General features: G+C 42.1%; 2 protein-coding genes across 5 annotated transcripts; one reads left to right on the plus strand and one right to left on the minus strand.

Moving 5' to 3' along the window:
- The first annotated feature begins 26,043 nt into the window (after positions 1–26,043).
- On the plus strand, positions 26,044–39,600 carry LOC125532649 (mRNA export factor GLE1-like). Of its 4 annotated transcripts, none has more exons than XM_087545794.1 (16): positions 26,044–26,153; positions 26,219–26,394; positions 26,491–26,622; positions 26,714–26,863; positions 27,509–27,632; positions 28,501–28,649; positions 29,757–29,925; positions 30,237–30,405; positions 31,779–31,873; positions 32,072–32,142; positions 34,176–34,257; positions 35,994–36,089; positions 36,834–36,917; positions 38,520–38,648; positions 38,852–38,974; positions 39,033–39,600. In XM_087545794.1, coding segments are annotated over exons 2-16 (1,821 nt in total). In that variant the 5' UTR covers positions 26,044–26,153; positions 26,219–26,392; the 3' UTR covers positions 39,279–39,600. The 4 variants fall into 4 exon arrangements, with proteins under 4 accessions (XP_087401920.1, XP_087401918.1, XP_087401925.1 ...); XM_087545792.1 differs by having other exon boundaries at positions 39,058–39,600; XM_087545799.1 differs by having other exon boundaries at positions 39,041–39,245.
- Positions 39,601–43,141: 3,541 nt separating this feature from the next.
- On the minus strand, positions 43,142–44,100 carry LOC125546502 (non-specific lipid transfer protein GPI-anchored 15). Its single transcript, XM_048710765.2, has 2 exons — positions 43,596–44,100; positions 43,142–43,481 (listed from the first exon to the last, which is right to left on the minus strand). Exons 1-2 carry the CDS (start codon positions 43,990–43,992, stop codon positions 43,366–43,368), a joined length of 513 nt encoding a protein of 170 aa, XP_048566722.1. The 5' UTR covers positions 43,993–44,100; the 3' UTR covers positions 43,142–43,365.
- Between the last annotated feature and the right edge of the window lie 27,989 nt (positions 44,101–72,089).

A 72,089-nucleotide genomic window follows, 5' to 3' on the forward strand; every position in this document is an offset into this window, starting at 1 on the left:
TGATGGAGCAAAATCAAACAACAAATAAATCAAGTAAACAGACCATTTGGAAAAAAATATACTACCAGGGTTGAGCATGAGCATAGAAAAGAAAAGATGATTTCAGTGAAATTAAAACTGCCAATGAAAGCTGAATAACAGTGCAGCTGATTAGCTCCTAGTATGGAGGAATATCACAAAATTAAACAAGATGGTCGTGCAAGTTTCTATACAAGTATTCATGATTATAGTTTGTTATCATCGTCTAAATTCTCCAACATGCACAAAATTAATTAATATATCTGAATGTGCTACCAATGAATCAAATTCTAAAAGATACACGGACAGGGTTTAATTAGCCAACCATGTCATTCTATAAACACACAGCAAACTCAACGATAACATGTATAGTTATTACCATATAGTTTCTATATGAGTATTCATGATTTCAGTTTGTCATAGTCGTTTAAATAGCTTAGCAAACATTGACAACAAAGAAACAAAAAATTTAACTCAATAGCTTTGTGAGCCTGTAGTAGATTGTTCACATCCTAATGAAATACATGGCAAAGAAGCTTTACCATGTAGACAAACACCCACTAACTTAGACGCTACAGGTGCTTGTTTCATCATGTTACAAAGGAGAAGTACAAACCACAACTTTACTCCACACACACACACATTAAATACATGGCAAATATTTAATGAGAGCAGAGGTAGAGAATGAGAATGTACGTATGTGTTAGTATCATTTTGAGCTACTCTCAACCTTGTAAAAGAGAATAATTAAGGAAGGCCCTTTCAGTTAGCTAGAATCTTCCTAAGAGATGAGACCATTAGGACTAACTAAATAGGGCACAAAATTCAAACATAAAACAAAACCAGATGCATGCAGGTGCATAACAAGGACCAATCAGCATGAACAGGACTGTAGTTGCTGCTACAAATCTTAAGAACACACACTTTACAAACTATCCTACAGTATTTTCTTCCGAACATAGTTCAGTCTCTATAAACAGAAACTAAGTTTGTATGTACGTGGATCAGTGGATGCATCTATCAACCTTTCTGATGCCAAATGTGTAACATGAGAGTGAGGCAAGTCACGATCCATAAAAGGGACTCAGCCCTTTCTGCTTCCTACACTAACTTACATTTCTGGTTCCTCTTTTGGGGAAAAGCAAAGCAAGTAACAACAACTATCCAGATTCGTTGGGTTCTCAAAAGCGAAATCCTGGCCTTTTCTGAAGACGAAAATACAGTATATACCTCCGGAAGCAGCTCAAGGTTGCGGATCCGAGCACCAGGTTGTGGACACCGGACTCCGCCGCGTACCTGGCCAGCGCCTCCGGACGTTGTGCCCCTCCAGAACCACCGTCTCCACCTGCATGCACGCTGGAATTCAGACACGATCTAGGCGGCTAGCAGGCGCCCCGAAGAAGGGAAGATGGTCGAGGACTTACGGTTTTGCTGCCGAAGAGGCGGCGGATCAGTAGGATAGCAATCAACGAGCTCTCAACAGGATGATTTTGCTCTGCTCAAGCAAGCAACGAACAACATGATAGCAATCAGATACATTCAGATTGTGTCAAACTGAACCAAACCAAAGCAATCAACATCACCAAGTTGTGTCTGGAAGAATCATGTGTGTTTATGTGCACATCAATCAAATCAAATATAATCAGATGTGCAGGGCGCGGGTAGAACACCACTTGAGATGGGGAGGCGCTCACCACTTGAGATGTGCAGCAACCACGTCCGTCAGGGGGGTTTCTTCTTCTGGTTCCACCTGCAGCAGCAACAACAGCTTCTACAGATCAGATCGGACACAAAACAAATCACACGCAGGCAGACAGAAGGAATCAGAGGGAGGGAGGAAACATACAAGACAAGGGAGGAGGGATTCACGCTCACCCACCATGGCCAGAGAGGAGATGCACGTCGTGGAAGGTCGAGGAAGAACCGGCCTTGGTCGGAGACAAAGCCACCGCATCAGGATGCTCCGGCCCCCACCGAGAGATGGTGGATGCGGATCTGGCGCCGCTGCCGTCGTCCCTGTCCATCCATCCAGCCATCTGGGGAGGGAGGGAGGTCGCCGGTGGTGATGGGGTTGGTGGAGACGGTCGCCGGTGTGGGTGGGGTTAGGGGTCGGCGACAGCGACGGCGACGAGATTGGAGGAGGGGAGCTCGAGTGGATCTCCAGCCAGTGAAGGGAGGGGAGGTGGCGCCGGCAATGGAGTGGAGGCGGTCGCCGGCGGCTGGTTCACCGGAGGGGGATCCAAATCGAATCGTGGGGAGACAAGGAGGAAGACAAGAAGGTTGGTTAGTCGGCCGACGGGTATGAAGTAGAGGATGTCGCTGGGCAGTCGAGGAGTGGGGGAGGAGGTCGCCGGCGGGGCTGGGGCTCGGTTTGGGGGAGTGGCGTTCGGCGACGTGGCCAGGTTTGGGGTTGCGGGAGAGGAGAGGATGGATCTGGGGGGACCGAGGGGAGCGAGGGAGTGGGTGAGTGGGGGTGGCGGCGGGTGAGGATCTGGGGATGGAGGGAAGGGTGGGTGGGTGGATTAGGGTTTTTGATTCTCGGGAGTAGCTCCACCGTTGGATGGATGTGTGAAGGATGGCTCAGATTGCGTCCAATTTGGTGATCCGCGTGAAAGCAGTTCCTCGCGTCTCATTAGCCGGCTATCTCGCACTTGAATCTTAAAATTTTGGACCCAAAACTTTGAATTTTGTAAACATAACAATGTCATAGTTTGTCAAAATGATCTCGTTTTTTTCATAAGTGTGCATCTTAGAATGGCAAACGATGCCATAGCTGGACGGCTTTCATTTTCTTTGCACAAAAAGGTGATTTTCCATTTTTCGAGTGCATAAAATGGTTTTTTCCGTGAAGAAGCTACCAAATATTTGTTCCAAAATATCACAACTCCATTTTTCAAAAATATTAGACCACATTTTAGGTAAAATTGACCAAATAGTTACATGTCAAAAGCTTTTGATCCACCTCTTATAAAAAACAAATTTCACCCATTCAGTGGGAAGCGGGGAAAATTTGAACGAGAATATGTTCAAATGAGCTCATATTGTGCACAAGGGTGCATATTGGAATGGCAAACAATGTTTCCTAAGAAAGTTTTCATTTTCTTTGGACGAAAAAATCATTTTCCATTTTCCGAGTGCCCAAAATGAGTTTTTTTGTGAAGGACCTACCAAATAATTTTTGTAAAATTGTACCAAACAAATTTTCTAAAATACTAGGACATATTTAATGCATAATTGACCAAATGGTTGGGTGTCAAAAGTCTTGATCCACCTCTGGTGAAAAAGACAAGTTTCCGCTGATTCAGCTGGAAGTGGGTCAAATTTGAACTGCAGCTGCCTCATAGTTTGCTCTATATTTTTTCAAAAAATCATTTCTAGGTATAAAAGTATCAATTTAATAAGATAAACACCAAAAAAAATTCCAAGATTCAACCACTAGCTAGTAATGGTCATTCCTGCCGTTTTGACCGCATTTTGAAACAGGCACAAAAAATTCAAAAAAAATCAAAAAATTGGGAAACCTTCACATTTTGTCATTATATGTGGCCAAGTTCCCAGGAAAAATAACAAACTTGTAATACGGCAATTATTTTAAAAAAGTGTTCTCTGAAACAAGCTATCACGTGTGGAGATCAATGGCTTTCAAGCCAAATGATCAATCTTATGGCCACATTCATGGCATAGTTTGTTCAAATGATCTCATATTGTGCAGAAGGGTGCATATTGGAATGGAAAACAATGTTGCCTAAGGAAGTTTTCATTTTATTTGGACGAAAAAACCATTTTCCATTTTTTGAGTGCCCAAAAGGAGGTTTTTTTGTGAAGGACCTCCAAAATAATTGTTGCAAAATTGGACCAAATCAATTTTATAAAATACTAGGACATATTTAATGCACAATTGACAAAATGGTTGGGTGTAAAAAGTTTTGATCCACCTCTCGTGAAAAAGACAAATTTCTGCCGATTTAGTTGGAAGCGGGTCAAATTTGAACTGTAGCTGCCTTGTAGTTTGCTCTTTATTTTTTCCAAAAATAATTTATAGGTACATAAGTATCTATTTAATCAGAGAAACATCAAAAAAATTCCAAGATTCAACCACTAGCTAGGAACGGTCATTCCCGCTGTTTTGACCGCATTTTGAAACGGACATAAAAAATTCAAAAAAAATCAAAAATTTGGAAAACCTTCGCATTGTGTCATTATATGTGGCAAAGTTATCAGGAAAAATAATAAACTTGTAATACGGCAATTATTTTAAAAAAGTGTTCTCAGAAATGAGCTATCATGCATGAAGATTCATGGCTTTCAAGCCAAATGATCAATCTTATGGCCACATGCATGTCATAGTTTGTTCAAATGATCTCATATTGGGCACAAGGGTGCATATTGGAATTCCAAACAATGTTTCCTAAGGGACTTTTTATTTTCTTTGCACGGAAAATTCATTTTCCATTTTCCGAGTCCCCGAATTGAGTTCTTTTTGTGAAGGACCTACCATATATTTGTTGCGAAATTGGACCAAATCAATTTTCTAAAATACTAGGCCATGTTTAATGCACAATTGACCAAATGGTTGGGTGTGAAAAGTTTTGATCCACCTCTGGTGAAAAAGATAAATTCTCGTCGATTCAGCTGGAAACGGGTCAAATTTGAACTGTAGTTACCTCGTAGTTTGCTCTTCATTTTTTACAAAAAATCATTTCTAGGTACATAAGTATCTATTTAATCAGAGAAACACCAAAAAAATTCCAAGATTCAACCGCTTGCTAGGAACGGTCAAGCCCGCTGTTTTGACCACATTTTGAAACGGGCATAAAAAATTCAAAAAAAAACAAAAAAAATGGAAAACCTTCGCATTGTGTCATTATATATGACTAAGTTTCCGGGAAAAATAATAAACTTGTAATACGATAATTATTTTAAAAAAGTGTTCTCAGAAATTAGCTATCATGTGTGAAGATTCATGGCTTTCAAGCCAAATGATCAATTTATGGCCACATTCATGGCATAGTTTGTTCAAATGATCTCATATTGTGCACAAGGGTGCATATTGGAATGGCAAACAATGTTGCCTAAGGAAGTTTTCATTTTCGTTGGACGAAAAAACCATTTTCTATTTTTTGAGTGCCTGAAAGGAGGTTTTTTTGTGAAGGAACTACCAAATAATTGTTGCAAAATTGGACCAAATCATTTTTATAAAATACTAGGCCATATTTAATTCACAATTGACAAAAATGGTTGGGTGTAAATTTTTTTGATCCACCTCTCGTGAAAAAGACAAATTTCCGCCGATTCAGTTGGAAGCGGGTCAAATTTGAACTGCAGCTGCCTCATAGTTTGCTACTTATTTTTTCCAAAAATCATTTCTAGTTACATAAGGACCTATTTAATCATAAATACATGGTTTGGTGGCGATACGTCGAGGTTTGGGCGGTGGCCGAGGGCCCCAACTCTAGAGCGCGTAAACTCGCATGCCCGTCGCGTGGTCACCGCGTGACCGTAATGTTTCCATGTGTTCTGGGCGTCCTAGGCATGTCTAGTGGGTTGGGAACTCCCCAGGTTGGTGCTAGGAAGAAAATTACAACATAAGATTCTCATGAGGGGACCGATCGATGCTCAAACATGAATTAGCAGCCAAGTGTTTGATTAGCGGTACGGGAAATGCACATGGCCAATGGGCGTGAGTTTTGGCTGAGGATGATCATCTACTAAGGAGAATGTCTTCACAAATTTTTAGCTCAAAAGGAGGATCCTAGGTGGTACTTGCTTTGCAAAGTACCACGCTGGACAAAAATATGAATGTTGAAGCTGGGCTCAAAATAATGAATGGATTGAGCTGAAATTTTGTGGAGGATGGTTATTTGGGCATAGGAAAGCATTGTAGAAAATTGATACCATTTGGACATGCCAAAGTAGTACTTCCTTCACAATGCTCTTCTATGGACAGAAACTTGGAAAAACTAGTGAGAGAGATTGGATGAATGAAATGAGCTCAAAATTGGTGTAGGTAAGTTACTTAGGTATGGTCATGCGCTGGTAAATTTTAAGATCATTTGGGTAAGCATAGCTTGTACTTACTTCACAAAGCTTCTCTTGAGGTAGAAACTTTGGAAATTTCCCGAGAAAGATTTACTAGGAAAATTGAGCTGAATATTATCATGTGGCAATGATTTGGGTATAGAAGAGTGCCCGAAAAGTTTGAGGGGAATAGGAGGGGTCTATATAACACTTGCTTTGCAACGTGCCAATTTGGCCATAAAATATAAATTGAACCTGGGCTCACATAGATGATTTGACTGAGCTACAATTTGGAGGAGGGTGATAATTTGGGCATATGAAGGAACTGTATACATTTCATGTCATTTAGAGATATAAAAAAGGTACTTCCTTCACAATGCTTCTAGGTGGACAAAAACTTTGGAAATTTGCCGAGGAAGATTCGCTAGGCAAATGGAGCTGAATTTTGTCATGCGGTAATGATTTGGATAGGAAAGAGTGCCCAAAAATTTCTAGGGAAATCAAGAATATATAAATAGCACTTCCTTCATAAAGTGTTGTTGTGAACATAATAGGAAAATGAATATTGTTGAATTAGTTTTGAACTAGGCAAGGAAGGATTTTTACATATTTGATGAAGATATGACCCAAAGAATTTATGAGATTGTTTTGGGAATTTTGGGAATGATAGAAATATAGGTTGCTTCACAACCTAGGGCAAAAACTGCCACATGGACATGACACATAGGCAAGACTGATGAGATGGCGCCTAGTCATCACAACCCACCACAATCTACAAGGCTATGACCATCTATATTGGTCATGATCAGCTAGAAATAAGGCAGCGGACTAGCACTGTTTGCTTTGTGACCATTTCGTGTAAGGAAATTACGACCTTTCTGACCAAAATGGTCGCAATGGTTTAGGGTTTGGAGCCCCCTGAACAGCTTTTGACCAATTGGTCTAAAATGGTCATAGATTTATGACCAATTCTTCGAGGGTCATTGACAGAAGGTCATAAGTTGACATATTTCTTGTAGTGGGGGTTGCGGCTCGGATTCCTTCCCCGGAAGCCGTGCCGAGTCGTAGGGGATCAGCCCTTCCTCGGCCAGGTCGTCGAGGTCTTCTTGGGAGATCCTCGAGTGGATCCAGTCGCCCTGGATCCAACCCTTCGGTAGGCCAGTCCGCGAGGAAGATCCGCCCCGGCTCGTCGCCTTCCCCTTCGACCTCGCCGTCGCCTTCTTTGCCCGCTCCAGAGCCGCTGTCTTCTCCTTCACCATTGTCGCCGGCGAGACGCGTGTGGTGCGGTGGCGCTGGGGCGAGAGCGAGCGCAGCGGAGAGGCGTGAGGAGGAGAAGAGGTAATGGGGCGCACTGTTCGGGAGACTCCGGTCCAACGCCTTATATGAGGCCGCTTCCGAGTGGCTGACAGGTAGGCCCAGATGGCTCTGTCAAATCCCGTAACGACTGCGCGAGCGATACGTGGCGAAAAAGGTGGCGCGGGGATCGAGGCGGCTCCGCTCTATCCCATCCGTTTACTGCGGCCTCCCCTGTCCTGCGCGCTTCCCAAAATTCGGATCCCACGAAATCCGCGAGCAGCAAACAACTTGTCAGACCAAAGATCTCCTCTGCGCCGTCACTCGGAGCCTTACAAGTAAAGAAACTCACTCGACGAAGAATTAAGAATGGATCAAGGCGACTGAAAAGGAAGTTGCTGTCATCACACATGTCCGTTGATCCGAGACAAGATATGCTCACGGCATGGAAAACGAGTCGGAGAAGTCCTCAACTCCTTCCCCACTCAAACCTCGATCCATTCGGGGGCTAATGATGAAGCTATGTACCTAGGGTAGGGTCACGGACATCTCTAGAAGAAATCACCTTTCAATCGACTTGGAGGTGTTCCGCTCGACAGACTCGAAGACACTCGACCAAGAAGCAATCACTCGACCAAGATCCAACCACTCGACGGCCAGGAGACCCAAAGTCACTCCACACGCTAACGGTCGGTCATTAAGTAGCTTTTATGGTCATCATAGCACTTTATTACTAGCGTTACCAGTAACGCCCTGCCTTAATGTACATTGAACCCTTCGTAACATGGGCTGGCCGGGGTCCTGGCGCACTCTATATAAGCCACCCCCTCCTCCGAGACAAGGGTTTGCACCTCTGTAACTCATACTCACATAATCCAGTCGACCGCCTCCGGGCTCCGAGACGTAGGGCTTTTACTTCTTCCGAGAAGGGCCTGAACTCGTAAACCTTGCGTCCTTACAACTTCTCCATAGCTAAGATCTCGCCTCTCCATACTTACCCCCTACATTACTGTCAGACTTAGAACCACGACAGTATATTTGGTCGAATTGGAGAGATAAGATACTAGAAAAACAAATGCAGCTCTTGCAACCAGCACCAACATCAAAATAATGGAACTCAAGGTGATAGATTTCATTGGGCTGCATATGGTATTGAAAATGTGTTACAAAACAAAACTATTTGTGGATTTGAACAACAAATATGTTACTACACACATGGAAAAAAGCAGATAAAGAGCATACATATATGTTTCACTAATAATCTTCCACTTCTCTATATTTAATGCATCCACGACAACATAGAGAAAGAGAAACGTCTCAGAGACAAATGTGTCCTCATAAGTCAATCTTGTGTAGTTATTATTCATAGAATCCGATTTCATAGGAGGGAATGGGTGAAAAATTCCAATCCTTGTCCTATTAGTTTATATTTGAGACTAATAATTATGGAACATATTAAATTAAATCCTCACAAAAAACATATTAAAGAATGATGAATACACTAGTGCAGAACCGGGCAATAGTGCCGGTTCGGTAACCGGCACTTAAGTGTGGGCACTAAAGGCTCCCTCCCCCTTTAGTACCGGTTCAGCATGAACCGGTGCTAAAGGGCAACCACGTGGCACGAGCCAGCTCCGGGGGCGCGTCGGACATTAGTACCGGTTGGTAACACCAACCGGTACTAAATATTTGAGTGTGTTTTGGTTTTATTTTTTATTTTTACTTTAATTTTGTGTTTTCAATTTAATTTAGTGATTGTTTTACATTATAATGAGTTGTTAAATCATTAGGTGAAAGTACCGCAGATTAGTTTGACTGGATGCATGTGGATCCTAGCTAAGTCATCAAGTATATGCCATATCCATATTATATATACTTGATCACCTAATTAAGTGATCGAGGTAATATGGATATGGCATATACTTGATCACTTAGCTAGAATCCATCCAGTTGAAACTAATCTGCGGTTTTCGTTCATAAATGATATAATAACTCATCATCATATTAATATAAAAACTCTTGCATCATATATATCATCACCAACAAACAGTTTTCATAGCTAGCTAAAAATCATCATATAATAGTCGTCTCATTACCACTACTTAATCATCATATAGTCATTACCGCTATCTAATCACCACCAACACTACCTTAAAGAAGAAACATTCACTTGTACCAGAAGCAAAGATATCATCGAGTTCAACATGATCATGATGTTATAAGCGTTCATAACACCACAAAAGCAAATCACTCTTTGAGATTAAGTTCAGGACGAAGAACACGACCATGAGAGGACAAGTACTAAGAGCATGAACTAGCTAATAACTCCTGCTGCTCTCTCAGGTAAAATAGCATAGAACATGTATAGCTTTCCTGATTCATCATATTGGAGCATGCAGATGAACCTGTCTCCTAATCGTGGGTTGCGCTTCTAATTTCTGCCCCCTAGTACTTCTCTGCGATCGTTCACAATTTTGCTCCAGTCTTTTACTATTAAGCATTTCCTCGCTATTAGAAATCCTGAATGCACTAAAGTGCATTGTAGGATATCTTGGTCGTAAGCTAACAATATTCATGGTACCTTTAGTCTCGATCCAATCAGGCACAACATTCATCGGGAGTCCCTGTTGAAGAACATCGTATAGTAACATACTTAGCAATGAAGTTTAGCTTAAAAAATAATGTATGCAAAAGATGCATTGAGGAGAAATAGTAGAAATCTTACCATCTTTCCTAAATATATGTGACCGTAGTTTAGTACGAACACTATTGGTCGCACGTTTTGAGTACTAACATTTCTAAGTGCAGGAATTTTTTTTGTCTTGACAGCATCAAGATCCTCAAGCCATGAAACATAATGACTTGTCTCCTCGCAGTTTAGTTCATCCCCGGGACAGTGGACGGTCCTGTCTACCAAGCGCCGGACATGTTTGCTTGATTGGAAATAAGCTGTCAATATAAATTACTTGATAACTCTTTTTGAATAAACAATATCAAAGACATAAATATGGTTGAGAAACTCACATAATGGTAGAACTGGAGGCGTCTGCACATCGACCCAGATGTCTCTGTTACCTTCAATACCATCTTCCGGACGAATATCAAAGGTGATAACCATATCAGGCTCAAATGCATAAGCCTTGCATAGTGCTTGCCAAGTTTTGCATTCAAAATAGGTGTATGTGTCTGCATTGTATAATTTGACGTTGAAGGTATAACCATGCTCGGTCTTCAAGTAAACTTTTTTTACCTCCATAGTTTTGTTAGGACTGAAACCTATCTTATCCAAGACAAAAATTCTTGCATGGCAGGGGATACGCTAGTAGAATAGTGAAAAAAATAAAATTAAAAGTTGAAGCAAATGAAGAATAAGTCATGCTTAATTATGAAAAAAGACTTGTCGTTCTGACTTACTGTATCCACTTCGAAGTTCTCGTCCAGCTTGATGCTGAAGCGTCTATCATCAACTAGAAAATTTCTGCCGCACAGGCCGCGCTAGTCTTCACAGTATTCACACATAATGAAATCGTGTTCGTCGTCAGACGACATTCCTATGTTCATAGGTGAAACATTAAACACTTATTAGTTTTATTAGTTCAACTAATTCAACTAGTTCTGTTAATTCAACTAGTTCAACTAATTCAACTAAACTAGTTCTATTAATTTTCTTACTAAAAATAAGGTAGCTAGTTCTATATAGTAAAATGTTAATTAGATAATCAAATCTCATATAACTAAATTAAATATATCTAACATATAATTTATATCTAATTCATCTAACATTTGACATTAATATCTAACATATGTCCATATATAGGTGAAACATTAAACACTTACTAGTTCTATTAATTCAACTAAATAAACTAGTTCTATTAATTCAACTAAATAAACTAGTTCTATTAATTCAACTAAGCATTTACTAAAAATAAACTAGTTCTATTAATTTCTTACTAAAATAGAGTTGGTAGTTCTATATAGTAATATTTTGATTAGATCATCAAATCTCATATACCTAAATTTTCTTACTAAAAACAACTACTTCTATTCATTCAACTAATTCAACTAAGAATTTACTAAAAATAAACTAGTTCTATTAATTTTCTTACTAAAATATATAAAGTAGCTATATATAGTAATATTTTAATTAGATCATCAAATCTCATATATGATACGTCTCCGTCGTATCTATAATTTTTGATTGTTCCATGCCAATATTCTACAACTTTCATATACTTTTGGCAACTTTTTATACTATTTTTGGGACTAACATATTGATCCAGTGCCCAGTGTCAGTTCCTGTTTGTTGCATGTTTTTTGTTTCGCAGAATATCCATATTAAACGGAGTCCAAACAGAATAAAAACTGACAGAGATTTTTTGGAATATATATGATTTTTGGGAAGAAAAATCCACGCGAGACGATGCTCGAGGGGCCCACGAGGTAGGGGGCGTGCCCCAGGGGGGCAGGCACGCCCTTGACCCTCATGGCCACCCCGTAAGGCGGTTGGTGCCCTTCTTTCGCCGCAAGAAAGCTAATTTCCGGATAGAGATCGTGTCAAAATTTCAGCCCAATCGGAGTTAAGGATCTCCGGGAATATAAGAAACGGTGAAAGGGAAGAATCTGGGAACGCAGAAACAGAGAGAGACAGAGAGACATATCCAATCTCGGAGGGGCTCTCGCCCCTCCCATGCCATGGAGGCCTTGGACCAGAGGGGAAACCCTTCTCCCATCTAGGGAGGAGATCAAGGAAGAAGAAGACGAAGGGCCCCCCCTCCCCTTCTCTTCTGGTGGCGCCGGAACGCTGCCGTGGCCATCATCATCATCACCGCGATCTACACCAACACCTCCGCATCTTCACCAACATCTCCATCACCTCCCCCCCTCTATCTACAGCGGTCCACTCTCCCACAACCCGCTGTACCATCTACTTGAACATGGCGCTTTATGCTTCATATTATTATCCAATGATGTGTTGCCATCCTATGATGTCTAAGTAGATTTTCGTTGTCCTATCGATGGTTGATGAATTGCTATGATTGATTTAATTTTGTTGTGGTTATGTTGCTGTCCTTTGGTGCCCATCATATGATTGCGCGCGTGGATCACACCCTAGGGTTAGTTGTATGTTGATAGGACTATGTATTGGAGGGCAAGAGTGACAGAAGCTTCAACCTAGCATAGAAATTGATGCATACGGGATTGAAGGGGGACCAATATATCTTAATGCTATGGTTGGGTTTTACCTTAATGAACATTAGTAGTTGTGGCTGGTTGCTAATAGTTCCAATCATAAGTGCATAGAATTCCAAGTCAGGGATGACATGCTAGCAGTGGCCTCTCCCACATAATACTTGCTATCGGTCTAGTAAAGTAGTCAATTGCTTAAGGGACAATTTCGCCACTCCTACCACCAGTTTTCCACACTCGCTATATTTACTTTAGTTTCTTCTTTACCTTAACAGCACCCAGCTTTTATTTTCGTGCTCTTTACTTTCTTTCAAGCTTACCCAAAAACACCTACAAAGTACTTCTAGTTTCATACTTGTTCTAGGTAAAGCGAACGCTAAGCGTGCGTAGAGTTGTATCGGTGGTCGATAGAACTTGAGGGAATATTTATTCTACCTTTAGCTCCTCATTGGGTTCGACACTCTTACTTATCTAAAGAGGCTACAATTGATCCCCTATACTTGTGGGTTATCAAGACCTTTTTCTGGCGTCGTTGCCGGGGAGCAATAGCGTGGGGTGAATATTCTCGTGTGTGCTTGTTTGCTTTATCACTAAGTAATTTTTTATTTGCTGTTCTTAGTTGTTCTTTATCTTTAGTTATGGATATGGAACACGAAATACCAAAAAAAATTAGGTGTACTTTCTACTCATGGAGATGGGGAACCTCCTAAAACCCTCGATGCTGGTTATGTGAAAGATATTATGTACTACTTTAATAATCCTGAGAAAACCCCATTCAATTATGTAATGGGAGTAATGTTGGATCAACGTGAATACTTTAGGGATTACCGCTTGACACAAAAAGGGAAACTATTATGGGATCAAATTCATATATTGAATTGGTATGCTAGGCAACTATGCTTGAGATATGATTATACTTGTTGCTCTAAGGTGAAGGCTCCACACCTTCCCTTTTCATGTGAATTTAATGATAATGAAACCTTAGCTTCTTATGCTAATGGTATATATGATTACTATGATGTGGAACAAATAGAAAAATTTGTTGCTTTTATGGGTGCTTATGAAATTGAATCTATGCTTAAAGAGTTTGAAGATTTTGATGATGTTGTTTATAGACCTGAAAATTTAGCTATCCTGAAATATTTTTATGAGAATTATGAATACAATTACGAAATTAATGCGCTTATTAAGAAAGTCTCCACTGTCCAAGAAGAGACTAATATTTTGCGGGAATCTATGGAAGAAGAAGTTGACGAAACTGTGAGCTCATTGGATGAAAAAGACGAGGAGGAGAGCGAAGAACAAAAGGAGGAAGAGAGGATTAGCTACCTGTGCCCACCTTCTAATGAGAGTAACTCTTCAACTCATACATTGTTTAATTTCCCTTCGTGCTTACCGGAGGATGATTGCTATGATGATTGTTATGATCCCGTTGATTCTTTTGAAATATCCATTTTTGATGATGCTTGCTATGCTTGTGGCCAAGATGCCAATATGAATTATGCTTATGGAGATGAACTTGCTATAGTTCCTTATGTTAAACATGAAATTGTTGCTATTGCACCCACGCATGATAGTCCTATTATCTTTTTGAATTCTCCCGACTACACTATATCGGAGAAGTTTGCACTTATTAAGGATTATATTGATGGGTTGCCTTTTACCGTTGCACATGATGATTTTGATGAATATAATATGCATGTGCTTGCTGCTCCTACTTGCAATTATTATGAGAGAGGAACTATATCTCCACCTCTCTATGTTTCCAATATGATAAAATTGCAAGAAACTGTTTATACTATGCATTGGCCTTTACTTTGTGTGCATGAATTGTTCTTTTATGACATGCCGATGCATAGGAAGAGAGTTAGAATTTGTTGTTATATGATATATGTTAATTTGTGCTCACTACTAAATTATAAATCATTGTTAATTAAAATTGGCTTTGATATACCTGGGATCCGGGTGGATTCACTACTTGAGCACTATATGCCTAGCTTAATGGCTTTAAAGAAAGCGCTGCCAGGGAGACAACCCGGAAGTTTTAGAGAGTCATTTATTTCTGTTGAGTGCTTTCATATAGTTTAAAAACAACAAAAATAAAGAGGGGAACCCAAAACTTTTTCAAAAAGGAAAGTGAAAGTGAGAAAGACAAGCATTGTTGAAGTGGGAGCTAGCCTTGAACTTTGTTCATGCTCACAAAAACTTTGTGAATCTTGATTACAGAAACTTTTCAACAAAAATAATTATCCCCTTTGTACAATTCCATTGTATTATACAAATAATGTGCCAAGGTTTGCCTTTAGGATGTTTACATTTGCTTGATGGTTTGTACAGTGCAGGACAGAAACTTTGGCTGTAGTGCGCGATTTTACATTTTTAGATGGAACATCAAATGGTTCTGATTCCATCTGCACTGTCCTTCTATACAAATTGTTTATTTTTCCTAATTTTGGCAGAATTTTTCAAGTATCAGAAGTATGGTGAATGTTCAGATTGTTACAGACTGTTCTGTTTTAGACAGATTCTGTTTTTGATGCATAGTTTGCTTGTTTTGATGAAACTATCAATTTATATCAGTGGATTAAGCCATGGAAAAGCTATATTACAGTAGACACAATGAAAAAACAAAATATGAATTGGTTTGCAACAGTACTTAGAGTAGTGATTTGCTTTATTATACTAACGGATCTTACCGAGTTTTTTGTTGAAGTTTTGTGTGGATGAAGTGTTCGATGATCGAGAAGGTCTTGATGTGAGAAGAAGGAAGAGAGGCAAGATCTCAAGATTGGGGATGCCCGAGGCACCCCAAGTAAATATTCAAGGAGACTCAAGCGTCTAAGCTTGGGGATGCCCCGGAAGGCATCCCCTCTTTCTTCAACAAGTATCGGTATGTTTTCAGATTCTTTTCGTTCATGCGATATGTGCAATCTTGGAGCGTCTTTTGCATTTAGTTTTCATTTTTCTCTTATGCACCATGCTGGTATGAGATAGTCCTTGGTTGATTTATATAATGCTCTTTGCACTTCACTTATATCTTTTGAGTATGGCTTTATAGAATGCTTCATGTGCTTCACTTATATCATTTGAAGTTTGGATTGCCTGTTTCTCTTTGCATAGACAACTGCCATTTATAGAATGCTCTTTTGCTTCACTTAAATTTGTTAGAGCACGGGAATATCTTTTGTAGAAAGAATTAAACTCTCTTGCTTCACTTATATCTATTTAGAGAGATGACAGGAACTGGTCATTCACATGGTTAGTCATAAAATCCTACATAAAACTTGTAGATCACTGAATATGATATGTTTGATTCCTTGCAATAGTTTTGTGATATAAAGATGGTGATATTAGAGTCATTCTAGGGGTAGTTGTGGATTGTAGAAATACTTGTGTTGAGGTTTGTGATTCCCGTAGCATGCACGTATGGTGAACCGTTATGTAACGAAGTCGGAGCATGATTTATTTATTGATTGTCTTCCTTATGAGTGGCGGTCGGGGACGAGCGATGGTCTTTCCTACCAATCTATCCCCCTAGGAGCATGCGCGTAGTACTTTGTTCCGATGACTAATAGATTTTTGCAATAAGTATGTGAGTTCTTTATGACTAATGTTGAGTCCATGGATTATACGCACTCTCACCCTTCCATCATTGCTAGCCTCTCAAGTACCGCGCAACTTTCGCCGGTACCATAAACCCACCATATATACCTTCCTCAAAACAGCCACCATACCTACCTATTATGGCATTTCCATAGCCATTCCGAGATATATTGCCATGCAACTTCCATCATCATCATATACATGACTTGAGCATTCATTGTCATATTGCTTTGCATGATCGTAAGATAGCTAGCATGATGTTTTCATGGCTTGTCCGTTTTTGATGTCATTGCTACGCTAGATCATTGCACATCCCGGTACACCGCCGGAGGCATCCATATAGAGTCATACTTTGTTCTAGACATTGAGTTGTAATATTGAGTTGTAAGTAAATAAAAGTGTGATGATCATCATTATTAGAGCATTGCCCCAGTGAGAAAAGGATGATGGAGACTATGATTCCCCCATTCGGGATGAGACTCCGGACTTTACAAAAAAATAAAAGAGGCCAAATAAGCCCAAATAAAAAAAGAGGCCAAAGAAGCCCACCAAAAAAATAAAAAAAATATAAAAAAAGAGAAAAAGAGAGAAGGGGCAGTGCTACTATCCTTTTTCCACACTTGTGCTTCAAAGTAGCACCATGTTCTTCATATAGAGAGTCTCTTGAGTTATCACTTTTATATACTAGTGAGAATTTTCATTATAGAACTTGGCTTGTATATTCCGATGATGGGCTTCCTCAAATGCCCGAGGTCTTCATGAGCAAGCAAGTTGGATGCACACCCACTTAGTTTCAGTTAGAGCTTTCATACACTTATAGCTCTAGTGCATTCGTTGCATGGCAATCCCTACTCACTCACATTCATATCTATTGATGGGCATCTCCATAGCCCGTTGATACGCCTAGTTGATGTGAGACTATCAACATTCATATCTATTGATGGGCATCTCCATAGCCCGTTGATACGCCTAGTTGATGTGAGACTATCTTCTCCTTTTTGTCTTCTTCATAACCACCATTCTATTCCACCTATAGTGCTATGTCCATGGCTCACGCTCATGTATTGCGTGAAAGTTGAAAAGGTTTGAGAACGTCAAAAGTATGAAACAATTGCTTGGCTTGTCATCGGGGTTGTGCATGATGTGAGTATTTTGTGTGGTGAAGATGGAGCATAGCCAGACTATATGATTTTGTAGAGATAACTTTCTTTGGCCTTGTTATTTTGAAAAGACATGATTGCTTTATTAGTAGGCTTGAAGTATTATTGTTTTTATGTCAAATGATAGACTATTGCTTTGAATCACTCGTGTGTTAATATTCATGCCATGATTAGACTTATGATCAAGATTATGCTAGGTAGCATTCCACATCAAAAATTATCCTTTTTATCATTTACCTACTCGAGGACGAGCAGGAATTAAGCTTGGGGATGCTGATACGTCTCCGTCGTATCTATAATTTTTGGTTGTTCCAAGCCAATATTCTACAACTTTCATATACTTTTGGCAACTTTTTATACTATTTTTGGGACTAACATATTGATCCAGTGCCCAGTGCAAGTTCTTATTTGTTGCATTTTTTTGTTTCGCAGAATATCCATATCAAACGGAGTCCAAACGGAATAAAAACTGATGGAGACTTTTTTTGGAATATATATGATTTTTGGGAAGAAAAATCCACGCGAGACGATGCTCGAGGGGCCCACGAGGTAGGGGGCGCGCCCCTGACCCTCGTGGCCACCTCGTAAGGCGGTTGGTGCCCTTCTTTCGCCGCAAGAAAGCTAATTTCCGGATAGAGATCGTGTCAAAATTTCAGCCCAATCGGAGTTACGGATCTCCGGGAATATAAGAAACGGTGAAAGCGAAGAATCTGGGAACGCGGAAATAGAGAGAGACAGAGAGACAGATCCAATCTCGGAGGGGCTCTCGCCCCTCCCATGCCATGGAGGCCAAGGACCAGAGGGGAAACCCTTCTCCCATCTAGGGAGGAGGTCAAGGAAGAAGAAGACGAAGGGGCCCCCTCTCCCCTTCTCTTCCGGTGGCGCCGAAACGCTGCTGAAAGATCGTCGATGTCGCCTAGAGGGGGGGTGAATAGGCATTTTAAAATAATTATGGTTTAGGCTTTAACAAATGCGGAATAAACCTAGCGGTTAATTTGTCAAGCACAAAACCTAAAACAACTAGGCTCACCTATGTGCACCAACAACTTATGCTAAGCAAGATAAGCAACTATGTGATAGCAAGATATATGACAAGAAACAATATGGTTATCACAAAGTAAAGTGCATAAGTGAAGGGGCTCGGGTAAGAGATAACCGAGGCACGCGGAGACGATGATGTATCCCGAAGTTCACACCCTTGCGGATGCTAATCTCTGTTTGGAGCGGTGTGGGGCACAATGCTCCCCAAGAAGCCACTAGGGCCACCGTAATCTCCTCACGCCCTCGCACAATGCAAGATGCCGTGATTCCACTAAGGGACCCTTGAGGGCGGTCACCGAACCCGTACAAATGGCAACCCTTGGGGGTGGTCACCGAACCCGTACACTTTGGTAACCCTTGGGGGCGGTCACTGGTACCCGTCAAATTGCTCGGGTCGATCTCCACAACCTAATTGGAGACCCCGACGCTTGCCCGACGCTTTACACCACAATGATTGAGCTCCGAACAACACCAACCATCTAGGGCGCCAAGGCACCCAAGAGGAACAAGCTCTAGGGTGCCCAAACACCCAAGAGTAATAAGCTTCTCAAACTTTACTTCCACGTAGCACCGTGGAGAACTCAAACCGATGCACCAAATGCAATGGCAAGGGCACACGGAGTGCCCAAGTCCTTCTCTCTCAAATCCCACCGAAGCAACTAATGCTAGGGAGGAAAATGAGAGGAAGAACAAGAAGGAGAACACCAAGAACTCCAAGATCTAGATCCAAGGGGTTCCCCTCACATAGAGAAGAAAGTGATTGGTGGAAATGTGGATCTAGATCTCCTCTCTCTTTTCCCTCAAAAACTAGCAAGAATCCATGGAGGGATTGAGAGTTAGCAAGCTCGAAGAAGGTCAACAATGGGGGAAGAACACGAGCTCAAAGGATAAGATTCATTGGGGAAGAAGACCCCCTTTTATAGGAGGGGGAAAATCCAATCATTATGTGCTCAGCCCGCACACGAGCGGTACTACCGCTCAGGCAGAAGAAACAGGGAAAAGGAGCAACAAAACATGAACCTTGGGGCGGTAGTACCGCAGGAGAGAGCGGTACTACCGCTGGGTTAAGCAGTACTACCGCTCCCTTCGGCGGTACTGCCGCGCAAAACGAAGGGGAAAGGGAAAGAGGGAACCGGGCGGTACTACCGCGGAGGAAGGGCGGTACTGCCGCTAAGGAGCGGTACTGCCGCACTACTACCGCAGCGAGGTACCGCACAATCCGACACAGAAAAGACCCCTCGAATCGACGCGGTAGGGACCTGGTAAGCCAGCGGTAGTACTGCTGCGGAGTCACCGCCGGTACTACCGCTGCAGAGCGGTACTGCCGCTTGAGACCCCTCAGCGGTACTACCGCTGGGTACCACGGTACTACCACTGGGACCTTGACAAAAACCACACTCAAGAAAACAAGAACTGCCATAACTTCTGCATATGAGCTCTGAATTGAGCAAACTCAAGCTTGTTGGAAACAAGACGACGAGTAGCATCAAAACAGCGGCTAGTTATAGTAAGAAGAGGCAGGGGAGTTATGCCTAACAAAAAGAGGAGTGAAACCTCCAACCTAGAAGAACCGGCAAAACCTCCAACATCGAAAACATCATAGAAGATGCAAGCGAACTCCGTTTTCGATGAACTCAAGCTTGTCAACAAGATGATCGTAAGCTCTAAGACTCACAAAGAGAACCAAACAAGAACCAAGAAAGATGATGCAACGATGCAATGGTTTGAGCTCTCAACGAACTATACGATCAAGCTATTCATCAAGAGCCCCCCTTGATAGTATGGCAATCGATCCTATAACCCGGTCTCCCAACTACCGACATGAGACCGGTAAAATAGAAAACCTATCAAGGGCAAACCTTTGCCTTGCACATGGTCCACTTGAGCTAGATGATGACGATCTTGACTCCCTCAAGTTGGACCACCTTTCTTGATTGTGTTGGCTCGATGAAGGCTAGTTGATTGCTCCCCCATACTCCACTATGGGTGAGCCTTTCTTCTGCACATCTTCACAAGTCCATTGTCACCACAAAGGACGGCAAGCTTCAAGCATTTGATCTCTTCGTGATGCTCCACTTGAACTTGCACATCGCAACCTTTCTTGATTGTGTTGACTCGATGAAGACTAGTTGATTGCTCCCCCATACTCTACTATGGGTGAGCTACTCTTCCGCACATCTTCATAGGTCCATTGTCACCACAAAGGACAGCAAGCTTCAAGCATTTGATCTCTTCGTGGTGCTCCACTTGAACTTGCACACCGCAACCTAACCCCACAAAGAACCCTCACGAAGACCATGGGTTAGTACACAAAGCGTAATTGACAATGCTTACCATACCATGGGATCACTTGATCCCTCTCGGTACATCTTCTACGCTTTGTGGGTTGATCAATTTGATTCACTCTTTAACTTAGTCTTGATCAACCTCTCACAAGACCAATATTTAGGTAATTTCTTGAATAGCACCTTGGTCGACACAAACTCTCCTTGAAACCAACACGTGTACTCCAAGAAAAGCCTATGGACAAAACCTTCAAATATAACTCAAGGCAACCATTAGTCCATAGAGATTGTCATCAATTACCAATACCAAACATGGGGGCACCGCATGTTCTTTCAGCTGCCGTGGCCATCATCATTATCACCGCGATCTACACCAACACCTTCGCATCTTCACCAACATATCCATCACCTTCCCCCCTCTATCTACAGCGGTCCACTCTCCCACAACCCGCTGTACCATCTACTTGAACATGGTGCTTTATGCTTCATATTATTATCCAATGATGTGTTTCCATCCTATGATGTCTGAGTAGATTTTCATTCTCCTATCGGTGGTTGATGAATTGCTATGATTGATTTAATTTGCTTGTGGTTATGTTGTTGTCCTTTGGTGCCCATCATATGATTGCGCGCGTGGATCACACCCTAGGGTTAGTAGTATGTTGATAGGACTATGTATTGGAGGGCAAGAGTGACAGAAGCTTCAACCTAGCATAGAAATTGATACATACGGGATTGAAGGGGGACCAATATATCTTAATGCTATGGTTGGGTTTTACCTTAATGAACATTAGTAGTTGCGGATGCTTGCTAATAGTTCCAATCATAAGTGTATAGAATTCCAAGTCAGGGATGACATGCTAGCAGTGGCCTCTCCCACATAATACTTGTTATCGGTCTAGTAAGTAGTCAATTGCTTAAGGGACAATTTCGCCACTCCTACCACCACTTTTTCACACTCGCTATATTTACTTTAGTTGCTTCTTTACCTTAACAACCCCTAGCTTTTATTTTCGTGCTCTTTACTTTCTTGCAAGCTTACCCAAAAACACCTACAAAGTACTTCTAGTTTCATACTTGTTCTAGGTAAAGCGAACGCTAAGCATGCGTAGAGTTGTATCGGTGGTCGATAGAACTTGAGGGAATATTTATTCTACCTTTAGCTCCTCGTTGGGTTCGACATTCTTACTTATCGAAAGAGGCTACAATTGATCCCCTATAATTGTGGGTTATCAATATACCTAGATTTTTTTTACTAAAAATAAACTAGTACTAATTCAACTAGCTAGTTCAACTACACATTTACTAAAAATAAACTAGTTATATTAATTCAACTAGTTCAAATAATCTCATATACCTAATTAATTAATATCTAGCTAATTCATCTAACAATTGACATTAATATTTAACTTTTCTATCTAATTCATATCTAACATTTCACATTAATCTAACAATTGACAAAAATAAACTAGTTAAGTTCTATATATAGGTGAAACATTACTAGTTCTATTATTTCAACTAATTCAACTAGGTCTATTAATTCAATTAGTTCTATTAATTCAACTAAGCATTTACTAAAAATAAACTAGTTATATTAATTCAACTAGTTCAAATCTCATATACCTAATTAATATCTAGCTAATTCATCTAACAATTGACATTAATATTTAACTTTTCTATCTAATTTATATCTAACATTTCACATTAATCTAACATTCTTATCTAGGTAATTCATCTAATTAACAATTTGGCATGCATTAATCTAAAAAACAGAAAACAGAAAAATAAGTTAAAAAAATGTGTGTGTGTGTGTGTGTACGTACGAGCGGGGGCGGTGGCGTATGTTCGGTGGTGCGAGACGGCGACGACGGGGGCGGCGCGACGCCGGGGACGGGGACAGCCGGGGCGGGCGACGCCGGGGACGGGGCGCGATACGGGGCGGGGGCGGGGGCGGCGACGAAGACGAACAGGAACTAACTGAAAATTTTCATAAGTGTTGTATATATAGAAGAGGCCTTTAGTACCGGTTGGAGCCACCAACCGGTAATAATGACCAACTTTGGCCAGGCCAAGAGGCGGGAAGAGCAGGCCATTAGTACCGGTTTATGGCTCCAACCGGTACTACAGACCATCCTTTAGTACCGGTTGGAGCCACCAACCGGTACTAAAGGTGGTGCACTGCCACCCGCGGTGCACAAAGTTTAGTCCCACCTCGTCGGGTGAAGGGCAGCCGCACTGGTTTATAAACCCAGCCGCGACTGCCCTTTCGAACTCCTCTATAGCAGGCTTCTGGGCCTAACTACGGCGCGCTGCCCTGTGAGTCTGCTGGGCCTTGTGGGCTTGAAATTGCACGCCCGTGGTCTAGCAGGCCCACAGGGCAGCGCCCCAAATTTTTTTATATAGTTTTTTTTCTTTTCTGCTTTATTTTTTCTTCTATTTATTTCTGAGTATTTTTTTCTTGTCTGCTATATTTATTTTTTTCTAATTATTTCTGAGTAGTTTTTTATATAGTTTTTTTCTTTTCTGCTATAATTTTTTCTTTTCTGCTATTTTTTCTTTTCTGCTTTTTTTATTTTCTTGTATTCATTTATTTTTATATACCATGCCAAGTTGATGGTTGAAAGTTGATTGTGTGGCTTTGAATGGTGCATACTGAATGCACAAAAAGTCTGGAGTTATAATAAGTTAAAAAAAACGAAGTGCCGGTGTAACAGATGAGTTCTCGTCCGAAACCCTGATACTCCAAAGAAAGAGATTGTCCAGTTTGTACACGAAGTGCGTCCAGTTTTTGCCGTGACCCTCTCTACTCTTTCGCACATGCTATGCGGGTGAAATGATGATACCATGGCAAGTTTCAACATTTTCACAGTTCATTTTGTAGCGATTTTCAATTTCACGGTCATTTAGCTCTCTAAACAATTAGATAAATGACTGAAAACAGCAAATGATGTCAGAATATGTTGGAAATTGATGACGTTGCTTTGAATGCTGCATACTGAACACAAAAGAAGTCTGGAGTTCAAATAAGTTTAAAAAACATTGAAGTGCCTGTGTAACAAATGAGTTCTCGTCCGAAACCCTGATACTCCGAAAGAGATTGTCTAGGTTGTGCACGAAGTGCGTCCAGTTTTTGTCGTGACCCTCTCTACTCTTTCACACATGCTATGCGGGTGAAATGATGATACCATGCCAAGTTTCAACATTTTCACAGATCATTTTGTAGTGATTTTCAATTTCACGGTCATTTAGCTCTCTAAACAATTAGGTAAATGACTGAAAAACAGCAAATGATGTCAGAACATGTTGGAAATTGATGACGTCGCTTTGAATGCTGCATACTGAACACAAAAGAAGTCCGGAATTCAAATAAGTTATTAAAAATAAAAGAGGTGCAATGCTGGTTAAGTTGCTTCAAGCCTTTCGGAATAGTGTAGACTGCACTGCACATAGCTCAGTGCAATCTATGCTATTCTGAAAGGCTTGAAGCTAAGCAATGTGCAGGTGAGCATTGCGCCTCTTCGTCATTGTCTCTGCACTCACGGCTTATAAACCGCTCATACTGCCTCTCTCTTGGCGAGGTGAGACTAAAAATCAGCTTACCAAGAAACTCTAGTACCGGTTCATGCCATGAACCGGTACTAAAGGTCTTCGTGGGGGCCCCAGCCTGACCACAACCGCACTGGCCTCATTAGTACCGGTTCGTAGCATGAACCGGTACTAAAGGTTGCCCATGAACCGGTACTAATGATGTCCGCCCGCCTAGCCGTTGGAACCGGCACTAATGGTCACATTAGTGCCGGCTCAAATTCAAACAAGCACTAATGTGCTTCACATTTAACCCTTTTTTCTACTAGTGATACATTGATGTTGATTGTTTTAATATAGTTGTGTAGATACTAGCATGCCACGCCATTCAGTTTGTCAGAGACATTTCCAGATCACTACATGGATCTAAAATTCTATGTAAGTTACTATAATCACATATTACATTTTGCATCGTTCTACTATATTTTCTTATTATTATTTTAGTCAATGTCCCACTATGCACGAGACCTAAGTCGTCGTGACGATACGAAAACGTTGTTATGCTAGCACAATTGTTTGATAGTTGGTTTGACTGCAATGAGTACCATATCTCAGGATGTGATATGGTCAGATTTGAATTCTTCGTTGCTAAGAGTGGTTTATTTGGTCTTAATGATTGATGTATTTCTAAATGTATGCACCATTGCAGATTTTATTGTCTCGGAATATTCTTGAGCTATTTCTATTGTTCATCTTGGATCAAAATAAAAAGTTGTCTCTATTTTGGACCCGCTTCCAATACATACTTTTGAGAATAATATACTTAAAACTATGGTCAACAATCTAAACCTTGCACTCTAAATTGCAAACCCTGAATTGAAGGATGACATCTCTATATGGGTCTAAACCTTGCACTCTAAATTGCAAACCCAGAATTGAAGGATGACATCTCTATATGGGTCTAAACCTTGCACTCTAAATTGCAAACCCAGAATTGAAGGATGACATCTCTATTTGGGGTTGCAAAGTTCCTGTTGTTCCGACAAACTCATACGGGTATGAATCTTGTCAATGCATCACAATCTTAATTGATTCATTCAACACGCAATGTAAAATTCCATACATGCAGTCTTCTGTCAGGTTATTTGGATTTTAATTTCATGCACTCATGGCACGATGGGCCTACATTTTCCAATACCCAGGGCGAGTATTTACACCATGCTCACATGTATACACGCTGCACATGATTTTTTTTATAACAACATTATATAATGCACATATAGGTTGTTATTCTCTCCATTCGATCCAAATATATGTAGGATGATTTTTGGTTCATATTTTATTATTTTAATAAAGTATGAAGGGATTGAAGCTCTAAATATTATCCCATCCATAGAACAAAGCTTTATAGACAGATCAATAGATGGACCTTCTAAAGAGAATCGTCGTCAAAGAATAAATACTAGATAATGTTTGTTTAGCTGTTGTTTTAAAAGCATTTTTGTAATTAATTATACATTATATGATCATGAATTTTACGTGAAAACATTTTTTGAGAGTTTTTTGTGAAGACGATGTATCTGGTGCACCCGGACTATTTGTGCTACCGGTGCACCGGTCGTCCGTGGCACATTTAAAAATGTTTGAAAAAAATCCAAAACAAAATGAGCGCATTGACACAACATCAATGTACGTTGTCACAAAAATTTAAATCAATATTCGAAACATTGCTCGAGATACAAAAATAACAAATTTGACACTGAATAGTACATAACACAAGTTGGGCTTCAGTTTTGGCCCATTAGCACATTGACGTCAAAATTGTCATTTTTGTATCTTGAGCATTGTTTTGAATTTTGATTCAAATTTTCATGACAAAACACATTGTTGTTGTGTCAATAATTTTTTTTTTCTAAATTGATCATGTGTTACACGCGCGCTCATTTCGTTTTGCATGAGAAAAAAAGAAAACTCTAGGCGGGCCGGACCTAGGGCGACGGCAGCGGTGGCGGCGTCGACCCAGGTAGGGACGGCGACGCGGTTGATTGCAGGGGCACGGTGCTAACTCCTCCTCTCGCTCGACTGCAGAGAGGATTCTCATTCGGCTGTTAAATCGGGGGCAAGGGGTTGAGGTTGAGCAGGGCGCCGCCGAGGAAGGAAGGGCGCCGAGCGGCCGCCTGGCCTGGCCTGACCATCCCACGCGAGGAAGACGGCGCCGGCCTTATAGGCGGAGCGCCTGTCTCGCCGGCGACCACCGCCACCATGTAATCCCCGCACCCCCGGTTTTCCGCACCCGCGCTGCGTCCATCTGTCTGGTGTTCCTCGGGACTGACCCCCCTCCCCGCCGCCCCTCCTTGCAGGGCATTCGCGGGCCTGGAGCTGCGGTACCCCAGGGCGCTCGACCCCCACCCGAACTGGACGCTCGGCGACGCCCTCACCGACGCCACCCGCCGCTCCGCGCCGCCCACGCCCCTCAAGCAGCCGCCGGAGTGGTATCTCGCGTCACTCTCGCAGTTTATGCTTGGTTGATTTGCGGATGCATTTGACTGTACTTGTTTTTTGTTTTTGCTTATTTATTGTTAGGGCTAGCGGTGGCGACATGAGGGAGAAGGCCTTCGTGATGCGGGTCGAGGAGGAAGACGGCTCGGAAGAGCAAGACGACAACACTGATGAGGATGCCGGAGCTCTTGTGACCACCGGGGCGAGGTTCTCATGCAATGATCTCGAATCCGGGTGAGAGTTTGGTACTGCAATTTGGTTCCTGCAGTCAGTTGCATTTTTCTTATATGAAATTAACACGTTGTAGTTTGTCAATATCAGCTGTCATCTGACAATTTAAGCGTTACCTCAACGGAAGAGGAAGACATTGGGAATTTTGAGTGGCAGCCTGTATGATTGTAAGAAAGATAGCCTTTGGTCCTAGGGACAATCTGCAAAGGATGATGATACCATGAAGGCATTAACTGTGCCTATTGCATTCCCGTTTCTCTGCAGAACTGTAGAAGTCTGCTTTATGAGTTTAGGCATGTCAATTTTCTTAAGGCTCCGTTTGACATCAAGGTGGATTGGATTATGATACCTTCACCGCTTTGACTGCCTTTGGAAATTGAGTGTTTGGCTACCCGCTTATCTTTCAATCAGTTAATAGCTTTTCGTTGCGGAACACATAAGATGAAATGTGAGAGGATAATCATCAGTCAACCCAATCTATCTACAATTTAATTTTATGTATAAAGAAGAGCAATGAACTTTTCGTGATTTGTTTTTTGCAATAGCTTAAAAAATAAGCACATCAGATTTCGTTTATTTTTTGCGGGGACACATCACAGTTCATTAACTACATACTGATGCTAAGTTATACCAATTATTTATTCCTAGTGGATTTGAAAATTCTGGAGATGAAGTAGATTGCAGCAGTGCACCATATCACCTGATGGAGAAAAGGAGCCTAGAGAAGAGCATTCTGCTTGAGCTGGAACTTGAGCATCATCTGAAAATTCAAGTGTGTACTACTTTGCTGTTCCTCTTTAATAAGCACAGTATGCTAGTGATGGTCTAATGATTTTCCTTTGATGTATCAGTAATAAACCATTAATTTTTGCCATTTGCACCCATTGCAATTTAGAGTAACTATTAGACTATTAGTTATACCACGCTCACTGTCTTTTCCTGTAAAGGATTGTGCATTACAACGGCCTTTTAAGTGCTCCGGGCATGTGGATATTGCGCACCATCTTCTTGTCTGGCTTACGGTTTCAATATCTAGATGGAGCTTACTGGTTGATTTTATGCTTACTGGACATGCCATACTGATATTGATAGAACACACCTCGAGATTTTGAACATAATTTGCATATATGATACTAAAAGAAAAGAAGGTTGCTTTCGTTAGTTGACAACTTGATGTTGAAATTTTCAAATACACAATTTTTTTGCACAATGAATATTACGACCCATGAAGCGAAATAATGGGGGCCCCAAAGAACCAAATTTCTTATTATTGCATCCCGGCACTCATTTATTCTCCATACACTTATCGGCTTTTCTTTTGTGTAATTTTTTTCCATCTTGGATTTATAGCTGATTTGTGGAGTATGGATTTCTCCAGGATTCTAACAATACTGCCGTTTCTTAAGCTACAACATGTTTAATGTGATAATAGGACAGAAAGTACAAAAAATCATTGTACTAGACATGTATATCTGCGATGACAATTTCCTTTGTGGATCAAACAATATTCATCATGCAATTTATTGAATTTAATTATTTAATGGTGTCATTGGCTTGCTTTGGCCCAATGTATACAGCCTTAATTGATACGGAGTACTGTTAGTTGTTTGTTTTCTTCACTCATGATGTTTGATCTTCAGGAGGAAGTAAGAAGTAAGCTATCTTCATTGGAGCTATGCCATCAAAATGAAATCCAGAGAACAATTTCTGCATTTGCCCGACTTCAGAAATATGCAGAATCACGAAAAGAGATAGATAGAAGGCTGGATGTCCAGTTCCAGAGAAAAATGTATGTACTCACTTATTTATTTGTAATGCTTCTAAAACTATACTGCGATACTTTTAGAAATTTCAGAGAAATTTATATTTCACTGGATCACTTAAGGATACAAAGAGAGTTCTCATACTAGTCCAACATTAATTCATAATAACTGTTGTGTCGCTGGAGAGACATACCCGTGGCTCTCTTGATGGGTATGGCGGCTGGGGTGAATGGTTGTGTTGCACTGCCTCTCAGACACTGGCAACCTCTTATGCACAACCACTAGACACATCTCTGTTAGATTGATCGGATGACTGATGGCTAATGCCAGTCTGCTGCTACTCTATTAGTCTAATACTCCCTCCATCCGGAATTACTTGTCGCAGAAATGGATGTATCTAGACATATTTTAGTTCCAGATACATCCATTTTTATTCATTTCTGCGACAAGTAATTCGGGACGGAGGGAGTACTATGTTTAGTGATTCTTCCACCATATACAACATCCCTGATCATAATTTGTTGAAGTTTACTACTTAGGAGTAAAATAATAATTGAAGTTTTAGGTTTCAGCATTCAAATGCGAACTGCACTAATTTGTAATGAGTTTGTCTTTTCTTGCTTACTGGTTTAGCTGTGGCATGCATATACTTTATCAATATACTCTATGCTAGTATGCTTGTAAGTGCGGAGTTTGGTTAAATGTTGAAAACAAATATTTGGTTGTGTGATCTGTCCGCTTTGGTACCATATATCCATCTTAGCATCCTAAGGGATCTTCTATTGGGGCTTTGATAATGATAATATCTTTTTTGTAACAAGTGTCTCCTTCAAAATTCCATTTGCCTGCTTGTTTTAAGAGTACATTCTGTTATATCTGTTATATGATTAATTGCTTATTAATTTTGTAGTTCTAAGCATTGTCATTACAATATCTGACAACTGTACCATTTAAAGCCCAACATACAATTCATTCTTCAGAGTTCCATTTTTTTCAGAAATGTTGTTTGGTAGAGTTTGTGGGTAGATTATCTTCTGATTCACATGATATATGTTGCACAATTTCATAAAACTTTTAGCCTATAATACTATTTTGTTATACTCAGTATCATGTTACCTTATTGCTTCTTGTAGTGCAGAAGTACTCGATAAACACTTGTCTATGGTACAAAGGGATCATGGACAGAAATCCCAGATTGTGGAACGTAGAATAAGAGATGATGCAGCTGTTGAAGAAGCTAAAAGGGAGCAATCTATGAAGGAAGAAAAAGTAAATCAGGAAAGGACTAGAAAAGAAGCAGAGGTTTGTTTGCTCGAATTTGTTGTTCACTTAATCTGTTTCTATACAATTTGTGGTATTTGGGGCCTTAATCCATTTCTGTAACATTTGGTGTGTTGTTTTGTATCGATCAAAGTAGACTGTTGAGTTTCATCAGGTTTTGTTGCATCTAATATTTTGTTGGTTGTTACTTCCTTCCCATTTCTTATTCTATTTTTTTCTCAGATTTTTTGTACTAGCAATTGTTATTTCAGGAAACATTTTTTGTTCATTTCACTGCTAGTCAGTTAAATGCTTGTGCACTTAACCTGGAAGTTCATGAACAATAAATGCAGGCCCGGCAGAAGGCAGCTGGAAAATTAGCAGCTGAAGCACAGAAAGCAGCATACGAGGGAGCTGCTATATTGAGGGTAGAGACAGTTTCTACATCTAGCCAAATTTCTCAGAACAGTGTTTCTCATGCAACAATGGTGAACAGCATTGGAGTCAAATCAGAATTACCAGGTGTGTTTGACTTCTATAGAACTGACTTGCGATACTTTAAAGCTACCTCTAAACTCCTGTACCTATGTTTTTCATCCTCTTAATGAAAAGCTGTGCAAATGCTTGTTTGCACATTCTCTAAACTCGACAATTTTATGTCGTTTTCTGTACTTAAAGAGTGCTGGCACAAGTTATTAAAGCGGATTTTCTCAAACCGGATCAAATCGCACCCAATGTCTCTCCCGTTCGTCCATTTCAAAAAGTTGCAAAATAAGTTGATTTTTTTCATGAATGTTAATCCGGACATGCATGTACACTTGCAATCTGATACAAAATTAACAAACTAGTACAAGGCTGAGTAGTTAGTATGCTTTCCGAAGATGCAAATTTTGTTTATTGTGTGTTTTGTGGATGGAGTCATATTTTCACCAAATTTTGCAAGTATACATATACTACCATGTTCAATAACATCCATGCGTTTTTAAAATTATTTTGCAACCTGGGTGGAGATATACATTTTTGCAGAAGCTATTTCTTATATTCTTCAGAAATTGCCAACGGGCCAGCTTGTATTGTTAAATTTCGAGGAAGTGACGGGAGCAGTACAATAGCTTGCAAAATGCTCGTTCAGTACCCTAGACTTGGCTTGTGGGGGCACTTACGGTCCAAACGATGCCATGACGCTGTATTACTACCGACGTGGCCTTCCCACGTGGAAAGTGCGCGGGCATAGTCTCACGTGCGGTGGGCGTGATGAGCCCACGGGGCTCCCGGCCTTCATATGTTTTGCAGCCCCCCTGGGACTTTGGAAACCTCATAATCGCTTCCCTGTATCCAATTGATTAACATATTCAAGGAAGGAAGTGATAGTGGTACGGCGTGTCGTGTGCGCTCCCTCAAGCCAAGTCCAGGCTGCCAGATGAGCATTTTGTGAGATGTTGGAGTCTAAAGTGCTCCCGCAAGCCAAATTGTTGTACTGCAGGCATTATTTACTCTTTAAATTCTGTGCATTGGATTCTAGGAACCATGGCAAGGATTGTGCAGTGCTTGCATGAAACACATACTGTGCACTTTAAGCACACATTATTTCACCTTCATTGTTCATCAACAATTTCATTTTTGTATCAAGAATTGCTATTCCTATCTATACGAGTCGTTGGTTCCCAACTACTACCTCCGTCTTGAAATATAAGACGTTCTTGTAGGCTAAACTAGCCTTAAAAAACATCTTATATTTTGAGACGGAGGTACTAAATTGTTACCGCTCCTGTTTTTAATATAAACTTGGGCTGAGGTGTTCTCGCTTGTTCAAGAAAAAAAAACTAACATTTTATCTGTTGTAGCTTGATTTATAGGGGTGGCGGTAAATTAATTAATTGTCTTATTAATACCAGGAATCAAAGTTTTTGCTGATAGTATCGCATTAGAAGCGGAATTGCGGAGGCGCGCATTACATGATCAAGTGTCTTCAAATATTTACCTAAGCAAGGTCTTACTTTTCTTTGAAAGATCTCTGTCTTCAATTGCATTTTTGAACAACTTGCTGCAAATCGTTGATATGATAATTCATATCTGTTAACTCTTTCCCAATTTTGATTCTACCGCCAAATTTTAGCCCCTGATTTGTATGTAGCATGCTGTTTAACTGTATGGCTGTATTTGACCGATACCATGTTATATTGTGCAGGAGTATAGCCAATATGGCCGACAAATTGGAAAGTCTATTGGTAAACTTACGCCAACTACTGACAGTGTCAAGTGAGTATACAACTAACGTTATAATACTTTGTAAATCCTAGAGCTCAGTTCATATAAGTTCCTGTAAAATACAAGAAAGCTACTATTGTGGTAACTTTGAGCTAATTTGGTAAGGGCCATTGCAAAGTTGAAGAACCATCCACATCGATGCCGTATCTTTCTTAAGAAATGACAACCATAATATATGCCATAAGGCATCAAGGTTAAAGTTATTTCCAGCGCTCTGCTGTTGTTGCATATAGTTCCCTCACCCTAATCATTGTGCATAGGCTGCTAAGTGTTAAAATAAATCTGGAGAGATTGTGGATTCATAATCTTGTGTTACGTGCACCCTTTTGCCATTATAGCTAATGAAGTAGGTGTAGTCTTTCACAAATATTTTCGTATCACTTTGGATTGAAATAGTGGGAAGAGCTGTCTCAGACTAATACGCAAGCCATAATGCTATTTTGGCTACATTCTAGCTCAGTAATGACTACTAGCAAGAACTTGTTTCTTCAAGAAAAACACTCATTTCTGTTGTTGGGTGACAGAAAATATCAAATGCAGCAGATAATTAGTTATTTCATATACTTTAGTTAAATCAAGTGGTAGAACTCCCCAAGGTTTTTGAGTCGCCTAGCCAAGTCGAGTCGCCATGCCTCCGACTAGTGGCTCACTGTGATTAGTCTGTGACTCGTCGTGATTAATCGCCCCAGGTGTTAAGAGGAGGAGGGGGGGGGGGGGGGGGGGGGGGAAGAGGTGCTGTTGCAGGCGGAGGAGGGGGGAGGCAGCTGCTTGGAGGATACTTCAGCTCGGAGAAGGCAGCAGCAGCTCGTAGGAGCAATGGAGGCGGCGATTCTGATGTGGGATGGGAGCACGCATCTTGCTCCTCCTCTGTTTCGTGCTAGGGAGCTGGCCCAATAGGCCCATTATGTAACCCTAGCTTCCAAATAAAATCCAAACTGTCCATATGCTCTAATCTGGACCATGCATCTGCTCTCCCATGTGCTTTTCTCCTTTGTCTCTTCCGTGCTTCTCCTCCTACAGGCGGCGCACTCTCCAGCTTCGTCTCCTCCTCCCCCGCCTCAGACTCTGGCCTCCTCACCTTCCCAGTCTTCCCTCCCTTGGCCTTGCTGAAGCAAGCCGCCCTGCTTTGAGGTCCTAGTCGCCCGACTAATCATCGACTAGCCTACCAGCCGCGCGACCCGCTCCTCTAGCCAAGTCGCCTGCGCAAGCCAACCTCGCTCCAACGACTTCGCGATTAGTCGGCGACTCAAAAACCTTGGAACTCCCTCCTGTATAAAATCATCACAATTGTTAAATAAATGCCACAACAGAAGTGATTCAGTGCTCTCGCCAAAAGTGAGAGGATTGCTATCTATAGAAAATTGAGTGACTGAATCTTGTTCTCTTCATTTGAAAGATTATCTCTATTGTAGTGATTCCATATGGTTTGGGAAATAGAAAACAGGTTACACATCCGTAGGTTCAGTAAAGAAGGAAGGTGTACTATAAGCTGAACAAATACATTTGATTCAACCAGCAGAAGCTGTTTTGTATGACTACATAAAGAACCATGATGCAATCGACATGCCACCAGACTGACCTAGTAATCAAATAAATCCTATTCTTAAGTAGTACTTTTACAAATTATGTACTGTGAGGAGGTAATAACAACCTGGAGCTGAATTTGAGAATAACAGCCATCGGATTGTTCTGGTGCGTAAGATTTTTGTAGAAGTATTATGTAAGAATAGCATTGCTCTAGTAGTAATTTAAGTTCATGTTTATCCTGCATGGTCCATTTGTTTGCACCAATTACTCAAGTTGTGGATGCATGCTTCTAAGCATCTGTTGCCGTCAATTTTTGGAGCACGCCTACAAGCTTGTTAGTACTGATTTATTGTTCACTTATCTTCTTTTTCTCAATTGGTTATGCACGATAAACACAAATACTAGTTAGTTACCTTTTTGTCCATACCAGTTGTTTAGGTCAATATTTCATCTGAGCTCTTATTTACCTTGAATCCTTACTCAATTGTTCCTTGCAGAGCCAGGGCTAGTGAGCTTATTGAAGCTTTAGATGGACAAGATTGTCCTCATCCAATTGCTTGTCGTTTATTTGCAGACAAGGTAGTTACTTTTATCTGCTCCATTTTCTTTTTAGAAGAACATCATGATATATGTCTGGCATATCAAACAAATCCAGGGGCCTATAGCATGATCATGCATTGCATGGCTATTGACAGGATTAGTTCTATATAAGTTAACAAGTATAGAGAGTTACAAACGTAAATCGAATCTTTTACACCTTCTTTATTAAACACGATCATTAGCAACTCCTGTTTTTCTCGTATGTACTTTAGCTGGTGCGATGGTGGTGGTGCCTTTTATTTTGGGGAGAAACATGGTATTACTACTTGATTTGTTGTATTTACAGTCTAGATCAAGGGTCTAGATGGTGACATGGTGTGTTTTCTCGTGGCTGCTATTTTTTGTTCTGAACAGAGTTAAGCACCCATGTATGATCGGAACTAGTAATTGTGGAAATCTACCCCTTTTTTATGTAAAGACAAAGCATACTGACATCCGTTTTAGTCCTTAAACTATGTAGCTATTCCTCCCAGGTGGAACATTAGCTGATGTGCACACTATAGATAAAAAAGAATCTTAGGAAAGATATAGCGGTACTTCATCTGTTATATTTCAGATCACCCCCATCCCAGAATGCTACCATGCTGTGCAGGGTTTGGAAAATAGTGGGTTGCTGGCTGGTAATCCTGAACGTATCAGTACAGGTTTTCTAGGCTTATTATCTGCTTCAGCCCCTTAATTGCATATTAGTACCTATGCTTCAATCATTTGAATATGAAAATCTCAAGAAAAATTGCACAAAATAAGAAAACCAAACAGTCTCATTTCAGAAACCACCTGCTTTATTTGTGACAACTATGCTCTTCTATTTTCACATAATTAACTTTTCAATATCTCATGGATAAATTCTCAAATTTTCTAGCCTGAAATGGCGCTTTCTTCTTCTTCTTCTTTGAATCATGCAGTTAACTGCATATGTTATGTGCATGGCCAGATTATTTTAATAGAAAATATATATTGGCAAGGTTAGGGTTACAAATTAGTATCCTTTGAATTAGGTTCCTTGACAACTAAGCAAGCTTCCCTATATAGTCAGGGATGCGTATACATCTATGATCAAGCAATCAATTAGTAAACTTGTGTTTACCTAATTTCTCTCCCCCTCCCCTGCTACCCTACTTATGCTGTAATGATGGTGCCTTAACTACTGATGAAATTGTATGCATTTTTCTACTTTACAAAATTGTGTATTTGAAACCACAATCGTGAATTATTCGCAAAAAAGGCAGACCACAATCGTGCAAATTTTGTGTAGGAAACATGGAGTTATGAATGGGGATGAATTCCGTTAACTCAACAATGTATCTTCTAGTATTATTACATGCTCTGTGGTATCGCTTATGACACACGTGAGAAATAAAGAGCATTTTGAATAGTATAGGCCTACATATTTATACGAGTAACAGAGCAAGTGAGGATAATGAGTTAATGACATTCATTTAGTTTAAATTTAAAAGATATTTTTACTACCAAGAATGCTTGCTATCTAATTGCTAATATGATCTTAAGGGTGCTCTGGCATTCCTGATTAAGATTTTTTCTGGCCTTCTACTAGATTTTAGATTCCTATGCACTGTTATTCATTTTCTCACATATTGAACTTCTACTTAATACATTCCCTCAAAAGGAAAAATCTTTATTTGATACATTTTCATACATATTGAACTTCTACTTAATATTGTACACTTAAAAATTTATGTGATATTGCTTTGCAGATGATTTCAATAGTCAAGAGTCGAAATACAAAGGACAAAACCTTTGGACCGTTAGCCTTTGCTTGTGGCTATGTAATGCTACTAGTCACTAATCAGGTATGTTTTTATGTTTTTTATAGTGTTATTATGCATTAGGTACTACTGAGTAAATTGATCCCTACAATTTGTAATTTGTTGGTGTTAATTCAATATGTAACAGCTAAAATTACTATATACTCCCTCCGTCCCAAAATAAGTGTCAAGTTATACTAAAGTTGAGACACTTATTTTGTGACCAGGGAGTAGTTAATAAAGTTGAGAATTCTGTTAACTTTCTCTGGTACACATAACATATCTTTGACATCCTGGAAGACACAAGTGCACATCCTGCAGTCTTGTTGACCAGGACTTACTGTGAAATTGTGATTACTTAAATTAGTCGCAGTGAAAATATAGTTTGCTTACATGACATATCAGCTTGAATTCCGGGGAACTGATGTCTGACAAAAACATATTTTTGTTTAATTTATGCTAAATTTAAATGGTCTCCGTGAGTAGCTCAGATATAGAAGTGCCACCTCGTGCTGATAAACACAGGGCCACTGTAGATGTCCTGACATAAACATATGCTGTCACTCTGTCTGTTTGAAATGCAGTTTTGCATCCTCGTATTGCCATGAAGATGTGGCGTTTCCTATTTCTATGGGTTCAGACGCGTGCAATCTTTGCTGCAGCGCTAGTATGATGATAATCAATCAGTTCCATATTCCATGCTTAACTCATATTTTAACACATTTTTGTAAGAACTACAAGAAAAATCAGACAATTTTTTTTTGTCATGTGGCACATGTGTATGCTCAGGTACCAGATGCGATGGATTATCTCCTAGCCGAGTTCCACAAAGTTTGCATGTACACAGTTCCAAAGCACCTGCATGCTTTAAATGTAAGTCTGCGTATTACTGAACTTATCAGCATTGTTGTGTTTTCTTATCTTCTTGCTTACATTTGAGGTGCTGCAAATAATAATAAGAAATCGGTATGTTTAGGTGTTTAGAGTATGTGGCCAAAAGATACACCATTTCAATACTCAGTTTTTTTCTCAAGAAAACGCAAGAGAGCTTGCGTTTCATTTCATTGAAAAGAGAGTTTGGGTTACAATCCTCCTAGGAGTCAGTTACAATGCGCGTGAGCGAATCAGTGGACATCCCACGCTTGGGGGGTGATGGATCTAAGCCCTAATGCACCAGCGCCAGCCCACAGGCAGCGTCATCCTTGATCTTCGTGAGCAGGTCGTTCACCGATGGGCGTCCTTGGTTGAAGACGCAGTCGTTGCGGTGTTTCCAGATCATCCAGGAGATGAGGAGGGTCATGGAGGCGAGGCCCTTGCGCATGGGCTTTGGGGCGAGCTGCCGCGCCGATTGCCACCAGTCGTTGAGCAAAGTCTCATTGTCGTGTGGGGTGCAGGGGATCCTGAGCCAGCGCAGTGCTTCGTGCCAGATCAGCCGGGCGAAGGGGCAGGCTAGGAGAAGGTGGTGCACGGTCTCAGGTGCCTGGTCACAGAGGGGGCATCGCGCGGGGTGCTGCAGGCCGCGGTGGGCAAGGGGGTCCGCAGTCCAGCATCGGTCCAGGTGGGCGAGCCAGTGAAAGAATCGGATGCACGGCTGCGCCAGTTCTTCCAGGTGAGCTTCCATGTGTCGCAAGTGATGGAGCCATTGAATGTGGCGATGCACGCTGATTTGGCAGAGTAGGTGCCGCTCGCGCTCCATTTCCAGGTGAGGCAGTCTGGCTCGGAAGAGAGAGTCGCAGTCGATCATGTGCCAAAGCTGCTGGTATTGCCCGATTTCATGGATGCCAACCGTGCCATGGATGTCCTGCGCCTATTGGTTGGCCTGGAGCCCTTCGGCAACGGTCCTGAACTTGCGGCAGCGCTCGGGGATGCATGCGTACAGGAGTGGTGTGATCTCGTGGATGGAGCGCCCACCAATCCACCGATCTTCCCAGAAGAGGACCTGCATGGCATTTCCAACCTACATGGTGGTCGAGGCGAAAAATAATGCGCGCTCCTCGGCGGTGAACTGCAAGTCTAGGCCTGCCCATGCTCTGGTGTTGTCCGTGCGGCTGAACCAGAGCCAGCGCAGAGGCGAACGGTGGACACTGCCACGTCAACTGGCAACGGGCCAAAAACAGTTTGACGTACAGTTTTTTGACTGTGAACTAGTCAATGTGTACGTGCAATGCACGTTAATTTAGAAGTATATTAAGTGCAAGCGGATATTAAGTAGGATATTATTTGCGTGTTATTATGTGATTAGCACTATATTTGGCATGGAATTAACTGCACCCTAAACGTGTTGAGCGCTCGACATTGAAGCAGTCTAGGTCGTTGGATTGACATGATTTGATGGCCGAGATTAATTGGATCTGCCTCTTTGGGTCTTTTTATATTGGTATAGATGCACCTGATTTTATGGTTTGAAAATCTGTACTATTCTGTATTATTTTGGCCCATGTATTTGGATTATCTCATGATTCTGCAATTGTTTAGGCACAAGCACGAAACTCGGATTACTACAGGCTTATTGGCTACCAGGAAGAAGTTGAAAAATCTCAGAGCACTGAGTCGTATTTGGTAAATGTTGTTGCATACGTCAAACTGTATGCTGCCATGATTCAGGTGTGTTCAGTCCTTGACTAGATATAACCAGTTTGGTAAAACCCAAGTTACGTTTTGCCATGGTTTGTTCAGTGACAACATAAGATGAACCTTGACAAATTATTGCGTACCATGTTACGCCATCACATTATTAGACTTCTGTTTCAACCAAACTGTTACTTCTGCAACAGAAGAGAAATATGACCTCTTAACTTTGTCTACAGACAGAAATCAAGGGCGTGCAGCATCCACATGGCTTAGCCGAGGGATGGAAATGGCTCGCGATGTTCCTCAATACGCTCCCAGCCATCACAGCCACAGCTTTCGCCCTTCATGCTTTCCTCAAGGTAGAAACCTGCATCATCATCAGGAGCCTTTGTGCTTTGTGTCTGACCATCTGTGTAGCTAACCAGGACTGCGCCCTTTCTAGATGGCCGGTTTCGCGCTTCACAAGAAATATGGTTCGCAGTTCATGAAGATCCTAGATGTAATATCCCGGCGCTTCATACCAGCTTTGAAAGAACAAGGCATGAAGGTTCAGGCAGAGGCTATCAGCAATCTACAGAATTATCTGAAGGACAAGGTTTATCTGGAGGAGCCGGAAGGGCGGTACCTTGCCCAGCACCTGCTGTCGAAAGTGTTCATGTGTGAAGATCAACACCGGATGGCTACCAGTGCTCCGGTTTCGTCGAGGGAGTAAGCTGACGTGTGGAGAAGCCCCCAAATCGGCTGACGATCATCTTAGATGGTAAATTCGGATGTAGTAGAAGTGCCACTTGGTAGAGGTCACCCAATTCGCTGTAATTTACGCCTGCACGTACTGCGAGGCACAGGCATATCTTGTCTATATCAGATTCATGTCAACATTCTTCTGAATGTAAGTAGTCATCAACTCAACAAGACCGTGCACCATTATACTAGTACTTAAGCTTTTTGCAAAAATTAAATAGAAAACTCTAGTACTTAAGTGGCACGTTTTTCTGTATTTTTTCTTGATTTTCCAGTTTTTAATGCATTTTCCCCTTAATTTGTTAGACCGAAACGGCCAGGCCGAAAAGCAATATGGGCTTGGAATGGTGTCGGGCCGACCTTTATAACCGGCATGCCGGGCCGATCCCCGTGGCCGAACCCTTTTATAGTCGGGGTAGCTCGGCCCATGTGGCTTTGTTTGGGCACGAGCTAGGTGCTATATGTCCGGAAAAAAATCATTAGTTAAGAGGTACCCCTTGCAAAAATCACTCTCACATTCCCAGGTGCTGACAAGTGGTGCATTGCATGTGCATCATTTGTCATAACTTAAGATTTTTTTATTTTTTTCTTAGATTTGTTTATTCAAAACGTTTTATCTCTTGAACAACGTGTCTAAATCCTAAAACGTTTTCATCGTTGTATTTCTCATGTCGAGATCTTTGAAACTAGATCTTATATTAATATGTTTTGACGAACTTTCTTTCACAAAAAAACCCCAGGAAAAACGGTAGAGAAAAACCTAAAGCCTAATGTACCGTATTTTTTTTTTACTTTTTTTCCATTCCGAGAAGAACAGCTGTCACGGAAGCAATCTGTGCTTCCATGCGAAGCAAATCCATGCTTCTCACAGAAGAAGAAAAATGCATTTTTTTCTCTTTTCGAGAACATAACTGTGCTTCTTGCAGAAGCAAATCAGTGTCTCCACAAGAAGCAAATATGTGCTTCTCATGGAAGCAAGAAAAAACAAACATTTTTTTCTTTCCGAGAAGCACAAAAAACATATTTTTTTCTTTTCCGAGACGCACAAGTATGTTTCTCAAGAAATCAAATATGTGCCTCAATGAGAAGCAAATTTGTGCTTCTATGGAAGAAAAAAAGGGCAAAAAGAGTTTTTTTTATGTACCTTCTCCCTCTCTACACCTTTTTTCCGCCTCGCCGCCTAGAAAGACCTATAGAAGAAGGAAGAATTCAATCCGTATACTCCAAGCGCCGTAACTATCGCATGATTTTTCTTCATTTCGAAGAAGCACACCGCGAACAAATCTGTGCCACCACAAAAAGCAAACCCACCTCGGCTTGATCCATTTCCTTTTTTTTCCCTTTCTCGACCGGACACACTTCGTACCTGAAAATGGGGCAATGACCTTTTTTAGGAAGAGACCCAACCGGTTTTGTGAAGCTTTTAGAAACCCGTAAGAACCTTCTAGAAGCTTCCCGAAACTAGTTTGAAGCTTCTAGAAGGTTCTGACTGGTTTTCTTTTTTGGCTTTCTGGATGGGTTTTAATCATTTTTTATTTTCTTTTTTCTTTTTTATATTCTATTATTTTTAAAATTTATTATTTTTTTATTTTTTAATGTGTGAACATTTTTGAAATCTGAAACTTTTTTAAAATTCATGTACTTTTTCTCAAATTCGTATTTTTTGTGAATGTCTTTTTCCTTAAAACCGTAAAATTTTCAAAATAATTCATAAAATATGTGAACTTTTTTGTAATCCAAGAACGTTTGTTTTCAAAATTTGTGAAATTTTTTCCCTCAAAATCGTGAATCTTTTTTCATGTCCGCAGAACACGTGAATCTTTTTCACCTTTTTTCAAATGCATGAACGTCTTTTGAAATTTGTAAAAAATACATAATTTTTTAAATCCGTGAACTCTTTTTGAATCCCGCGAACTTTTTTGGACCCGTCGACGTATTTCTAATTCCATGAACTTCTTTTGAACTCGTGAACCTTTTCAAGGCCGTGAACTTTTTTCAAATTCAATAAATTTCTTTGAATCCGTGAACTTTTTTTTGGGCCCGTGGACTTGTTTCTAATCCACGGACTTATTTGAACTCATGAACTTTTTTTGAACCATGATTTTTTTAATTCGTGTTTTTTATTTCCTGATTTATTTGGAAAATATTTTTTTCTTGAAAGGTCGATGGTCAACCGGTCAACGGCTGACCAGTCAACAAGGACAGGTGAACCGCGAGCAGCAAACCGGAAAAATCAGTGTCTCGATCAAGCATTCGCCTCCTTCTGTGGGCCGACCACTCGGGGCCCCCGGGGGGGGGGGGGGTTGCGTGATCGTATGTTAACCTCCCTTGCGTTTTGGGTGCTGGGGAGGAGGTCTCATGTCGCTTGTACCAAGACATATTACGTCTCGCCTCCAGATGGCAACGGGGACGAAACCCATCGGGGTTTGCCTTCTCAAACCCATCCCCACGAGAAAATCGCAAACCCGTCCCCGTCCTCATCATCGTGTGCGGGGCTAGTTTTTCGCCCGTCCCCTAAACCCATCGGGTTTCGGGGAACCCACGGGGAACCCACGAGAAAATAAAAATATTTAAACAAACATAGTGGCGACAAAGAATAACATTTGAATAGCAAAACAAACACATTTCAGCAGCATAACTAGAGCAAATTTCAACAAAAAACAATAGTAGATGGTTCAACAGCTATATAGAGTGTATTTTAGCAGATTTAAACAATATGCATAGTATATTTCGAAGGCAGCAAACATAAGATAAATAGTAGCAACAATGATATCATTTCACCAGCAACATAGTACATTTCAGCAGCAAAACAACTGCAAATTTCAGCACAATACTCAGGAATAACACCAGCTAAAAGAAGCCTATTTCAGCACAACTATAGCCCATTTCAACAACGAAGATAAACATATTTCAGCAACAAACAAGAGCATATTTCAGTAAAAAAAATGTATTTTGCCGGGTTTCGGGTTCGGGGACTACCGAAACGGGTGCAAACCCATGAAGCGTGTCGGGTTGTATAATGTGCACAACAACAGCCCCGCGGGGATGAAAAGACGCCCATCCCCGTCCCCTAATAGGGTAAAAACCCGCGGGGACGCGGCTTTCGGGGCCCTGTTGCCATCTTGAGTCTCGCCTACAGGGCGGCATTTTTGGCCGGCTCAGTTCTGCGAAATTGTTTTGACTGCTTTTAACAGTTTTACATTGGTTTCGGTTGTTTTTCTTGTGTTTTTGGTTTCCTTTTTGTTTTTTTTACTTTCTTTCTGGTTCTTTTTTCCTTCTTCTTAGTTTTCTTTGATTTTAATTTGTTTCAGTGTTTACTTTGGTTAAACATTCCAAACATCTACTCCCATACTATAAGAACGATTTTGACATTACATTAGTGTCAAAAATGCTTTTATATTATGAGACGGAGGGAGTATTTATTTTATTCTTCTGACCAATTTTATTACTACATGGGTGATGGAAAAGAATATCACAATTTTCAACAGAGTTATCGAATGATTTTACTCGAAATACACATGTTCAAACGTGGCCCGGCAATTTTTGTCCGAAAATAAGGTGTTAGCCGCAGCCTCTGTATTCGTTGAACACACATCAAATGAGTGATGCACACACAACTCAACAAGACCGTGCATCATTCTGGTAAGCCTTTTGCAAAAATGAAATAAATTTTTTTCTACTGTAGTACTTAGGGCCAGTTTTTTTCGACGATTCTCCTAGAATCGCCCCTCTCCTTAGCTTCTCCCAGAATCGTCACTCCATATTTTTTTTTACAATTCTACTAGTTAAGGTCTAATTGTAGCAATGTTTATTCCGAAGGCAACAATGAATCAAGTAGATAAGCTCACGGTACAAGTACAACAAATGGAATCGGCCATGGATCACATCCACACATCACATGTATGCGCGCCAATTCGATCCCAGAACCCCAGTATACATAATCTCAAATGGAATCGCTACCGACTGACTGACAAGAAGAAGAGGCCGCGTCGCCGCCAATCATATCAGATCACAGGGTGGACACGGCGTAGACCGCGGCCACGATGAAGCTGGCGACGATGCCGGCCGAGCTCTGGAGCGACGCGCCGCCGCTCCCCACGTCCGCCGTCGGCGTCGACTTGGACCCTGCACGTGCATCCAAAATTCGTCGGTCAGTACCGTAATTCAGACGCATCATGAACTTTCACCAAGCAGCATGGATTATTTATTTATTTATTTATCGAATTAATTATTACGTACCTGCTCCGGAGGATGTTGGCGTCTGTCCCGCCGGCGCGCCGGAGGACGGCGACGTGGTAGGGGCAGAGGCGCAGTTGCTGAGCGGAGGCGTCTTGACGCCGCACTGGTCGGGGAGGCCGAGGGCGCGGGTCTTGTTGACGGTGCCGAGCCCGAGCGCGGCGGGGTCGGCGTTGAGCGCGACGCAGAGGCACTCCGGCTTGGAGCTTACCACGGAGGCGAGCTGCGAGCAGCACGACTTGGACGGCGCCGTCTCGTTGCCCGTGATGTAGTTGAGGCAGGGCGACATGCCGATGAGCGTCTGCGTGCACCCGCTCGTGGGCGACTGCGCCGACGCGCCGCCGGCCAGGACCGCCGCCGCGACGACGAGCGCCAGCATGGTCACCGCCCTCGCCGCCATTTCTCGCTCCTCTTTCTTCCTTGAACAGGAGGATAGCTGCTCTCTGTAGGTGGTGGTTGCCTTGGGTTTGTGCCTGTTGTTCTCGTGATCGATCCCTGATTGATTTATAGGTGGAGTGGTTTGGAGTTGATTGATGGAGAAGGTGGCGGCGAGAAGGAAGAAGACACGATCGGTCGGGGGTAGTGGTTTAGTTAGCGTTGGTGAGCTGAATTTTCCTACCCTTGAAAAGAAAACGCGGGCTATCAACAACTATGTTCAGCTTTTGACGCGGCCTTGTTGGGTAGGACGTAGAATCTTTCAGCTTTTGGCGCCAGGTGGCTCGGCTTTGGTGTTTGGCGTGTTTTTCGTGTGGCTGAGCAGTAATAACCGTTGTGAACGGGCAAGGGAAATTTGGATCTTTACTCTTGATGAATAGCAGGGGAAATAGCAATTGCTTCCAGAAACCTGCCCTCCGTGAAGATCGAGCAAGCGCTTCGGTTCTTGGACCATCCAAGGAAAAATGACATGACCTGTTCTTTTTTACTTGTGGTCTGTGACACGGGAAGGAAGAAGAACAAGAAAAATAAAATGACGCGTGCTCTTACTTTCGGTTACCCTCGGATCCAAAATAAGGGTCGTGGTTTCAGTTTGGATCGGAGGGAGTAGATAATTTCCACGCTGCTTTTTTTTCTGTGCATGTTGGGATTCAAACTTTTTTCAAGTCATTTTTTATTTTCATGCCCTCCGTTACTTAGGGGTTGTTTGGATTGTGACTATGTTTGCCTTATTTTGTCACATTGCTTTTTGCTACACTTGCCTAACTTGAGTTGCTCAAATTGTTAACCACACTTTGGCTTGCCTAAGGGAATCTTGCCACACTTTTTGTGTCTACGACATGCGGGGTTCATTTCTCATAAATAAAAAATTCTTGCCTTAAGTGTGGCTAGAACCAAAGACCCACCTAACTTGGTCAAATTTGTCCAAGGTGAGGTGTGGCAAAGTGTGGCAATTTGTGGCTGGAAACCAAACAACCCCTTAGTCCTACTCAGTTTTGCCCAACCCTTTAACTTGTGCTCATTTTTGCCCTGCTCTGTCTAGCTGAACCTCACATATAGACAAATGCAACATTTTCGTTGGGTCAACCCCTTTGACCGTTACATGCATGACTGCGACAATATGACATGTGTGCCACTGTAAAGTACGGCCACGTCAGCGAGCCGACTGTTAGTCGCCGATGCATAGCACGGTAGAGCGTCATTGCTCGTTTGGCCGATTCCAGCGATGGCTGGACAATATCTTGGCCTCTACCGTTAGCTGGGGCCCGTGCGCGTTGAGGGGCGGCATCAGGGTGGCTGGCGGTGGACGGAAACAAAGGCAGTGGGTGAGTAACATCGTGACGGAGTTTGGTGTTTGTAGGCAACAAAGCTATAGCATGAATTCGAACGATTTTTTGTGCTGGTGTTGTTCTACAGCTTCTGGCTGTGCAGTTTGACACGGTCACGTGAACAAATGGTCACCAGAGCAACTTCATGAGCTCATGCTGGATCAGCAATGGGAGGTTGCGATTAATGACACTACGGCATGAAAATGTTGACAAGGACCTCACGTCTGTAGGCGACGAATCGACAACGGCATCCTAGGCTGCAGACAACGAAGAAGGCGATGATGGCGGCGATTCAGGGCGTCTCATCTAGCGATCTTCGTCGTATTGGTTAACGATGACGAGGCAGAGCTAAAGGACATGGTGGTGAGGCGAGGAGAATACAATGCCTACGTTAGTTGACGTCGGCGCGGCCATGGCGTTCTCGGTCATGGTTGGAGAGCAAGCACGAGGAGGGAATCGTTCTGGATAGTAGATAGGTTCAAACTAGTGGTATCGTGCTTGTCTCTTGGCGTAGAGTTGGGGACAAAGAAGGCCTCGAAGGCGCGAAGCAGGCACTTCCACTAGGCGCGAGGTTAAAAATGAGGTTGCCTGTAGGTAGGCTTGGCTACGTACTGGTGGGCCGCTAGGTAAGTTTTCATCTCTCTCTCTTTCTCTCTCTCTCTCTCTCTCTCTCTCTCTCTCTCCTTTCCTTTTATATTTGAATATATTTTAGATAAAAAATTTGTAAACCATCTAGAAAATTAACTGTAAATATAATGTATGTTTACAAAAACATATTGAAGATCTATAGAGATAGATCGAGACGCCTCATCGGTTTTTCACAAAGTACGTACCTTGACAAGATATTGAAGAAGTTCAATATGGATCAGTCCAAGAAGGGGTTCTTGCCTGTATTGCAAGGTGTGAGATTGAGCATGGCTCAATGCCCGACCACGGCAGAAGATAGAGAAAAGATGAGTGTCGTCCCCTATGCCTCGGCCATAGGGTCTATCATGTATGCTATGCTGTGTACCAGACCTGATGTAAACCTTGCCGTGAGTTTGGTAGGAAGGTACCAAAGTAATCCCGGCATGGAACACTGGACAGCGGTCAAGAATATCCTGAAGTACCTGAAAAGGACCAAGGAAATGTTTCTCGTTTATGGAGGTGATGAAGAGCTCGTCGTAAAGGGTTACGTCGATGCTAGCTTCAACACAGATCTTGATGACTCTAAGTCACAAACCGGATACATGTATATTTCGAATGGTGGGGCAGTAAGCTGGTGCAGTTGCAAGCAAAGCGTTGTGGCGGGATCTACATGTGAAGCGGAGTACATGGCAGCCTCAGAGGCAGCACACGAAGCAGTCTGGGTGAAAGAGTTCATTACCGACCTAGGAGTCATACCCAATGCGTCGGGGCCGATGACTCTCTTCTGTGACAACACTGGAGCTATGCCCTTGCCAAGGAGCCCAGGTTTCACAGGAAGACCAGGCATATCAAGCGTCGCTTCAACTCCATTCGTGAAAGTGTTCAAAATGGAGACATAGAAATTTGTAAAGTACATACGAACCTGAATGTAGCAGATCCATTGACTAAACCTCTCCCTAGAGCAAAACATGATCAACACCAGAATTCCATGGGTGTTCGATTCATCACAACGTAACTAGATGATTGACTCTAGTGCAAGTGAGAGACTGTTGGAAATATGCCCTAGAGGCCATAATAAAATGATTATTATATTTCCTTGTTCATGATAATTGTCTATTATTCATGTTGTAATTGTATTATCCGAAAATCGTAATACATGTGTGAATACATAGACCACAATGTGTCCCTAGTGAGCCTCTAGTTGACTAGCTCGTTGATCAACAGATAGTCATGGTTTCCTGGCTATGGACATGGGGATGTCATTGATAACGGGATCACATCATTAGGAGAATGATGTGATGGACAAGACCCAATCCTAAGCTTAGCTCAAAGATCGTGTAGTTCGTTTGGTGTAGCTTTTCTGAATGTCAAGTATCATTTCCTTAGACCATGAGATTGTGCAACTCTCGGATACCGTAGGAGTGCTTTGGGTGTGCCAAACGTCACAACGTAACTGGGTGACTATAAAGGTACATTACAGGTGTCTCCGAAAGTGTCTGTTGGGTTGGCACGAATCGAGACTGGGATTTGTCACTCCGGATGATGGAGAGGTATCTCTGGGCCCACTCGGTAATGCATCATCATAATGAGCTCAATGTGATCAAGTGGTTGATCACGGGATCATGCATTATGGTACGAGTAAAGTGACTTGCCGGTAACGAGACTGAACAAGGTATTGGGATACCGACGATCGAGTCTAGGGAAAGTAACGTACCGATTGACAAAGGGAATTGAATACGGGATTGATTAAGTCCTCGACATCGTGGTTCATCTGATGAGATCATCGAGGAGCATGTGGGAGCCAACATGGATATCCAGATCCCGCTGTTGGTTATTGGCCGGAGAGCCGTCTCGGTCATGTCTACGTGTCTCCCGAACCCGTAGGGTCTACACACTTAAGGTTCGGTGATGCTAGGGTTGTAGAGATATGAGTATGCAGTAATCTGAAAGTTGTTCGAAGTCCCGGATGAGATCCTGGACGTCACAAGGAGTTCCGGAATGGTCCGGAGGTGAAGAATTATATATAGGAAGTGTAGTTTCGGCCATCGGGAAAGATTCGGGGTCACCGATATTGTACCAGGACCACCGGATGGGTCCCGGGGGTCCATCGGGTGGGGCCACCCATCCCGGAGGGCCCCATGGGCTGAAGTGGGGAGGGGAACCAACCCATAGTGGGCTGGTGCGCCCCCCTTGGGCCCCCCTGCGCCTAGGGTTGGAAACCCTAGGGTGGGGGGCGCCTCCACTTGCCTTGGGGGCCACTCCACCCCCTTGGCCGCCGCCCCCTTGGGAGATCCCATCTCCAGGGCCGGCGCCCCCCCAGGGGGCCTATATAAAGGGGGGGGGAGGGAGGGTAGGAGCACCTCAAGTCTTGGCGCCTCCCTCTCCCCTGCTACACCTCTCCCTCTCGCAGAAGCTCGGCGAAGCCCTGCTGCGATCACTGCTGCATCCACCACCACGCCATCGTGCTGCTGGATCTTCATCAACCTCTCCTTCCCCCTTGCTGGATCAAGAAGGAGGAGACGTCATCCGCTCCGTACGTGTGTTGAACGCGGAGGTGCCGTCCGTTCGGCACTTGGTCATCGGTGATTTGGATCACGGCGAGTACGACTCCATCATCCCTGTTCTCTTGAACGCTTCCGCTCGAGATCTACAAGGGTATGTAGATGCACTCTCCTCTCGTTGCTAGTTGACTCCATAGATTGATCTTGGTGAAACGTAGGAAAATTTTTGTTTTCTGCAACGTTCCCCAACAGTGGCATCATGAGCTAGGTCTATGCGTAGTTACTATGTACGAGTAGAACACAAAGTAGTTGTGGGCGTCGATATTGTCAATTTGCTTGCCGTTACTAGTCTTATCTTGATTCGGCGGCATGGTGGGATGAAGCGGCCCGGACCAACCTTACACGTACGCTTACGTGAGACCGGTTCCACCGACTGACATGCACTAGTTGCATAAGGTGGCTGGCGGGTGTCTGTCTCTCCCACTTTAGTCGGATCGGATTCGATGAACAGGGTCCTTATGAAGGGTAAATAGAAATTGGCAATTCACGTTGTGGTTTTGGCGTAGGTAAGAAACGTTCTTGCTAGAAACCTATAGTAGCCACGTAAAAACTTGCAACAACAATTAGAGGACGTCTAACTTGTTTTTGCAGCAAGTGTTTTGTGATGTGATATGGCCAAAGGTTGTGATGAATGATGAATGATATATGTGATGTATGAGATTGATCATGTTCTTGTAATAGGAATCACGACTTGCATGTCGATGAGTATGACAACCGGCAGGAGCCATAGGAGTTGTCTTTATTTTTTTGTATGACCTGCGTGTCATTGAGAAACGCCATGTAAATTACTTTACTTTATTGCTAAACGTGTTAGCCATAGTAGTAGAAGTAATAGTTGGCGAGCAACTTCATGGAGACACGATGATGGAGGTCATGATGATGGAGATCATGGTGTCATGCCGGTGACAAGATGATCATGGAGCCCCAAGATGGAGATCAAAGGAGCTATATGATATTGACCATATCATGTCACTATTATTTGATTGCATGTGATGTTTATCATGTTTTTGCATCTTGTTTACTTAGAACGACGGTAGTAAATAAGATGATCCCTCATAATAATTTCAAGAAAGTGTTCCCCCTAACTGTGCGCCGTTGCGACAGTTCGTTATTTCGAAGCACCACATGATGATCGGGTGTGATAGATTCCAACGTTCACATACAACAGGTGTAAGACAGATTTACACACGCAATACACTTAGGTTGACTTGACGAGCCTAGCATGTACAGACATGGCCTCGGAACACAGAAGACCGAAAGGTCGAGCATGAGTCGTATAGAAGATACGATCAACATGAAGATGTTCACCGATGTTGACTAGTCTGTCTCACGTGATGATCGGACACAGCCTAGTCAACTCGGATCATGTTATACTTAGATGACTGGAGGGATGTCTATCTAAGTGGGAGTTCATTGAATAATTTGATTAGATGAACTAAATTATCATGGACTTAGTCTAAAATCTTTACAATATGTCTTGTAGATCAAATGGCCAACGTTGTCCTCAACTTCAACGCGTTCCTAGAGAAAACCAAGCTGAAAGACGATGGCAGCAACTATATGGACTGGGTCCGGAACCTGAGGATCATCCTCATAGCTGCCAAGAAAGATTATTTCCTAGAAGCACCGCTAGGTGACGCACCCGTCCCACAGAACCAAGACGTTATGAACGATTGGCAGACACGTGCTGATGATTACTCCCTCGTTCAATGCGGCATGCTTTACAGCTTAGAACCGGGGCTCCAAAAGCGTTTGAGCGACACGGAGCATATGAGATGTTCGAAGAGCTGAAAATGGTTTTCCAAGCTCATGCCCGGGTCGAGAGATATGAAGTCTCCGACAAGTTCTTCAGCTGTAAGATGGAGGAAAATAGTTCTGTCAGTGAGCACATACTCAAAATGTTTGGGTTGCATAACCGCTTGACTCAGCTGGGAGTTAATCTCCCGGATGACGCGGTCATTGACAGAATCCTTCAGTCGCTTCCACCGAGCTACAAGAGCTTTGTGATGAACTTCAATATGCAAGGGATGGAAAAGACCATTCCTGAAGTATTTGCAATGCTGAAATCAGCAGAGGTAGAAGTCAAAAAGGAACATCAAGTGTTGATGGTGAATAAAACCACTAAGTTCAAGAAAGGCAAGGGTAAGAAGAACTTCAAGAAGTACGGCAAGGGAGTTGCCGCGCCCGGTAAGCAAGCTGCCGGGAAGAAGCCAAAGAATGGACCCAAACCCGAGACTGAGTGTTTTTATTGCAAGGGAAGTGGTCACTGGAAGCGGAACTGCCCCAAATACTTAGCGGACAAGAAGGCCGACATCACAAAAGGTATATGTGATATACATGTAATTTATGTGTACCTTATCAGTACTCGTAGTAGCTCCTGGGTATTTGATACCGGTGCGGTTGCTCACATTTGTAACTCAAAGCAGGAGCTGCGGAATAAACGGAGACTGGCGAAGGACGAGGTGACGATGCGCGTCGGGAATGGTTCCAAGGTTGATGTGATCGCCGTTGGCACGCTACCTCTACATTTACCTATGAGATTAGTTTTAAACCTCAATAATTGTTATTTAGTGCCAGCTTTGAGCATGAACATTGTATTAGGATCTCGTTTAATACGAGATGGCTACTCATTCAAATCCGAGAATAATGGTTGTTCTATTTATATGAGAGATATGTTTTATGGTCATGCTCCGATGGTGAATGGTTTATTCTTAATGAATCTCGAGCGTAATGCTACACACATTCATAGTGTGAATACCAAAAGATGTAAGGTTGATAATGATAGTCCCACATGCCACATACTTGTGGCACTGCCGCCTTGGTCACATAGGTGTCAAACGCATGAAAAAGCTCCATGCAGATGGACTTTTAGAGTCTCTTGATTATGAATCATTTGGCACGTGCGAACCATGCCTCATGGGTAAGATGACCAAGACTCCGTTCTCAGGAACAATGGAGCGAGCAACCAACTTATTGGAAATCATACATACTGATGTGTGCGGTCTAATGAGTGTTGAGGCTCGCGGTGGCTATCGTTATGTTCTCACCCTCACTGATGACTTGAGTAGATATGGGTATGTCTACTTAATAAAACACAAGTCTGAGACCTTTGAAAAGTTTAAGGAATTTCAGAGTGAGGTTGAGAATCAACGTGACAGGAAAATCAAGTTCTTGCGATCAGATCGTGGGGGAGAATACTTGAGTCACGAATTTGGCACACACTTAAGAAAATGTGGAATAGTTTCACAACTCACGCCGCCTGGAACACCTCAACGTAATGGTGTGTCCGAACGTTATAATCGCACTCTATTAGATATGGTGCGATCTATGATGTCTCTTACCGATTTACCGCTATCATTTTGGGGCTATGCTTTAGAGACTGCCGCATTCAGTTTAAATAGGGCTCCGTCGAAATCCGTTGAGACGACACCGTATGAATTATGGTTTGGGAAGAAACCTAAGCTGTCGTTTCTAAAAGTTTGGGGATGCGATGCTTATGTCAAGAAACTTCAACCTGAAAAGTTTGAACCCAAGTCGGAAAAATGCGTCTTCATAGGATACCCTAAAGAAACTGTTGGGTATACCTTCTACCTCAGATCCGAAGGCAAGATCTTTGTTGCCAAGAATGGGTCCTTTCTAGAGAAAGAGTTTCTCTCGAAATAAATAAGTGGGAGGAAGGTAGAACTTGATGAAGCATTACCTCTTGAAATGGTAAGTGGCGCAGCTCAAGAAAATTTTCCTGAGGTGCCTGCACCGACTAGAGAGGAAGTTGATGATGATGATCATGAAACTTCAGATCAAGTTGCTACTGAACTTCGTAGGTCCACAAGGACACGTTCCGCACCAGAGTGGTACGCCATCCCTGTCTTGGAAATCATGTTGTTAGACAATGGTGAACCTTCGAACTATGAAGAAGCGATGGCAGGCCCAGATTCCGACAAATGGCTGGAAGCCATGAAATCCGAGATAGGATCCATGTATGAAAATGAAGTATGGACTTTGACTGACTTGCCCGTTGATCGGCGAGCCATAGAAAATAAATGGATCTTTAAGAAGAAGACAGACGTGGATGGTAATGTGAACATCTATAAAGCTCGGCTTGTCGCTAAGGGTTATCGACAATTTCAAGGGGTTGACTACGATGAGACTTTCTCACCCGTAGCGAAGCTGAAGTCCGTCCGAATCATGTTAGCAATTGCCGCATTATATGATTATGAGATATGGAAAATGGACGTCAAAACGACATTCCTTAATGGTTTCCTTCAGGAAGAATTGTATATGATGCAGCCGGAAGGTTTTGTCGATCCTAAGAATGCTGACAAGGTGTGCAAGCTCCAACGCTCAATCTATGGGCTGGTGCAAGCATCTCGGAGTTGGAAAATTCGCTTTGATGAGATGATCAAAGCATTTGGGTTTACGCAGACTTATGGAGAAGCCTGCGTTTACAAGAAAGTGAGTGGGAGCTCTGTAGCATTTCTCATATTATATGTGGATGACATACTGTTGATGGGAAATGATATAGAATTCTTGGAAAGCATAAAGGCCTATTTGAACAAGTGTTTTTCAATGAAGGACCTTGGAGAAGCTGCTTATATATTAGGCATCAAGATCTATAGAGATAGATCGAGACGCCTCATCGGTCTTTCACAAAGTACGTACCTTGACAAGATATTGAAGAAGTTCAATATGGATCAGTCCAAGAAGGGGTTCTTGCCTGTATTGCAAGGTGTGAGATTGAGCATGGCTCAATGCCCGACCACGGCAGAAGATAGAGAAAAGATGAGTGTCGTCCCCTATGCCTCGGCCATAGGGTCTATCATGTATGCTATGCTGTGTACCAGACCTGATGTAAACCTTGCCGTGAGTTTGGTAGGAAGGTACCAAAGTAATCCCGGCATGGAACACTGGACAGCGGTCAAGAATATCCTGAAGTACCTGAAAAGGACCAAGGAAATGTTTCTCGTTTATGGAGGTGATGAAGAGCTCGTCGTAAAGGGTTACGTCGATGCTAGCTTCAACACAGATCTTGATGACTCTAAGTCACAAACCGGATACATGTATATTTCGAATGGTGGGGCAGTAAGCTGGTGCAGTTGCAAGCAAAGCGTTGTGGTGGGATCTACATGTGAAGCGGAGTACATGGCAGCCTCAGAGGCAGCACACGAAGCAGTCTGGGTGAAGGAGTTCATTACCGACCTAGGATTCATACCCAATGCGTCGGGGCCGATGACTCTCTTCTGTGACAACACTGGAGCTATGCCCTTGCCAAGGAGCCCAGGTTTCACAGGAAGACCAGGCATATCAAGCGTCGCTTCAACTCCATTCGTGAAAGTGTTCAAAATGGAGACATAGAAATTTGTAAAGTACATACGGACCTGAATGTAGCAGATCCATTGACTAAACCTCTCCCTAGAGCAAAACATGATCAACACCAGAATTCCATGGGTGTTCGATTCATCACAACGTAACTAGATGATTGACTCTAGTGCAAGTGGGAGACTGTTGGAAATATGCCCTAGAGGCAATAATAAAATGATTATTATATTTCCTTGTTCATGATAATTGTCTATTATTCATGCTGTAATTGTATTATCCGGAAATCGTAATACATGTGTGAATACATAGACCACAATGTGTCCCTAGTGAGCCTCTAGTTGACTAGCTCGTTGATCAACAGATAGTCATGGTTTCCTGGCTATGGACATGGGGATGCCATTGATAACGGGATCACATCATTAGGAGAATGATGTGATGGACAAGACCCAATCCTAATCTTAGCTCAAAGATCGTGTAGTTCATTTGCTGTAGCTTTTCTGAATGTCAAGTATCATTTCCTTAGACCATGAGATTGTGCAACTCCCTGATACCGTAGGAGTGCTTTGGGTGTGCCAAACGTCACAACGTAACTGGGTGACTATAAAGGTACATTACAGGTGTCTCCGAAAGTATCTGTTGGGTTGGCACGAATCGAGACTGGGATTTGTCACTCCGTATGACAGAGAGGTATCTCTGGGCCCACTCAGTAATGCATCATAATAATGAGCTCAATGTGATCAAGTGGTTGATCACGGGATCATGCATTACGGTACGAGTAAAGTGACTTGCCGGTAACGAGACTGAACAAGGTACTGGGATACCGACGATCGAGTCTCGGGCAAGTAACGTACCGATTGACAAAGTGAATTGAATACGGGATTGATTAAGTCCTCGACATCGTGGTTCATCCGATGAGATCATCGAGGAGCATGTGGGAGCCAACATGGGTATCCAGATCCCGCTGTTGGTTATTGGCCGGAGAGCTGTCTCGGTCATGTCTACGTGTCTCCCGAACCCGTAGGGTCTACACACTTAAGGTTCGGTGACGCTAGGGTTGTAGAGATATGAGTATGCAGTAATCCGAAAGTTGTCCGGAGTCTCGGATGAGATCCTGGACGTCACGAGGAGTTCTGGAATGGTCCGGAGGTGAAGAATTATATATAGGAAGTGTAGTTTCGGCCATCGGGAAAGATTCGGGGTCACCGGTATTGTACCGGGACCACCGAATGGGTCCCGGGGGTCCACCGGGTGGGGCCACCCATCCTAGAGGGCCCCATGGGCTGAAGTGGGGAGGGGAACCAGCCCATAGTGGGCTGGTGCGCCCCCCCTTGGGCCCCCCTGCGCCTAGGGTTGGAAACCCTAGGGTGGGGGGCGCCTCCACTTGCCTTGGGGGGCACTCCACCCCCTTGGCCGCCGCCCCCCTTGGGAGATCCCATCTCCAGGGCCGGCGCCCCCCCAGGGGGCCTATATAAAGGGGGGGGGGAGGGAGGGCAGCAGCACCTCAAGTCTTGGCGCCTCCCTCTCCCCTGCTACACCTCTCCCTCTCGCAGAAGCTCGGCGAAGCCCTGCTGCATCCACCACCACGTTGTCGTGCTGCTGGATATTCATCAACCTCTCCTTCCCCCTTGCTGGATCAAGAAGGAGGAGACGTCATCCACTCCGTACGTGTGTTGAACGCAGAGGTGCCGTCCGTTCGGCACTTGGTCATCGGTGATTTGGATCACGGCGAGTACGACTCCATCATCCCCGTTCTCTTGAACGCTTCCGCTCGCGATCTACAAGGGTATGTAGATGCACTCTCCTCTCATTGCTAGTTGACTCCATAGATTGATCTTGGTGAAACGTAGGAATTTTTTTTGTTTTCTGCAACGTTCCCCAACAAATAGCCTATCTAGTATGAAGTTGCATGGATTTCTAGGCATATCCCATGGCCCTGGCCACTTCCATACCATACTGATACGTCTCCGTTGTATCTACTTTTCCAAACACTTTTGCCCTTGTTTTGGACTCTAACTTGCATGATTTGAATGGAACTAACCCGGACTGATGCTGTATTCAGCAGAATTGCCATGGTGTTATTTTTGTGCAGAAATAAAAGTTCTCGGAATGACCTGAAAATCAACGGAGATTATTTTTGGAATATATAAAAAATACTAGAAGAAGAATCCATGTCAGGGGACCACACCCTGTCCACAAGGGTGGGGGGCGCGCCTACCCCCCTGGGCGCCCCCCTGCGTCGTGGGCCCCCTGACGCTCCACCGACCTCAACTCCAACTCCATATATTCGTGTTCGGGGAGAAAAAAAATCAGAGAGAAGGATTCATCGTGTTTTATGATACGGAGCCACCGCCAAGCCCTAAACTCTCTCAGGAGGGCTGATCTGGAGTCCGTTCAAGGCTCCGAAGAGGGGAATCCGTCGCCATCATCATCATCAACCTTCCTCCATCACCAATTTTATGATGCTCACCGCCGTGCGTGAGTAATTCCATCGTAGGCTTACTGGACGGTGATGGGTTGGATGAGATTTATCATGTAATCAAGTTACTTCTGTTAGGGTTTGATCCCTAGTATCCACTATGTTCTGAGATTGATGTTGCTATGACTTTGCTATGCTTAATGCTTGTCACTAGGGCCCGAGTGCCATGATTTCAGATCTGAACCTATTATGTTTTCATGAATATATGTGAGTTCTTGATCCTATCTTGCAAGTCTATAGTCACCTATTATGTGTTATGATTCGTTAACCCCGAAGTGACAATAATCGGGATACTTATCGGTGATGACCGTAGTTTGAGGAGTTCATGTATCCACTATCTGTTAATGCTTTGGTCCGGTACTCTATTAAAAGGAGGCCTTAATATCCCTTAGTTTCCAATAGGACCCCGCTGCCACGGGAGGGCAGGACAAAAGATGTCATGCAAGTTCTTTTTCATAAGCACGAATGACTATATTCGGAATACATGCCTACATTACATTGATGAACTGGAGCTAGTCTTGTGTGTCACCCTATGTTATGACTGTTACATGATCGATCGCATCCGGCATAATTCTCCATCACCGATCCAATCCCTATGAGCTTTTCATATATTGTTCTTCTCTTATTTACTTTTCCGTTGCTACTGTTATAATCACTACAAAAACCAAAAATATTACTTTTGCTACCGTTACCACTATTATCATATTACTTTGCTACTAAACACTTTGCTGCAGATATTAAGTTTCCAGGTGTGGTTGAATTGACAACTCAGCTGCTAATACTTTAGAATATTCTTTGGCTCCCCTTGTGTCGAATCAATAAATTTGGGTTGAATACTCTACCCTTGAAAACTGTTGCGATCCCCTATACTTGTGGGTTATCAAGACCATTTTCTGGCGCCGTTGCCGGGGAGCATAGCTCTATTCTTTGAGTCACTTGGGATTTATATCTGTTTATCCCTATGAAGAACTTGAAAGATCCAAGAACCAAGATTTATCCCTCAACTACGAGGGGAGGTAAGGAACTGCCATCTAGTTCTGCACTTGATTCACCTTCTGTTTTGAGTAATCTTGCGACACCTAAACCTGCTTCTGCTATTAATTTTGACATGTCGCATGTTATTGATGATGGTTCTGCTTTGCATGATACTTATGATGAAACTACTTCTATGCTTGATACTACTGTGCCACTTGGTGAATTTCTTGATGAACAACTTGCTAGGGCTAGAGAGTATGAAATTATTGAAACTGATAATATTGATGAAAGTGATGATGAAGATTCTCCCCCTAGATATGAATTGCCTGTTGTGCCTGAGGGTTATGTTATGGATGAAGAAACTGCTAGAGACTTTCTTGCCTGCAATGACAGAAGTGATCTTAAAAAACTACTAGCTAAGCTGAAAGAAAAATCTCTGAATGCTAGAATGAAATTTGATCCTGCTTATGCTACTTCACCTATCTTTATTACTGATAAGGATTATGATTTCTCAGTTGATCCTGATATAATTACTTTGATTGAATCTGATCCTTTCTATGGCTATGAATCTGAAACTGTTATGTCACATCTTACTAAATTAAATGATATAGCTACCCTGTTCACTAATGATGATAAAACTCGCTACTATTATATCCTTAAATTATTTCCGTTCTCATTAAAGTGTGATCTAAGATATGGTTTAATTCTCTTGATCCTGGTTGTGTGCGTAGTCCCCAGGATATGATTTATTACTTCTCTGCTAAATATTTCCCCGCTCATAAGAAACAAGCTTCTTTAAGGGAAATATATAATTTTGTGCAAATTGAAGAAGAGAGTCTCCCACAAGCTTGGGGGAGGCTTCTCCAATTACTTAATGCTTTGCCTGATCATCCTCTTAAGAAAAATGAAATACTTGATATCTTTTATAATGGACTAACCGATGCTTCCAGAGATTACCTAGATAGTAGTGCTGGTTGTGTTTTCAGGGAAAGAACTATTGATCAAGCTGAATTGCTATTGAATAATATGTTGACCAGAAAATAATTGGACACTTCCTGAACCAACTCCCAAGCCAACTCCGAAGAAAAGGGGTATTCTATTTCTCAGTCCTGAAGATATGCAAGAGGCAAAGAAATCTATGAAAGAAAAAGGTATAAAAGCTGAAGATGTTAAGAATTTACCTCCCGTTGAAGAAATACATGGTCTTAATTTGCCGCCTGTTGAAGAAATACATGGTCTTGATAACCCGACAGAGGTAGTAAAGGTAAATTCTCTCTATAGATATGATAAAGCTGAAATCCCTCCTGCTAAGTTTGCTAGCCAATGTTTCGATGAATTTGATAACTTTATGGTTAAGCAAGAAGATTTTAATACTTATTTTGGTAGACAATTGAAACATAATGCTTATATGATTGAACACTTGAGTGATTATATGGCTAGTGTTAAAGGTGAACTTAAACTTATTAGTAAACATGCTTCTATGGTTACCACTCAAGTAGAACAAGTACTTAAAGCTCAGAATGATTTGCTCAATGAATTGAATAGTAAGAATAATGACTTTGCTGTTAGAGTTGCAACTAGAGGAGGTAAAGTGACTCAGGAACCCTTGTTTCCCGAGGGCCATCCTAAGAGAACTGAGCAAGATTCTCAGAGAATTAATATAGATGCACCTAGTCCTTCTAAGAGGAAGAAAAAGAAAAATGATAGGACTTTGCATGCTTCTAGTGAACCTGTTGTAGACACACCTGAGAATCCCAATGATATTCTATCTCTGATGCTGAAACACAATCTTGTAATGAACATGAACCTAGTGATAATGTTAATGACGATGTTCATATTGATGCTCAACCTAGCAATGATAATGATGTAGAGGTTGAACCTGCTGTTGATCTTGATGACCCACAATCAAAGAATCAACGTTATGATAAGAAAGACTTTGTTGCTAGGAAGCACGGTAAAGAAAGAGAACCATGGGTTCATAAACCCATGCCTTTTCCTCCTAAACCATCCAAGAAAAAGGATGATGAGGATTTTGAGCGCTTTGCTGAAATGATTAGACCTATCTTTTTGCGTATGCGTTTGACTGATATGCTTAAAATGAATCCTTATGCTAAATATATGAAAGATATTGTTACAAATAAGAGAAAGATACCAGAAGCTGAAATTTGCACCATGCTTGCTAATTATACTTTTAAGGGTGGAATACCAAAGAAACTTGGAGATCCAGGAGTACCAACTATACCATGCTCCATTAAAAGAAACTATGTTAAAACTGCTTTATGTGACCTTGGAGCCGGTGTTAGTGGTATGCCTCTCTCTTTATATCATAGACTTGATTCGAATAAGTTGACACCTACTGAAATATCTTTGCAAATGGCTGATAAATCAACTGCTATACCTGTCGGTATTTGTAAGGATGTGCCTATTTTGGTTGCGAACGTTACTATTTTAACGGACTTTGTTATTCTTGATATTCCCGAGGACGATAGTATGTCTATTATCCTTGGAAGACCCTTTCTGAATACTGCAGGGGATGTTATTGATTGCAATAAAGGCAATGTCACTTTTCATGTTAATGGTAATGAGCATACAGTACACTTTCCGACAAAACAACCTCAAGTCCACAATATTAATTCTATTGGAAAAATTTCAAGAATCACTATTGGAGGTTTTAAATTTCCTCTTCCTACTGTCAAGAAAAAATATGATATTCTTATTGTTGGGGACATGCAGATCCCCGTTGAGGTAATGATACGTCTCCAACGTATCTATAATTTTTGATTGTTCCATGCTATATTATATTCTGTTTTGGACATTATTAGGCTTTATTATACACTTTTATATTATTTTTGGGACTAACCTATTAACCAGAGGCCCAGCCCAGAATTGCTGTTTTTTTTGCCTATTTTAGGGTTTCACAGAAAATGAATATCAAACGGAGTCCAAACGGAATGAAACCTTCGGGAACGTGATTTTCGGAACGAACATGATCCAGAGGAATTGGACCCTACGTCAAGACATCAACCAGGAGGCCATGAGGTAGGGGGCGCGCCCTCCACCCTCGTGCCCCCCTGTTGCTCCACCGACGCACTCCTTCCTCCTATATATACCTACGTACCCCCAAACTACCAGATACGGAGCCAAAACCCTAATTCCATACTTGTGACAAGTAATTCGGAACGGAGGGAGTAGTAGAAGTGCCACTTGGATGTTGGCGTCTGTCCCGCTGGCGCGCCGGAGGACGGCGACGTGGTGGGGGCAGTGGCGCAGTTGCTGAGTGGCGTCGTCTTGACGCCGCACTGGTCGGGGAGGCCGAGGGCTTGGCTACATACTCTTGGGCCGCTAGGTAAGTTTTCGTCTCTCTCTCTATCTCTCTCTCTCTCTTTATTTCTGTCCTTTCCTTTAATATTTGAATATATTTTAGATAAAAAATTTGTAAAACCATCTAGAAAATTAACTGTGAATATAATGTATGTTTACAAAAACACGCACATTTTCATGCCGATGGGATTAACTGAGATGCTGGCCCACGAGCGTCGTCCGAGCATCCCCCCTTCACCACATCACCGTACCGAGTGATGTGGTTTAGTCCCACATCACCGGCGAGAGGCTCACCGACCTTAAATAGTGGAGAGGACTATATGCAATAAACTACTTCTATTGTAATAAGAGCATCAATGCTCACTTTGTGAAGGAGATGATGATTTGATATTTGATCATCTCTTCATCTCTTTCACAAAGTAAGCATAGATGGTCTTACTATAATAAAAGTATTGTTTTTACAAGTGACATCATTTTCACAATTTATCTCATCAAACTAGAGCACATCACTATTATTTTTCATTTTCAAGAAAATCAAAGAAAAGTTAAAATTTGGCACAACTATGGGTGTTATCATTGTGAACATTGTTGCCATAGTAATAATAATTTTTCTAATATAAAAATTATTATTTGTATTTTTCAAGTGCATGAAATGGCTTTTGTGTGAAGGAAGTACCTGAAATAAGTTATAAAATTTAGTATTTTCATTTTTCATATAAGGTAGACCACATTGGAAGACCACCGACCAAGTTTCATGAATTTCAGAGTATTATTGGTATATTTTCAAGATTTACTAGATTTTTGGTGAATTATGAGATTTTGCTGAAATTTGAACGACAAGTGTGATGTAGTTTGGTCCTGAAAATTGAGAAAACTCATTTTATGCTCTAACCTTGGTGGTGCATCCACTTGGGACAACCAAAGTTGAAATTCCGAACCATTTGATATGAATGCTCAATTTCAAGTTTTAGCCCATTTTCGAAAAAAATCAAAGAAAATAAAAAAACCTCAAAAATTAAAATCGTTGTGCATGAAGCCCTCTTGTGTGAACTAGTAAGTGGGAAAAATCATACTTTAATACCACAAATTTAAAAAAGACCTTCACAAAATAGCCTATCTAGTATGAAGTTGCATGGATTTCAAGGCATATGCCCATGGCGCTGGCCACTTCCATACCATACTACATGATAACAAGTTAAAATTTGGCGCAACTATGGTTGTTCCCATTTTGAACATCGTTGCCATAGGAATAATAATTTTTCGGGAATAGAAATTATTGGTTCCATTTTTCAAGTGCAAGAAATGGCTTTTTTGTGAATGAAGTACCTGAAATAAGTTATAAAATTTGGTATTTTCATTTTTATAGAAGGTAGACCACATTGGAAGCCCATTTACCAAGTTTCAAGAATTTTAGAGTATTATTGATACATTTCCAAGATTTACTAAATTTACAATGAATTATGAGATTTTGCTCAAATTTGTACTACAAGTGTGATGTAGTTTGGTACTGAGAATTGACAAAACTCATTTTATGCTCTAATGTTGGTGGTGCATCCACTTGGGACAACCAAAGTTGAAGTTCTGAACCATTTGATATGAATGTTCAACATTTCAAGTTTTACCCCATTTTCAAAAAAATCAAAATTAAAATCCTTGTGCATGAAGCCCGCTTGTGTGAACTAGTAAGTGGGAAAAATCATAAACTTGTAACACCAAAACTTAAAAAAAAACCTTCACAAAATGATATATCGAGTATGCAGTTGCATGGATTTCAAGACATATACCCATGGCCGTGGCCACTTCCATGCCATACTCCATGATAATAAGTTAAAATTTGGCACAAATATGGGTGCCACCATCGTGAATATTGTTGCCATAGGAACAATAATTGTTTTGGAATAAAAAATAATATGATTTCCATTTTTCAAGTGCCAGAAATGTTTTTTTGTGAAGGAAGTACCTGAAATAAGTTATAAAATTTGGTCTTTTCATTTTTCATATAAGTTAGCCCACATTGGAAGCCCACTTAACAAGTTTCATGAATTTCAGAGTATTATGTCAATATTTTCAAGATTTACAGTGAATTATTGCTCAAATTTGAACTACAAGTGCGATGTAGTTTGGTACTAAAAATTGAAGAAAAATCATTTTATGCTCTAATGTTGGTGGGGAATCCACTTGGGACAACCAAAGTTAAAATTTCGAACCATTTGATAGGAATGTTCAACATTTCAAGTTTTTCCCCATTTTTGAAAAAAATCAAAGAAAATAAAAAAAGCTTGAAAAATTAAAATCCTTATGCATTAAGGCCTCTTGTGTGGGTGGGTGGGAAAATCATAAAATTGCAATACCACAAGTTTTGAAAAGTCAACATTGTAAGTTTGACCTCATTTTAAGTAAGTTTTGCATGATGCTATTTTTTGGTCAGTTTTGCATGTTGCTATTTTGGCAAGTTTGGCATGTTGCACTATGTTTGAGAATGTAAAACCCACTCAACATAGGAAATCCAAAATATAGCATACAACTGTTGATTAAACACATTGAAATAACATAATGTTTGCAGTTCAAAGGGCATCCACATGTCAGATCCTCATCACTAGGGAGATGTTGAAGATGGCAAGCCAGGCGGCGATGGGAGCGTTGAGCATTCTGCTCAAACTGCATCGAGAACTCATACTGCTCCACTAAAGGAAGTATGCCCTAGAGGCAATAATAAAGTTGTTATTTATATTTCCTTATATCATGATAAATTTTTATTATTCATGTTAGAATTGTATTAACCGGAAACTTAGTACATGTGTGAATACATAGACAAATAGAGTGTCACTAGTATGCCTCTACTTGACTAGCTCGTTGAATCAAAGATGGTTAAGTTTCCTAGCCAAAGACATGAGTTGTCATTTGATTAACGGGATCACATCATTAGAGAATGATGTGATTGACTTGACCCATTCCGTTAGCGTAGCACTTGATCGTTTAGTTTATTTGCTATTGCTTTCTTCATGACTTATACATGTTCCTATGACTATGAGATTATGCAACTCCCGAATACCAGAGGAACACTTTGTGTGCTACCAAACGTCACAACATAACTGGGTGAATATAAAGGTGCTCTACAGGTGTCTCCGATGGTGTTTGTTGAGTTGGCATAGATCAAGATTAGGATTTGTCACTCCGTCTATCGGAGAGGAATCTCTGGGCCCTCTCGGTAATGCACATCACTATAAGCCTTGCAAGCAATGTGACTAATGAGTTAGTTCCGGGATGATGCATTACGAAACGAGTAAAGAGACTTGCCGGTAACGAGATTGAACTAGGTATTGAGATACCGATGATTGAATCTCGGACAAGTAACATACCGATGGCAAAAGGAACAACGTATGTTGTTATGCGGTTTGACCGATAAATATCTTCGTAGAATATGTGGGAGCCAATATGAACATCCAAGTTCCGATATTGGTTATTGACCGGAGATGAGTCTTGGTCATGTCTACATAGTTCTCGAACCCGGAGGGTCCGCACGCTTAACGTTCGGTGACGATCGGTATTATGAGTTTATGTGTTTTGATGTACCGAAGGTAGTTCGGAGTCCCGGATATGATCATGGACATGACGAGGAGTCTCGAAATGGTCAAGACATAAAGATTGATATATTGGATGACTATAATCGGACACCGGATGAGTGCCGGGGGGTTATCGGAACCCCCGGGGAAACTAATGGGCCAACATGGGCCTTGTGAGAGAGACAGGAGGGGGCCTTACGGCTGGCCGTGCCACCCCCTTGAGGAGTCCGAATTGGACAAGGAGGGGGGGGTGCCCCTCTTTCCCTCCCTCTCTTCCTCTCCTTCCTCCCCCTTCCTCCTCCTAGTTGGACTAGGAAAGGGGAAGTACTAGGAGGAGGACTCCTCCCCTCCTTGGCGCGCCCCAAGGGCCGGCCGACCTCCCCCTTGCTCCTTTATATACAGGGGCAGGGGAACCCTAGAACACACAAGTTGATCATTGATCTCTTAGCCATGTGCGGTGCCCCCCTCCCCCATAATCCACCTCGGTCATATCGTCTTAGTGCTTAGGCGAAGCCCTGCGCCGGTATCTTCATCATCACCGTCATCACGCCGTCGTGCTGATGAAGCTCTCCCTCGACACTCAGCTGGATCGAGAGTTCGTGGGACGTCACCGAGCCGAACGTGTGCAGATCGCGGAGGTGCCGTACTTTCGGTACTAGGATCAGTCGGATCGTGAAGACGTACGACTACATCAACCGCGTTGTCATAACGCTTCCGCTTACGGTCTACGAGGGTACGTGGACTACACTCTCCCCTCTCGTTGCTATGCATCACCATGATCTTGCGCGTGCGTATGAATTTTTTTGAAATTATTACGTTCCCCAATAGTGGCATCCGAGCCAGGTTTATGCGTAGATGTTATATGCACAAGTAGAACACAAAGGAGTTGTGGGCGCGGGTATATACATATTGCTTGCCGTCACTAGTTGATTCTTGATTCGGTGGTATTGTTGGATGAAGCGGCCCAGACCGACATTACGCGTACGCTTACGCGAGATTGGTTCTACCGACGTGCTTCGCACACAGGTGGCTGGTGGGTGTCAGTTTCTCCAACTTTAGTTGAATCGGATTCAATGAACAGGGTTCTTTTAGAAGATCAAAAAGCAATCACTATACCGCGTTGTGGTTTTTGATGCGTAGGTAAGAGCGGTTCTTGCTCAGCCCGTAGCAGCCACGTAAAACTTGCAACAAAAAAGTAGAGGATGTCTAACTTGTTTTTGCAGGGCATGTTGTGATGTGATATGGTCAAGACATGATGCTAAACTTTATTGTATGAGATGATCATGTTTTTTTAACATAGTTATCGGTAATTGGCAGGAGCCATATGGTTGTCACTTTATTGTATGAAATGCAATCGCCTTGTAATTGCTTCACTTTATCACTAAGCAGTAGCGATAGTCATTGCAGCAATAGTTAGCGAGACGAAAACGATGCTTCAATGAAGATCAAGGTGTCAAGCTGGTGACGATGGTGATCATGACGGTGCTTTGGAGATGGAGATCAAAGGCACAAGATGATGATGGCCATATCATATCACTTATATTGATTGCATGTGATGTTTATCCTTTATGCATCTTATTTTGCTTAGTATGGCGATAGCATTATGAGATGATCTCTCATTAAATTTTAAGGTACAAGTGTTCTCCCTGAGTATGCACCGTTGCGAAAGTTCGTCGTGTCGAGACACTACGTGATGATCGGGTGTGATAAGCTCTACATTCACATACAACGGGTGCAAGCTAGTTTTGCACACGCAGAATACTCGGGTTAAACTTGGCGAGCCTAGCATATGCAGATATAGCCTCGAAACACTGAGACCGAAAGGTCGAGCGTGAATCATATAGTAGATATGATCAACATAGTGATGTTCACCATTGAAAACTACTCCATCTCACGTGATGATCAGACATGGTTTAGTTGATATGTATCACGTGATCACTTAGTGTTGGAAATATGCCCTAGAGGCAATAATAAAAGCATTATTATTATATTTCCTTGTTCATGATAATTGTCTTTATTCATGCTATATTTGTGTTATCCGGAAATCGTAATACATGTGTGAATAACAGACACCAACATGTCCCTAGTAAGCCTCTAGTTGACTAGCTCGTTGATCAACAGATAGTCATGGTTTCCTGACTATGGACATTGGATGTCATTGATAACGAGATCACATCATTAGGAGAATGATGTGATGGACAAGACCCAATCCTAAACATAGCACAAGATCGTATAGTTCGTTTGCTCGAGTTTTCCAATGTCAAGTATCCTTTCCTTAGACCATGAGATCGTGTAACTCCCGGATACCGTAGGAGTGCTTTGGGTGTACCAAACGTCACAACGTAACTGGGTGACAATATAGGTATACTACGAGTATCTCCGAAAGTGTCTGTTGGGTTGACACGGATCAAGACCGGGATTTGTCACTCCGTATGACGGAGAGGTATCACTGGGCCCACTCGGTAATGCATCATCATTATGAGCTCAAAGTGACCAAGTGTCTGGTCACGGGATCATGCATTACGGTACGAGTAAAGTGACTTGCCGGTAACGAGATTGAACGAGGTATTGGGATACCGACGATCGAATCTCGGGCAATTAACATACCGACTGGCAAAGGGAATTGAATACGGGGTTGCTTGAATCCTCGACATCGTGGTTCATCCGATGAGATCATCGTGGAGCATGTGGGAGCCAACATGGGTATCCAGATCCCGCTGTTGGTTATTGACCGGAGAGTCGTCTCGGTCATGTCTGCATGTCTCCCGAACCCGTAGGGTTTACACACTTAAGGTTCAGTGACGCTAGGGTTGTGAAGATATGTATATGCAGTAACCCGAATGTTGTTCGGAGTCCCGGATGAGATCCCGGACGTCACGAGGAGTTCCGGAATGGTCCGGAGGCAAAGAATTATATATAGGAAGTGCTGTTTCGGCCATCGGGACAAGTTTCGGGGTCACCGGTATTGTACCGGGACCATCGGAAGGGTCCCGGGGGTCCACCGGGTGGGGCCACCCATCCCGGAGGGCCCCATGGGCCAAAGTGGGGAGGGGAACCAGCCCATAGTGGGCTGGTGCGCCCCCCTAGGCCCACCCCATGCGCCTAGGGTTGAAACCCTAGGGGTGGGGGGCACCCCACCTTGGCTTGGGGGCCACTCCAGCCCTGGCCGCCGCCCCCCTAGGAGATCTCATCTCCTAGGGCCGGCGCCCCCCTAGGGGAGGCTATATATATGAGGGGGAGGGAGGGGGCAGCCGCACCCTGAGTCCTGGCGCCTCCCTCTCCCCTGCTACACCTCTTCCTCTCGTAGTATAAGGCGAAGCCCTGCTGCTGTGACGCCCTGCATCCACCACCACGCCGTCGTGCTGCTGGATCTTCATCAACCTCTCCTTCCCCCTTGCTGGATCAAGAAGGAGGAGACATCACGCTGACCGTACGTGTGTTGAACGCGGATGTGCCGTTCGTTCGGTGCTAGGATCTCCGGTGATTTGGATCACGTCGTGTACGACTATCTCATCCCCGTTCTTTGAACGCTTCCGCTCGCGATCTACAAAGGTATGTAGATGCATCCGATCACTCATTGCTAGATGAACTCATAGATGGATCTTGGTGAAACACGTAGGAAATTTTTTGTTTTCTGCAACATTCCCCAACACTTAGATGATTAGAGAGATGTCTATCTAAGTGGGAGTTCTTAAGTAATTTGATTAATTGAACTTTAATTTATCATGAAATTAGTACCTGATAGTATCTTGCATGTCTATGTTGTTGTAGATAGATGGCCCGTGTTGTTGTTCCGTTGAATTTTAATGCATTCCAAGAGAAAGCTAAGTTGAAAGATGATGGTAACAACTACACGAACTGTGTCCATAACTTGAGGATTATCCTCATTGCTGCACAAAAGAATTACGTCCTGCAAGCACCGCTGGGTGACAAGCCTGCTGTAGATGCTACTGACGATGCTAAGAACGTCTGGCAGAGCAAAGTTGATGACTACTCGATAGTTCAGTGTGCCATGCTTTACGATTTAGAACCGGGACTTCAACGACGTTTTGAATGTCATGGAGCATATGAGATGTTCCAGGAGTTGAAGTTAATATTTCAGGCAAATGCCCGGGTTGAGAGATATGAAGTCTCCAATAAGTTCTACAGCTGCAAAATGGAGGAGAATAGTTCTGTCAGTGAGCATATACTTAAAATGTCTGGGTATAACAATCACTTGATTCAACTGGGAGTTAATCTTCCTGATGATAGTGTCATTAACAGAATTCTTCAATTACTGCCACCAAGCTACAAGAGCTTCATGATGAACCATAATATGCAATGGATGGATAAGACTATTCCTGAGCTCTCCGCAATGCTAAAGGCTGCGGAGGTAGAAATCAAGAAGGTGCATCAAGTGTTGATGGTAAAAAAGACCACCAGTTTCAAGAAGGGCAAAGGGAAGAAAGGGAACTTCAAGAAGAACAGCAAGCAAGTTGCTTCTCAAGTGAAGAAGCCCAAGTCTGGACCTAAGCCTGAGACTGAGTGCTTCTACTGCAAAGAGACTGGTCACTGAAAGCGAAACCGCCCCAAGTATTTGGCGGATAAGAAGGATGGCAAAGTGAAAGGTATATTTGATATACATGTTATTGATGTGTACCTTACTAATGCTTGCAGTAGCGCCTGGGTATTTGATACTGGTTCTGTTGCTAATATTTGCAACTCGAAACAGGGGCTACGAATTAAGCGAATATTGGCTAAGGACGAGGTGACGATGCGCGTGCGAAATGGTTCCAAAGTCGATGTGATCGCCGTCGGCATGCTACCTCTACATATACCTTCGGGATTAGTTTTAGACCTAAATAATTGTTATTTGGCGCCTGCTTTGAGCATGAACATTATATCTAGATCTTGTTTGATGCGAGACGGTTATTCATTTAAATTAGATAATAATGGTTGTTCTATTTATATGAGTAATATCTTTTATGGTCATGCACCCTTGAGGAATGGTCTATTTTTTACTAAATCTTGATAGTAGTGATACACATGTTCATAGTGTTGAAGCCAAAAGATGCAGAGTTGATAATGATAGTGCAACTTATTTGTGGCACTGCCGTTTGGGTCATATTGGTGTAAAGCTCATGAAGAAACTCCATTCCGATGGACTTCTGGAATCACTTGGTACTTGCGAACCATGCCTCATGGGCAAGATGACTAAAACTCCGTTCTCCAGAACAATGGAGCGAGCAACAGAGTTATTGGAAATCATACATACTGATGTATGTGGTCCAATGAACATTGAGGCTCACGGCGGATATCGTTATTTTCTCACCTTCATAGATGATTTGAGTACATATGGGTATATCTACTTAATGAAACATAAGTCTGAAACATTTGAAAAGTTCAAAGAATTTCAGAGTGAAGTGGAAAATCATCGTAACAAGAAAATAAAGTTTCTACGATCTGATCGTGGAGGAGAATATTTGAGTTACAAGTTTGGTCTTCATTTGAAACAATGTGGAATAGTTTCGCAACTTACGCCACCTAGAACACCACAGCGTAATGGTATGTCCGAACGTCGTAGTCGTACTTTACTAGATATGATGCGATGTATGATGTCTCTTACTGATTTATCGCTATCATTTTGGGGTTATGCTTTAGATATGGCCGCATTCACGTTAAATAGGGCACTATCTAAATCCGTTGAGACGACAACTTATGAACTGTGGTTTGGCAAGAAACCCAAGTTGTCGTTTCTTAAAGTTTGGGGCTGCGATGCTTATGTGAAAAAGCTTCAACCAAATAAGCTCAAACCCAAATTGGAGAAATGTGTCTTCATAGGATACCCAAAGGAAACTGTTGGGTACACTTTCTATCACAGATCCAAAGGCAAGATATTCGTTGCTAAGAATGGATCCTTTCTAGAGAAGTAGTTTCTCTCGAAAAAAGTGACTGGGAGGAAAGTAGAACTTGATGAGGTAACTGTACCTGCTCCCTTATTGGAAAGTAGTTCATCACTGAAATCAGTTCCAGTGATTACTACGCTAGTAAGTGAGGAAGCTAATGATAATGATCATGAAACTTCTGATCAAGTTACTACCGAACCTCGTAGGTCAACCAGAATAAGATCCGCACCAGAGTGGTATGGTAATCATGTTCTAGAAGTCATGTTACTTGACCATGACGAACCTATGAACTATGAGGAAGCGACGATGAGCCCAGATTTCGTGAAATGGCTTGAAGCCATGAAATCTGAGATGGGATCCATGTATGAGAACAAAGTATGGACTTTGGTTGACTTGCCCGATGATCGGCAAGCCATCGACAATAAATGGATCTTCAAGAAGAAGACTGACGCTAACGGTAATATTACTGCCTACAAAGCTCGACTTGTTGCAAAAGGTTTTCGACAAGTTCAAGGAGTTGACTATGATGAGACTTTCTCACCCGTAGCGATGCTTAAGTCCGTCCGAATCATGTTAGAACTTGCCGCATTTTATGATTATGAAATTTGGCAAATGGATGTAAAGACTGCATTCGTGAATGGATTTCTGGAAGAAGAGTTATATATGATGCAACCTGAAGGTTTTATCGATCCAAAGGGTACTAACAAAGTGTGCAAGCTCCAGCGATCCATTTATGGACTGGTGCAAGCATCTCGGAGTTGCAATAAATGTTTTGATAGTGTGATCAAAGCATATGGTTTTATACAGACTTTTGGAGAAGCCTGTATTTACAAGAAAGTGAGTGGGAGCTCTGTAGAATTTCTAATATTATATGTTCATGACATATTATTGATTGGAAATGATATATAATTTCTGGATAGCATAAAAGGATACTTGAATAAGAGTTTTTCAATGAAAGACCTCGGTGAAGCTGCGTATATATTATGCATCAAGATCTATATAGATAGATCAAGACGCTTAATTGGATTTTCACAAAGAAAATACCTTGATAAAGTTTTGAAGAAGTTCAAAATGGATCAAGCAAAGAATGGGTTCTTGCCTGTGTTACAAGGTGTGAAATTGAGTCAGACTCAATGCCCGACCACTACAGAAGATAGAGAGAAAACGAAAGTCATTCCCTATGCTTCGGCCATAGGTTCTATCATGTATGCAATGCTGTGTACCAGACCTGATGTGTGCCTTGCTATTAGTTTAGCAGGGAGGTACCAAAGTAATCCAGGAGTGAATCACTGGACAACGGTCAAGAACATCCTAAAATACCTAAAAAGGACTAAGGATATGTTTCTCGTTTATGGAGGTGAAAAAGAGCTCGTCATAAAAGGTTACGTCAATGCAAGTTTTGACACTGATCTGAATGACTCTAAGTCACAAACCGGATACGTATTTATATTGAACAGTGCAGCGGTCAGTTGGTGCAGTTCTAAGCAAAGCGTCATGGTGGGATCTACATGTGAAGCAGAGTACATAGCTGCTTCGGAAGCAGCAAATGAAGGAGTCTGGATGAAGGAGTTCATATTCGATCTAGGTGTCATACCTAGTGCATAGGGTCCGATGAAAATCTTTTGTGACAATACTGGTGCAATTGCCTTGGCAAAGGAATCCAGATTTCACAAGAGAACCAAGCACATCAAGAGACGCTCAATTCCATCTGCGATCAAGTCAAGGAGGGAGACATGGAGATTTGCAAGATACATACGGATCTGAATATTGCAGACCCGTTGACTAAGCCTCTCTCACGAGCAAAATATGATCAGCACCAAGACTCCATGGGTATTAGAATCATTACTGTGTAATCTAGATTATTGACTCTAGTGCAAGTGGGAGACTGAAGGAAATATGCCCTAGAGGCAATAATAAAGTTGTTATTTATATTCCCTTATACCATAATAAATGTTTATTATTCATGCTAGAATTGTATTAACCAGAAACTTAGTACATGTGTGAATACAT

This window comes from Triticum urartu, chromosome 1A (assembly GCF_056163025.1).
Source record: "Triticum urartu cultivar PI428250 chromosome 1A, HENAU_Tu73, whole genome shotgun sequence".
NCBI classification, from domain to species: Eukaryota; Viridiplantae; Streptophyta; class Magnoliopsida; order Poales; family Poaceae; genus Triticum; species Triticum urartu.

Bases quoted from the DNA above. Each gene is read 5' to 3' on its own strand.
- LOC125532649 (XM_087545792.1), top strand. The intron at 30,406-31,778 runs GTGTGTTTGACT...TATTAATACCAG, and splicing joins AGTCAAATCAGAATTACCAG to GAATCAAAGTTTTTGCTGAT. The intron at 36,090-36,833 runs GTATGTTTTTAT...GTGTATGCTCAG, and splicing joins TGCTACTAGTCACTAATCAG to GTACCAGATGCGATGGATTA.
- LOC125546502 (XM_048710765.2), bottom strand. From the start codon at position 43,992: ATGGCGGCGAGGGCGGTGACCATGCTGGCGCTCGTCGTCGCGGCGGCG. The intron at 43,482-43,595 runs GTACGTAATAAT...ATGCACGTGCAG, and splicing joins GCCAACATCCTCCGGAGCAG to GGTCCAAGTCGACGCCGACG.